Below are 72,089 nucleotides of genomic sequence, written 5' to 3'. Positions count from 1 at the left end.
AGGGCTCCGGAGTAATTTCGACCACCTGGGGTTCTTTAACGTGCACTGACATCGCACAGCACATGGGCGCCTTAGCGTTTTTCCTCCATGAAAACGCAGCCGCCGCAGTCGGGTTCGAACCCGGGAACTCCGGATCAGTAGTCGAGCGCCCTAACCACGGAGCCACCGCGGCGGGCGTCTGCACTGAAGGAGTAGGTGATTTGTGGTCAACCGTCTTTGGTTGTCGTTGGTCTCGCAAGGTTAATGACTCACTCCCATAAAGAGGGATCAGCTCAGAATCCGGCGAAGGCCAAGAAGTGCGTATAAAGTGTACCTTATATCATTTAAAGAAAATTTGAGTTTTTAGAGATGAACACATCGCGGAACGTCGCAAACCTTGTCTTCCTCTTCTTTGGGTGAATCATGAGCCTGCCGTTAAAAAATATAAACACTGATCGAACTGTTCGTTTATGCGGTTGAATGTAAGTAAATAAATGTTATTTGACTCATTCATTCGTTGTGCTTACCCAAATAAAGCTTTAGAGTTTCCATACGCTCGGAGAGCCTTGTGCGTGTCAGCGAATGGAACGAGGAAAACGCTACGAACGAGGATGACGAGCGCAGTAATTTTCTTTAAGCGATTTATTAACCTAAGTATTATTATCCAACTGATAAGAGTAACACATTAAAAAAAATAAAAAAATAAAAATAACGTTCCCCTATGCACCTTGGTTTCGGTGACTGTTGGCTCCCTTCATAAATTTGTCAAACGGGCCCCTCATTTCCTTTAACTTGTCTGCTAATATATATAGATGTATATATATATTAGCAGAGAAGGCAAATGAAGTGATAGGCTCGTTTGACAAACATATTAAAGAATCCAACAAGCTCTCGCACAGTTTCCGCCCTCGTCGTTAGATCACGTTCTACGTCACACTTGCGGTATTACAGCACGTGCTACGTCCACCGCTATGAACGAGGATGGCGCCGGTGAACACTCTCAAGGTTCTCTTACACGCAAAACATAAATACCCACGAAAGCAGCAGATTGGACAGCCGTCGCCGTTGATCAGTTGGTAAGAGCACCGGACGCGATATTCGGAGGCCGTCGGTTCGGATCCCACCGGCGGCGTGGTTGTTTTTTCTGCTGCTTTATAAGTAATTTTCTTTAAAAACTAATCGATTGGCACTACATATAAAAAAACAAAAAAATAGAAAAATTTTTCTATGCACCTTTCTTTCGGTGACTGTTGGCTTCTTTAATATGTTTGTCAAACGTGCCTATCACTTCATTTGCCTTCTCTGCTAATAGCTTAACGGGGGTCGCGGTTCTGGCAGTCTTGATGCCATCGGTAGCATAAGAGGGCTCTCGCACAGTTTCCGCCCTCGTCGTTAGATGGCGTTCTACGTCACACGTGCGGTATTAGAGGACGTGCTACGTCCACCGCTATGAACGAGGATGGCGCTGGTGAACACTCTCAAGGTTCGCTTACACGCAAAACATAAATACCCACGAGAGCAGCAGATTGGACAGCCGTCGCCGTAGCTCAGTTGGTAAGAGCACCGCATGCGATATTCGGAGGTCGTGGGTTCGGATCCCACCTGTGGCATGGTTGTTTTTTCTGCTGCTTTATAAGTAATTTTCTTTAAAAACTAATTGATTGGCACTAGATATAAAAAAAATAAATAAATAATAGAAAAATTCTCCTATGCACCTTCGTTTCGGTGACTGTTGGCTTCTTTAATATGTTTGTCAAACGAGCCTATCACTTCATTTGCCTTCTCTGCTAATAGCTTAACGGGGGTCGCGGTTCTGGCAGTCTTGATGCCATAGGTAGCATAAGAGGGCTCTCGCACAGTTTCCGCCCTCGTCGTTAGATGACGTTCTACGTCACACTTGCGGTATTACAGGACGTGCTACGTCCACCGCTATGAACGAGGATGGCGCTGGTGAACACTCTCAAGGTTCGCTTACACGCAAAACATAAATACCCACGAAAGCAGCAGACTGGACAGCCGTCGCCGTAGCTCAGTTGGTAAGAGCACCGGACGTGATATTCGGAGGTCGTGGGTTCGGATCCCACCGGTGGCATGGTTGTTTTTTCTGCTGCTTTATAAGTAATTTTCTTTAAAAAAGAATTGATTGGCACTAGATATTAAAAATTAAAAAGAATAGAAAAATTCCCTTATGCACCTTCATTTCGGTGACTGTTGGCATCTTTATATATATATATATATATATATATATATATATATATATATATATATATATATATATATATTTATATATATATATATATATATATATATATATATATATATATATATATATATATATATATATATATATATATATATATATATATATATATATATATATATATATATATATATATATATATATATATATATATATATATATAGCAAGCGGCTTTTTTAGGGGGAGTTACAGAAATTGTGTAACATATACTATGGTTTCTTGTATACAGTCTGCGAGTTATACATGCTAAAAAATTTATATTTTGCGCTTTGCGGACCATCTGTATATACGCACTGCACAGCATTTTTTCTTTTTCAGCATCGCTGAATGTGGCACAAAGTTCGCGAAGCTTACTCTATTGCCACGTTTTGTGATACTTGAACTGCGCCAAATATAATTTTATGTGCTGTTCGCACGCCTGATTCTGATAGTGTATGTAACGAGTGCGGAAAGTCTAGTATTTTTTTTCTTATCAGCCGTCTCCAGACTCATACATTCCAGAACCCAGTTATGTGTAGTCATTATTATCCGTCACAATATTCAAATCTGTGCAAGCTCAACGCGGATCTCAACCATATATATTGGAAAGGCCCTTTTTCCCCCCTGGAGGGAAAAAAATTCTCTCGCTTGACCAATGGGAGGCTCTCCTATTCAGCACCGATCTGATGATTCAGACAAAGGTCGTACAACTGGCCGAAGACACCGCCACAAGCCAGGGCATTCTGGCTGTCGTTTAGGCGAAGGGCGTAAAGCCTCTCAAACTGTTGGAAATAAAAGTTTTACAATCCATATGCAGCCAAAATTGTGCGTTGCGGACTACACACTGCGTGCGGACTGTATACCGGATATTACGGTAAGGCGATAAAAATGCAACGAGTTCCAATCCGGTAGTGCACGAGTTGTCGCCGAATTTCGCGTTACACTGCCGCGACCTGGATGCTATTTGACCACGAAAATCCTCGCAGTCGCCGACGGCAACAGATGGCACAGATCCTTGACAGTAACCTCGACTCGCAGACAATCAGTCGTAATTATACCAGCGGTAGCCCCATCGAGAAGGCTTCCCAAATATTCCACCATGGGGTACCAGCTGAGAACCACTTACCATTACATGGGCTCTACACACCGGGAATCAAATCACGAACGCCACAGCTCGCGGTCATAAAACCAAGCGATAGTCGACGAAGTGGGAACTTATCTTGTAATGCAAACGTACTACGGAGACATACTTGAGCCCCTCAGGGACATCAGGAAGCGCTTTCCTATCTGTCATGCAAAACTTGGAAGGATCACTTAAGCTCCGCCCTAAGGGTATAACGCGGTAGCGCAATCGGTTAATTACCATATATGCAAATGGTCGTTATCTACTTTGCATCCAAAAATACCTGGGCATTCAATACCTGGGCAATCAAGAGCTTGCGATTTTTCACTCACAACACCGAAAGCACGAACATCGGCACTGGATTTTCGGGTGAACGGGGCCTTTACCGCTATCGCGTAAAGAGCTGGTGATGCTGACGCTAAACTGCTATTGAGACAAAGAGCTGTTTACCCCAGGCCCTCGCCGGAAATATCGCTCCCGGCTCCAACCATAGGGCTTTCAGATCACGAAAGCTCGCGTGGCTTCCAAAGCACCTACCCTCCGTTTCTGTGGACACCACGGTAAGGGATTCTGAATCAATAGCGCAACACGGGCAATGTTCGTTGAGTATTAAGGGTTGAGGGCTCCTCACAGTGGCGACTCGCCAAAGCCTTTGGCGACGAACCTTTCTGCGCTGCGTCCCGGGTTAGGGCTATGCCGCTCACAGAAGGACGATATATGGGCCTTGTGGTTCGATCGCTACAGGTTCAGCAGCCCCGAGGAGCTCGCCTATCGCTGAACTATGAATTGGTCAAGCAGCCTCAAATGCTACTTGATGTCCTGTCGGCGTCTTCTCAACTTGTTTTCCTTCCCTCAAGTAGAAGACCCTCTCAAGGAAAGTGATTCGATCGTCCTAGTATTGACGAAGATCCCGTCACTGAAATTTTTGTTAAAAATCGTAAAAATGAGACAAAAGATGATGGCTAGATAATACGCCAAAAAAACTCAGTCACGTAACACTGAGAATAATAAGCAAAATGTATTCTCCTTAGCGATGTTCTAAAAACCGGCTCGTCTCGTATCAGTTTCGACAGCACAGAGAATTTGCCACATCATCAGACAGGAAGTATCCGATACCAATAATAGCTCATCAAAACTTATTTTCCTTAAGATCACCTTGCGTTCGCTCTAAAAGTGGTTCGATGAGAAGATTTTAACAGATTTTAGAGTTTCGTCAAAATGCCGAAAACGCCGGTCACACGGCTATTTACAGATGTGCGCACATTGCAATACAGTAAAGTTTAGCTGCTTTGCGTCACCATCCTTGTGACGCAGTCCGGGCCTACGACATACTGAAGAGCACAAGCACCTGGCTCAAAAAGAAGGATCCATGACAAACACTTTATTGTAAAGCGAAAGAAAAAAAGCACTGCACACAAAAAACTAGGCCTCTGCCTGGGTCTCCTAGAATTCCCCTTCATCCTCAGCTGTGGCCTCCTGGTACTGTTGGTATTCTGACACCAGTTCGTTCAAGCTGGACTCTGCCTCGGTGAACTCCAACGCGTCCATGCCCTCTCCGGTGTACCAGTGCAACGTTTCTCACGACGCCATCTCTAAAGAACTCAACGCCCTCGATTGCGGACCCAAGACCTTCAACTACATCAAAACATTTCTCAGCAACCGCACGGCCATGATTGGCATGAGAGATGTCCGCTCCGGCACAGAGCAGACACCCAACAAAGGCACTCCCCAAGGCTCTATCATCTCTCCTCTCCTCTTCAATATAGCTATGATCGGCATGGCAAAAGCACTCGAGGCCATTGAAGGCATCGGCTATACTATCTACGCTGATAATATTACCATCTGGTCCACCTGGGGTCCCCTTGCCGACAAAGAAAACACCCTACAAGAGGCAGCCAATTGCGTAGAAAAACAAGCAGCAAATTGCGGCCTCCACTTCTCACCCGAAAAATCCAAAATTATCCGCATTCAGGGCTATGCCTACAAATCTCCTGGCGACATCGAGGTTTACCTCGAAGGCACGAGAATAAAGGAAGTTCCTCTTATCCGCATCCTGGGCCTTTGGCTTCAGAGCGACAGGAAAGCCAACCACACATTACAGCGTCTCCGGATAACTGCCCTCCAGATCTCCCGCATGATTCGGCGCATCACCCGAAACCGAAAACGCATGAGAGAGGAGGATACAATTCGACTGATACATGCTCTAGTTATGAGCCGCCTGTCATACGGTCTCCCATTCCTACCACTTCTGGGGAATGTGCGAGACAAAGCAGATGCCATCATCCGTACCGCCTACAAACATGCGTTAGGCCTCCCGATGTACACGGCCAACTGCCACCTCGAGGACCTGGGGCTGACCAACACAATAGAAGAAATTCGAGAAGCTGTCCTAGCATCGCAAAAGGAACGCCTCCTCACCACCAAAGCTGGACGCGCAATCTTGGAAAGAGTGGGTTCCCCGGCTGACATACGCGCCGTCCAGGACAGCCGAGACCTACCCTCAACTCTGCGAACTCGCGTGTATGTAGCTCCACTCCCGAAGAACATGCACTCGGACTCACAAAAGGGACGACGAAAGGCGCGAGTCGACTATCTGCGCCGCGCACATCGACAGGCACAAAATGCTGTATACGTCGACGCAGCCATGTACCCCGATTCAACAAACGCGGTGGCGGTCGTCTTGGACACAAATTTCAAGGATATCGCCACCGCCTCCCTACGAAACTGCTCTCTCACAGTAGCAGAAACTGCTGCAATTGCCGTCGCAATCCAACAGGTCGATGCTATGGGAAATGAGTTAAAAATTATTACCGACTTCCAGTCCGCGTGTCGCCTCTTCCTCTCTGGCAGACTTGCACACTCCATCGCTCCCATTCTGACTACCCCACAAGTTCAAAATTCCACATGCAAGGACCAAATCACTTGCACTCCTGGGCACGAGGGGCTCGAGAGAAACGAGGCCGCGGACAGTCTAGCTCGAGGATATACTAACCGAGCGAGTAACCTCCCCGACCTCACCCCTCTCCCCTCTACGTCTGGCGAGCGCCTCCTCTTTCTCCGAACACAAAGACAAGTCTATCCCCCACCACACTGTAAGCTAACGGCCCTGGTGTGGCGGAATTCCAACAACATATCATGTAACATGGAGCTGCTCCGGTCCCAAGCCCCCCGATCTAGACAAACGTCACTCAGAGGAACAGTGGGAGTCTGCCCTGCTCAGCTCTGACTTGGCCCCACAGCGAAAGCTGATATCCCATGCAAGAGCAACTGCGGTGGACATTGGGGTCCTGAAATAAGGACTCCACCCAAAATCTGTATTTTCGCCTCTCTATCCTACCTTTTTGGAATAAATGTTTTCTACTACTACTACTACTGACTAGTGTTGCTGAGAAGAAGGAAAAGGAAAATGCACATGCCTGCCTACAGGCTTTAGCCGAGCCACGCTCGCTGCCGCGTGCTGAAAGTAGGAGGGGTGAAGAGGAGAGCAAAGAGTGAAAAAAATAGACGCGCCGCGCTAATATGCCCTTTTGCCGATCCCGGAGGCAGTGCAATACCGGGCCGACCCGTGCCAGAGTGCTTCAAGCCAACCGCGCAGCCATATTCCAAAAAATAAGTTTAATATCTTAGGTCCAAGGTCTCACTGCAGATATTAATTCAGGTATCAGATATCACCAATACACTAAGGCGAAACGCGTATATATATATATATATATATATATATATATATATATATATATATATATATATATATATATATATATATATCCCGCGAGGCGACACCTCCTCTCTCTCTGCCTCTCTGCCCCACAGGAGCACATCTGATGTACCGAGGCTGTGGCGTTGCTAGGTAACGGCGACTCAAAGTAGTTCTTAAGCCAAGGCACTCGGCATACAGTATACGTTTGCCTACGTACGGCATACGGCGCGACGAGCCGAAATGGCTCCCTGGCTAGCATAGTAAAACTTTCCCTTTAAGACCAACTTTCATTTTTACCCCAAGTGGTCGCTCAATGGTTAGGGAGCTCGGCTACTGCTCCGGAGTACCCGGGTTCGAACCAGACCGCGGCGGCTTTGTTTCGATGGAGGCGAAACGCAAAGGCTGAGCGATGTCAGTGCACGGTACAGATCCCCAGGTGCTTGCAATTATTCCGGAGCCCTCCACTTCGGCAACTTTTTCTTCCTTTCTTCTCTTAGTCGCTCCGTTATCCCCTCGCTTTCGGCGCGGTTCGGGTGTCCACCGACATGTGTGAGGAAATTACTTCGCCCTTTCCGTTTCTCTAAAATCAATTTTACAATTTTCCTTGCATCGCTTTCCAGCGAATGGCTCCGCCGGTTATTGACGTTTTGTGGTCTCTTCAAGGCCCAGTTACAACAGTGCGCTTAACCTACTGTGCAAGCACGGCCGTGATCACGAACTGGAGCAGGTTATTTTGATCACATTTCGCAATAAAACGCGGTTGCAGGGGCCGGTACTGGGCTAGCATTGCTTGCGGGTAGAGTGCAGGACGCGAATAGGAAGCTCTTTGAACGACTTGGGACGCACGCCTGATTCGTAGCGTAGTTCTGCATCATGGGATGTCCGTTCAGTGCTGGCGTGGTTCGCTGCTGATGAGAATCGCACAGCCAGCTACTACGTCGCTGCCCTGTCGCCTTTCAAGCGGCCGCACACTGTGCTAAATGATCTTTTCATTCCTACGCGGAATGTTTGACAGCACTGCAATCGCGTACTTCAATCATGTTCGTCACGTGGTATTTTTTTTAATTTCCCAGGGTCTGCAGTGAGCAAAACGAAAAGCTAATTCGTAAGAGATAGAAGTTAGAAAGTGTTCAATCACAAAATTTGGTGACTGTTCTATACATTTCTCATTAGTTTTTTTTACCTGTTTTCATTTCTGGCAAAGTAGGTTAATTATCTTCGACTAATTAAGCGAATATACACAATAGAAAAAAACAGCGTGACTTCTTACATATAGTAGCCAGCAACATGCATTTAGTCTATTTGTCTAAGAGTGCCGCAGCATATTTATAAGCCCTGGCTTAAATATATCGTGGACGTCCTTTAAATCCGCAGAAACAAAACGCTCCTCACGGCTAAAAAAATGTGAACACGTGGCGAAAGAGAGTTGTCACAGGCAAAAGCGAGAGATCGAGGAGGACAACATACGATACTGCCAAAACTCTAAGCCGATATGGTGAGCAGGCGAGCCATTACCTTTAACGAAAAAAGGAACAAATAAAAGTGTAAAATAATTAGGACTATTTTTCGGTAGTTAACAAGCCGGCAGCAAACATGGTCAGATTATATGACCAAAAATTTTCACCTTCCTCTATTTTTCTTTTAAACAGAACCAACAGGAGCAACAAGTGAAATAACAATATTCAAAAGCAGTTAAAAGATGGAATCTTTAATGAAGAAATTAGCCTGACATGAAGGCATGCAGGCGTGTTGTGGATGATTTAACCCAAGCAACGATGCGCGTGACCATTCCATAAAACACACAAAAGTTACGGCTAACAATTAACAGAGCAAAACGAATAAAAACCGAACGATGAAAGACGGACGACAAAGGATGTGAATTTTAAAAAACTAAAAACGGAAGGAAAAAAGGGTGCGTCTTAAACGTGCGAATAAATACCAGGCTAGAACTAGACAAAACCTTGTTTGAGCTCTGAAATCTTGGCGGCTTCCTCTATTACGCGTGGCAGCTTATTTATTTATTTAACAAATACTGCAGGCACTAAGTTGGCCGTAGCGGGAGAGGAGAAAAACGCGACTATGAGGTAGACGACAACAATTTGTCAATCGAGTCAATGGTCATGATGACATCAGAAGGCAGCTTGTTCCATTTCTTGATAGTTCGCGGATAAAAAAGAATATTTAAAGGCATTACTCTTAGTTTGATACGGTGTTAATGAATGTGCATATTGAGGTCTTGTGGGACAAGTTGCAATGGGTGCGAAGTTAGGCTCGGAACTCATGGCGAGTTTGTTGTTTTTCAGCAGAAATAGAAATTTTAGTCTCTAGATTTTTCTACGTATTTCAGTAGTGGGATACATTTTCTTTCATTTAAATTGGAGGAGAGTCAGATGTGCAATATTTAGAAAAGATGGAGCGCATGGCTTTTCGCTGTACAGCCTCCAATGCGTCAATATTCTTTTGGTATAAGAGTTCCAGACTGTGCAAGCATACTCTACTTTGGGTCTTATGAGGCTGTAGTATGCTAACTGCTCTATCTGGGAAGGAACGTTTTTAACTTTGTGGCGAAGAAGTCAAAATTTTCTGTAGGAGGAGAAGCATGTATTGGAAAATATGACTGTTCCAACTTAGATTACTAGTTATGGTAACACCGAGGTGTTTACATCTCTTAACTTCTAGAAGAGGATGCGATGGGAGGGTGTAAGGAGACGAGTGTACAAGTTTTTTGTTGCTGATTTTCTTAAAACTTTTTTCGCAGAATTAACCTGCATATCCTAATTACTGCACACTGCGTCAATTTTCTGGAGGCTAGACTTAAGGAGGATTTGGTCTTTAGGAATGTTTATTTCGTTGAGCAAAATGTAATCATCAGCAAAGAGCCTAATTTGGATCGGTTCTCATATAACAGTAATGATATCATTTATATATATCATAAAAACCAACCGGCCTAGCTACCTTGTGGAACGCCTGAAGCAACTGGTAAAGAATTTGAATGATAACCGTCAATGCTAACAAACTGTACACAGCTGGTGACATGAAGAAACCCACGTGATTACGAATTGGGAACACCAATTAGTTTAGCATGTGACATAACAGCAAAAGCTTTTTAAAAATCTGAAAAAATGGCACTGATCTGCCCTCAGGGTTAAGGACTGTTTCAAAGCTGTGAATAACCGATGTTGATTAGGTCACAGGGGATAAGCCTTTCTTAAACATGTTGAACAGAAGAAAGTACACCATTGTCATCTAGAAATTTGGTTACGTAGTTAGCTAAAGTATATTCTGCCAATTAAAACAAGTGGAAGTGAGTGAAATGGGACGATAATTAACAAGTGCCATGTCACCCTTTTTAGGCACAGGCACAACACAAGCTGTCCCCGAGTCGGAAGCCAGTCTTCCTGTTGCAAACGACGTGGGAAATATTATTGAAAGAAATTTAGAAATAACTTCAACTTAACGACGCAAAAATATGTTGGGGAATTTATCTGGGACCAGGAGTGGACTTCGTTTTAAGTTTTTACAAAAGTGAAGTTAATCCGGGCAGTGATACAATGTCTGGATCAGGAAAACAGAATGCATCGCTACGTAACCTACATGGATTTGAATTTGAGAATACACTATGGAAGTGCCTATTCAAGTGCTCAGCAATGGTAGTTTTGTCAACAAGGATTGCACCCTCGTGCATAATTCTGTTAATGGGCTTTTTCTTTTCTGCTAAAAAGTTGGAAAGCTTTAGGGGGAGTCATTATTAAAGTTCGGTAGTGTGTGCTCAAAGTAGTACCGTTTAGCTTCCTGAATTTCCTCAGTAAGGTTCGATTGGAGAGTGAATTATGGATCGAGTGAATCCTCTTCGTTGCAATCCTTTAATTTTCCTCGTAAGATGCACTATGTTTTGACTGATCCAAGGATCTGTCTGGCGTGTTTTCTTCACTTTCGTAGGAACAAAATTGTCTATGCAGTGAAAGCAAACTTTTTAAATCTTTCCACAATGCATCAACCTCAGAACCATGAAACAAGTCAAGGCAATACTCAAAGTAATCCAGCACACTTTCGTAGTTTGCGTGTGAAAAATCCTTGAAAGGAACTATTTTAGCGATAGTTTTTTGTTCACACCATGCACAGGAAATGATAGGTAGACCACACTGCGATCAAATAAGCCACAATCTACCGACACTGAAAAATTTTGAATGGAACGACTTACGAATACAATATCAAGCACAGAGGCAGAATCACCTTGCACACGTGATGGTTCTCTAACAACTTGTTGCAGGTCATGACAAAGCATTATATCGCACAGCTTATCAGCATGGTCACCTTAGCTTGAAAAAAGAGGTGGGTAATTGCAGTCGGTTCCTGGCAGATTAATATCTCCCGCCAGTATGGTTCTGTCACCCTTGAATTTGGACATACGATCAGCAAGGTCATTTAGGAATAGTACTGGTGAATATGGAGGTTGATAGGATGCAAAAACTATGTAGAACTGGCCGCAGCGGATTGTTTTTAAAGATACATTCATGGACAGCAATTTTCTTTAGGTTGATAGCGCAACAGCCATGTTTTACAAGAACCGCTACCCCCCCTCCCCCTCCACAAAGGCCTGTCACAACGGAATACTTGATAGCCGGGAGGAAAAACGTCTGCGTCATCAATATCGTCTCGTAGCCAGGTTTCCGTAATTACAGCTATATGTCGATCATATTCAAGTAATATAGCCTCAAGATTTTCTGTTTTGTTTAGGACACTACGTGCATTGATGTTTATTAGTCTGAGTTTTTGGTCACTGGGAGCCGCAAGTCGAGGAGTTTGTGAGCCGCTCTGATGGTCTACTCTGCCAGCCTGCTGCTTGGAAGCCTGGCCTGGCAGCTTCACTCGTGCATTCTTGGCATCATCCCATGCATACAGTATTCCATCTATCAGCAGCTTATCGTTCAACAGAATTGCTTTTTTGCTTTCATTTTTCTCTTGTTTGGCACTTTCCCAGAAGAGCCGGCGTTTTCTTAGTGTGTTGCGGGAGTAATCACTTTGCAGGGATATGTCTTCACCTTTAAGATTGAAAGCATTCTTCAAAACTCTGTTTTTCATTAAAGTCCTGGAAAAAGATAATGACAGATCTTGTTTTCCCTGGCTTACCAATCCTGTAATTTCTTCGTACAGAAAAACACGAGATTCTAAGTTTCTCGGAAGAAATACCCTGAAGTACTTTTTGCTCAAGATCAACGTCGCTTTCACCGGGTTCTCCTTGCAGATTTGACCGTCTATTTCTATCTTCTAAATCATCAATCTTGTTCTCGGCCGCGGCGGTCGAAATTCAATGGAGGCGAAATTCTGGAGGCCCGCGTACAGTGCGATGTCAGTGCACGTTAAAGAACTCCAGGTGGTCGAAATTCTCAGAGCACTTCACTACGGCGTCTGTCATAGCCTGAGTCGCTTTGGGACGTTAAACCCCCATAAACCAACCAATCAACCATCAATATTGTTCTGAAGAGAACGCACAGTTTATTCAAGTGTGTCTATTCTATTTATATGCTGTTCAAATTATAAAAATTTACAGCACAGGTCATTGACTGCTTTTTGAAGATTAGCTTGCTGCTCCCTAAGGGCTGTTATTTCAGATGCTAGTTTGTCCTGACCTTGCACCAACTGCTCAAATTATTCGCGAGTGTTTGGTTTATCAGGGCCATGATTAAACTCGACATCGCCACAGAGCAACAATCCGCACAAAAGATATACACCAGAGGCAATTTCTAAGCACTTTTGTGAGGACGGCAAAACTAAAAAGAACAAGTAATCACTCTTAATGCTAGAGTAATAACCACAAATCTTCACAATGCATAAGAAAGGCCTGTTAGGCGACATGCCCACAGTCGGTGCGCCGCGCCCGCTGAAGAGGAATTTTTGCAGGACGTCTTTAAAGCAGCACTTGTTGATGTCACGTGGCAGTTCGGCGGTAGCGCTCCAGTCGTGAAGTTTGTGGATGTAACGGTGCATCATTAGTGGCAACGGATGTCAAAGACACGTGTCGACAGCTGGTGCATCGAAGTTGCCTGGCGATCCAGTAAGGAAAAAGCACGAGAACCTGCACAAGGCAGAAGGGCCTGTTAGGCGACATGCCCACAGTCGATGCGCCGCGCCCCTGGGGCATCTTTGTCAAAACAATTGTTGGTTAGAATACAGGAGAATTGTTTTTTATTCTTCTTTACTGTCGCATTTCCGACAGTGAGCTGACAAGTTTCTGATAGATGAACCTGATACATCATTGCGATGCTCCATTAGCCTTTCATTGATACATCGGCATATTTGGCCGATATACTAACGGCGTCAAATGAGATGCGCACAACAGAGTGCTTCGCCGAGGCTACAGTTTACGCCGTTTGCCTAACGCCATCAGAGATAGGCGCATTCTTGCCGTTTTCGATAGTTCGGCGTCTGTTTTTTTATGTTCGTTTTGCCGCTTTTTCAGTAGGGCGCCACTTGCTGAATTTCCACCGAATGCAATCTAGGGACCTATTCTGGATATTCACCGATCCGCGTAGAGCGAGGCGTACCCATGACGCGTACATCGGGACGGTGCCAAGATACGTAAGGGCAGAATGCGGTGACGAAATTGGAAAATAAAGGAAAAAGTATGAAAACAATAGATACTGTCGTCTGCAACTTGGCGCAAAGTTCAAAAAGCACCGATGCCGTAAAAAGTGCCTGAAGCCGAGCATCTGAGGCGCGTAGAGGCCTACGCGTCGTGGATTACAGCCGCTGATCGAAACAGTAAAATGCGTTGCGGTGTCAGCGTATTAGTCCATATTGCTGTGATTTTATCAATGGTAACCTGGATGAGAATCAATGTGTTTTTGGATTATTTTTGGATTTATTGAAAGCATTCGATAGGGCAGAGCACTCTGTTTTGTTACGAAAGTTGGAAAGTATTGGATTCCGTGGTCGCACCAACAATGTTTTGCAAGCTACCTTTCGCACCGTTAACAAGTGTTAAAAATTAAAGAATCAGTTAGTACATTCACTGATATTCAGTACGGTGTTCCACAAGGATCTATTTTGGGACCGTTTTTGTTTGATATTTATGTAAATGTAATGGTTAACCTAAAATAAATGCAAAATAGGTTCAGTATGCAGATGACACAGCTTTAGTAATATCCCATGAATCAATCTCATTCGCACTGAAACTAATTCAGTATGATATCAATAAAATAGTAGACTGGTCATCTGGAAATCAAATATACATAAACAAAAAGAAAATTGTGTTAATATGTTTTAGAAATCCGCACAAAAGTGTTGATCTTGACCAGTCTGTTCGTATGCATGGTAGCAAGTGTGCCAATTGTGAATGTTCGCCACTACCCTACTCGAACAGTGTTAAATATCTTGGCCTGTATCTAGATTCTAACATGTGTTGGTCTTCCCAAGTTGACTATTTATGAAAGCGACTCCGTTCTCTTTCTGTCCAGCTTTATAGTATAAAATACACTACTTCTGCAAACTTGCGTCAGACTGTGTATAAATCATAAGGAGAATCTATACTTAGATACGTTGTTTCAGTGTATGGTTTTTGTGCGCCTTGTAAGATCAAGAAGGTAGTTAGTTTTCTGTGCAGAATCTCCACTAATTTATTGTATGGCACTTTCACGAGAAATCTGACCACCGAACTAGAATGGTTAAAGCAGGAGTTATTCCTCTGCATGACTTGTACGTGCAAGTGGTAGTTCACAGACATTACTTTTCAGTGCTGTTTAAACAGCCTGACAAAAACCCAGTCACTTAGGCACATAGCGCGTTACAAAGTTCCTTGTGTTTATACCATCTATGGTAAAAGGACATGACAGTTTTATATAACCTACTATCAATAAACTACCTGCAGACGTGTTGGGTTGCGATTCTATGAGGGCTGTGAAATCTGGACTGCGAGCGTAGATGGAAGGTTGCAATGAAGAAAATTACTGACTTCCTTTGTAATTTGCACCTTGTTATTGAAATTTTTGTTCTTTTTATTGACTGCTGATTTCCTCTGTTTTACATGATTATCAATCGGTAATTCGTTTACTTAACTAATGCAATGTATCGGCTTGTTTTATTGTTAATTTTTCTTCCTTTTTTGCTAAGAATGGCAGTTATTTACTTTCAGCGTTTTGTACTGACCGCTCATTGTTGTGACTGCCGTGGACCACCCCAAGCGCTTGCGCTTCTGCGGGCGCACGCTATGTACTGCATATATATATATATATATATATATATATATATATATATATATATATATATATATATATATATATATATATATATATATATATATATATATATATATATCTTTCACTAAAATTCCTGTATGCATGTATGTATGTATGTAGATATGCTTTGGACAGCAAAAGAATATGCGGCTCTGCCGCTGGTTCTCAACAAGGCGCCAATAGTCGCAAGAATAGTGAAGATAGTTTAGCGGTAACAGCTTGAAGCGATGGTCTTTGGGACGCTGGAGCTGGTATACCTGCAAGAAGCGACGAAATCTGGCGGCAGAGCGTGGCAAACGCTTTGAATGAGAAATATTTGCCGGTGCGTGACTGTCGCTTCGTTGGCACATGCGGCATTAAGGGGGAAAGACTCCACGCGCCCAAGAAGTGAAGGAGGGAAAGAAGAAGGAAGGAAGAGAGGGAGGAAGGAAGGCAGGATGGATGGAAGGGAGGAAGGAAGGAAGGGAGGAAAGAAGGCAGGAAGGAAGGCAGGAAGGAAGAGAAAAAGGAAGGAAGGGAGGGAGGAAGGAAGGAAGAAGGAAGGGAGGGATAGAGCAAGACAGGAAGGAAGGCACGAAGGAAGGAACAGAGGAAGGAAGGATGGAAAAATGGAAGGAAGGGAAGGAGGAAGGCAGGAAGGAAGGAAGGCAGGTATGAAGAAAGGAAGGAAGGTTTGGTTTGGTTTATATGAGTTTAATGTCCCAAAGCGACTTAGGCTATGAGAGACGCCGTAGTGAAGGGCTCCGGAAAGTTCGACCACCTGGGGTTCTTAACGTGCACTGACATCGCACACTACATGGGCCTCTAGAATTTCGCCTCCATCGAAATTCGACCGCTGCGGCCGGGATCGAACCCGCGTCTTTCGGACCAGCAGTCGAGCGCCATAACCACTAAGCCACCGCGGCGGCTGGAAGGGAGGAAGCAATGCAGGAAGGAAGAAAGGAAGGAAAAAAGGAAGGAAGGAAGAGAGGGAGGGAGAGAGGAAGGAAGGAAGGCAGGGAGGGAGGATGGAAGGAAGGCAGGAAGGAAGGAAGAAAGGAAAAAGGAATGAAGGGAGGGAGGGAGGAGAGAAGGAAGGAAGATAGGAAGGAAGGGAGGGAGAGAGGAAGGGAAGAAGGAAAAAAGGAAGGAAGGGAGGAAGAGAGGGAGGGAGGAAGGCAGGAAGGAAGGCAGGAAGGAAGGAAGGGAGGGAGGAAGGAAGGAAAAAAGGATGGAAGGGAGTGAGGGAGGGAGGGAGGAATGAAGGGAGGAAGGAAGGAAGGTAGTAAGGAAGGAAGGAAAAAAGGAAGGAAGGGAGGGAGGGAGGCAGGAAGGAAGGCATGAAGGAAGGAAGCTAGTAAGGAAGGAAGGAAGGAAGGGAGAGAGGAAGGCAGGATGGAAGAGAGGAAGGAATGGAGAGAGGGAGGAAAGAAGGCAGGAATGAAGGTAGGAAGAAAGGAAGGAAGGGAGGAAGGAAGGAAGAAAGCAAAAAAGTAAGGAAGGGAGGAAGGAAGGAAGGTAGTAAGGAATGAAAGTAGGAAAAAAGGAAGGAAGAGAGGGAGGGAGGAAGGAAGGAAGGAAGGAAGAGAGGAAGGAAGGAAGAGAGGAAGGAAGGGAGGAAGAAAGGTAGGAAGGAAGGAAGGAAGGAAGGAAGGAAGGAAGGAAGGAAGGAAGGAAGGAAGGAAGGAAGGAAGGAAGGAAGGAAGGAAGGAAGGAAGGAAGGAAGGAAGGAAGGAAAACTGGCAGGCAGGTATTCTCGTTTTTCCCCTTCATTTTTATTTAACGGTGTTATCAGTTGCTCTAAAAGTTGGCATTTTCATTAAATGTATTTTCAGCCCAACACTTCTAACCTGATGTCACCTCACTGTTTTTAGCCACCAATCTTCCATTCGCATTTTGTTAACTTCTAGCTCAGATTCATTCACATTTATTTAATTTTATTTCTCTAATACTTCATGCCCTTCCGGTTCCTTGCAGAAGGGGCAATACAATGCCTGACGAATACAAAAAACACTGAAAGAAATTTCAAACACAAAGCCGGTAGTTTGCCGCCGTCAATCTTCTATTTTTTCAATCCAGCTTATGCCAAGTATTGCTGTCAAAGGAAAAGCATTCCATTAAATTACGGGGCGATGGAAGGAGTAAATAGGTTAGTTCTGGCGTTGAATGGAGTTCAAATGAATCAGAGTGGCAGTGTCTTGTTTGCCGTGGAGCTGAAATTGCTTAACATAGTGATCTGGGCACAGTGACAAATTTTTGTTTGAGAAGAAAAAGAAATTTTAATTTGACAATTTGTCTTCTTACTTGCAATGTTTTTCTCCGGTGTTCTCGCATTACAGGAGTTGGTGAGCCAGTTTAACGGTATTTTGAAAATTTGAACGAGTGGCCTTGCGCATAGTGATTTCGAGTGCTTGAATTTTATTTTTAGTAAGTGGGTCCCCAGACGACACAAGCATATTCTAACTTGGGCCTGATTAATGATGAATAGGCTAAAAACTTCAAGTCTACAGGAGCATTCTTCAGTTTGGGCTCGAGGACACAAAGTTCACGGAATCATGATGCACATACGTTACTTATATGTTTATTACAGCTTAGATTCTTAGTTATCGTAACGCCAATATATTTATGTTCAAATACCTCCAGAAGCGGAAATGTTGGAAGAGCGCAGGGGTACAGTAGACTGTTTTTTTCATTGGTCAGTCACATAAATACAGTTTCCTCAGCGTTAGGATTCATGCCCCACAGCTTACACGAATCCAAAATATTCCTTAGGTTTTGTTGCAAATGGGTCGCAAGCCCCAAGGGTAGCGTTGGCCTGGCGGCCTGGGGCACAGCTGGAAACATCCGAAGGTCCTGGCAAAGGATGAGTCGACTGCCAACAGAACAACTTGTTTATTCTAGCATCGCAAAAGAGCAGCCGGTCAGGGCGACCACGTTACTCGACGGAAGAAATCGAAGTCTGTTTTTGGCGTCCGGGGCAGCTGCCTTTATACCCTCGGAGTCGAGGGCAAGAAGGAACGGCTCGGGATGAGGCGCACGAGACGGCGACGCACGGACATGTTGAGACGTGACGTGACGCGTCCGCTGGGCCGGCGCCGGTCAGACCTCCTCGCCTCCCAGTTGAGGAGCTCCTCTCCCCGGCTGCCGCGCTTTGACAAGCGTGGGCACCAACATGCACACACACACACGCACACACGAAGACACGTGGCATTGAAACCTGCCTGGACGCGCTTGGCGGGAGGCGTTGCGGCAGCACTGAACGGGCCAAAATGACCGCCACTTTGAACGAAGCTCCGGCGTCCGTTGCATCCGCGCCGGCTATACCGCGCGTCGTAGGCGAAACGTAACAGTTTATTTTAAGTAAGACTGGGTCTTCGCGAATAGTAACTGCGCAGAACAAAACACAGTCATCGGCAAATGCCGGACATAAAAGGGATGAGTAACTACCTTAACAGTGTCATTCACATATATTAAAAATAACAGGGGAGCCAGAACCCTTAGTTGGGGGACCCCAGAAGACACAGGCAAGCTATTCGAATATTGGTCATGAACACTAACAAAGTGCTCTCGGTAGGATAAGTAGTCTCAAACCAAGTTAAGTAGAAAGTTAGGAAGACCGACCTGTTTAAACTTGTCAATTTAGAATAGAAAACGAGGTTGAATGCTTTATTAAATTCATAAAATTATTATCAACCAAGCCGCATTTATCAAGCACGGATGCGAAACTGTGAACAACCGATGGTAGTTGTGTTACCGTAGATTAGCCTTTCATAAACCCGTGTTGGACGTTCGAAATGATTCTGATAAGAAAACGGAGGATGTGCTTGGCGATGATGAGTTGTAGTAATTTGTAACAGGCAACAGTGGGAAATATCGGACGATAATTCGATACCTCTGAGGCATCCCCTTTCTCCAGAGCAGCAACAACGCGTGTAATTTTCCCCTGTGAAGGAATGACAGCTGAAGAAAGAGATGCGCGAAAAAGACAATTAGAAACTCGGAAAGCTTTTCGGCATACCGGCGCTAGAAAGCGCTCGGAATTTAATCAGGGCCTGGGGACGCTTTAGTTTTCAGGATTAAGAGGAATTCGACACTGCAAGGTCCTGACATCATAACAAAAGGCGTAATACGTGGCATTTCAAAATGACAAGTTTTCACCATTTGCATTATCGAGACTGCAGATGGAGCGGTTAAATTGCGTAGCCCTATCGTTTTAATCTGGAAGAGGCGTGCCGTTGTGCATTTTCAGTCAATAAGTTTTTTTTTCTTTTGATATCAGGGGTTACAAAATTTTTGAGGTGAAGGTCGACTGAAATTAATAATAATAATTGGTTTTTTGGGGAAAGGAAATGGCGCAGTATCTGTCTCATATATCGTTGGACACCTGAACCGCGCCGTAAGGGAAGGGTAAAGGAGGGAGTGAAAGAAGAAAGGAAGAGAGAGGTGCCGTAGTGGAGGGCTCCGGAATAATTTCGACCACCTTGGGATCTTTAACGTGCACTGACATCGCACAGCACACGGGCGCCTTAGCGTTTTTCCTCCATAAAAACGCATCCGCCGCGATCGGATTTGAACCCGGGAACTCCGGATCAGTAGTCGAGCGCCCTAACCACTGAGCCACCGCGGCGGGGCCGACTGAAATTAGGCAGTTTGTTTTAAAGGTAATGGCGTTAAGCGGACCTCACAACTGCATTAAGGGATCGTTGAAAAGAACAAATAATGGAACGAATTGCGCCTGCTCGTATTAGCTTTGCGAAAATTTTATTTTATTAGGGACAAAGTTTTCAATGCAGTGAGTTTAAGTGTAGCAAATTTATTCCATAACTCATCAACATTACTGCCTCGGAAACTGCTTAAGCAGAAAACTAAATAATACTACACAAACATATTTTGCACGCGAGAAGTCCTTTACTTGGCAGATTTTGGCCGCAGGCTTTTCGCAGACGGTATGAATACGTAAGCAACAGTAGACCTTATCATGGTCGGAAATTTCCTGCTTAATGAAAACATGGTAGTCACTGATAGACCGGCTTAAAGAGACAACGTCAAATATAGAAGTACAACCATGTACACGAGTTTGCTGCCTCACTGCAAGCTTCAAGTCATCCCTCAACGTAATAATAAATATGCGCTATTCGTGGGCAGCATTATCGGGATTGAGAAAATGTCTCAGTTATATGACAGAGTGTTGAACTGATTAATTAATCAGAATAATAAATCAGGCAGTTCATGCACAAACTGCGGTGGGGAATCCAGGGCTCTGTAAACTGCAAATACTAAAAACGACCGTCCCCTGAAGGAAACTTTTCACGTGAGGCTTTCATGCTTTTCAGACGGAGTTAGAAAGGAAGTGTCGTGCCTTGTTTTATCAGTACGTCAACACCGCCTCCTTTACCGGGTATTCCGCCTTCCGACGGAATACCCGGTAAAGGATAGGATAAACACCTTCGTCATACATTTCTTCGGGGCACCAAGTCTCTGGTATTACAACAATATCTGGCTGATACACAAAAATTATGCATTCAAGACGATCGCTCTTAGTTACCATGCTGCGCGTATTTATATCAAGAAGCATGAGTTCCTTGATAAGCGGTCATCCGAGTCGCGCCTTAGTTTGTTTATTGTTCTATTTTCTTTAAAGTCTAGAAGGGACGTTAAACACTGATAGATATATCTATCTGTGTTTAACGTCCCGAAGCGACTGAGGCTCTGAGGGACGCCGTAGTGAAGGGCTACGAAAAATTTGACTGCCAGGGGTTCTTTAACATTCGCTGATATCGCACAGTACACGGGCCTCTACAATTTCGCCCGTATCGAAATTCGCCCGCCAGGGCCGGGATCGAACCCGCGTGTTTCGGATCAGCAGCAGAGTGACTATTTACTGTGCTCATTGCGTATCATAATGCTGCAACAGTTGGCCTCATCATACGTAAAAATCTGCGCGTAAATTTTTAGCTTATCGTGCTGCAGAATGGCCTTCTTGCCTAATTCCCTATCAATTTTCGTACTATCCCGTAAAAGCGTTCTCATTACGCGGCCTCCGAGGTCGGCTTCCAACCTAGGTGCTAATCTGGAATACTAGGACTCGAACCCCACTGCGGCGCCCGCGCTTAGAAGCAGGTGAAACGCAATGGCGCCCGTGTGCTGTGCGATGTCTGTGCGCGTTAAAGATCCCCAGATGGTCGAAATTATTCCGGAGCCTTCCATTAAGCCACATCTATCTTCCTTTCTTTCTCTCAGTCTCTTCTTTATCTCTTCTCTTACAGCGGGGATCAGGTGTCCGCCGATACGTGAGACAGATACTGCGCCATTTTCCTTCCCCTATAGCAATTTTGAGCTTGATGTGGGTGTCTCAAGAAAAGTAATTTTGGACAAAAAATTCGGTTCCTTTAAGCTTGCGCACATTCTGCATTACTTGTTCCTTTCCATTAGAGTTATGGAAGAGCAACACGACTGGTCGCTTTTTTTCAGCTCTGCCGATACGGTGGATTCTGGGGACTAAGTTCCACGTGAAACCAAGCTTGTCTTGAAAAAGCTCAAAATTAACATTCTTTCTAAGGACAGACTCCGTTTCATCACTCTCTTCTTGTAGCTACCTCTCTCCGACTTCTCTCCTCCAAAGTGATAACCTTGTCGCACAGGGATTCCACTGTTCTTTCCACGTATTTTAATGCGGGTTCATCTGTTGGGTGCATTCCAACAACATTTTTTCCACTTTCGATTTTTGCGTCTTTATTGCTGGTATTTCATCTGTCAATTTTTACAGTCCCAAAATCAGTTGCTTCAATTCTTCCGTGCTCACCCTGTACGAGTCTGTTTTGGGGCCAGGATTAAGTTCGACGTCTCCACACAACATCAACTCCACATTAGGTATAAATCACATGCAATAAGAATGCACTTTTGGAAGCAAGGCAGAACCAGGACACCATGACAATCACTTTTAAATAGGCACTTGAAGACACCAACCTGTGTTAGAAAAAAGAATGCTGCGTAAGGCCCCATGCCTCTGCCTGGTCTGCTGAAGCCACTGAAGTGAAATGCTTGCGGTCGGCTATTTAAAGGAATTTTAAGACGCCAAGGACTTGAGAAATTACATACCGATCATCTTACTGTCCGTTGCGTACAATGTATTTACTAAGGTAATCGCTAATATAGTCAGGGCAACCTTACACTTCAAACATATGATGAGGCGGGCTTTCGTGAGGGATATTCCACAATAGGGATATTCCACATATTCACATTCTCATTCAGGTAATAGAGAATTGCGTAGAATATAACCAACCCTATATATAGCCTTCATTGATTGCGAGAACGCATTGGAGTCAGTGGAAAATCTCAAAAGTAATGCAGGCAGTGCGGAATCAGGGTGTAAACGAGCCTTCTGTGAAAATAACGAAACATATCAATAGGAATTGCACAGCCACCATAGCTTTCTATAAAGTCAGCAAAAAAACTCTAATAAGGAAGTGGGTCCTCAGGAAGACACGATTCGCCAATCCTATCACTGTATTTTTACAGGAGGTACTCCATCGCATGAATTGGGAACAGTTACGGTTAAGAGTTAATCGAGAATGCCGAAATAATCTGCGATTCTCTGATAACATTCACTTGCTGAGTCACTCAGGAGGTGAACTGCAATGCATGATCAATGAGTTAGGCAGACAGAAACGATGGGTCTAAAATTTAACAGCCAAAAGGCAAATTAATCTTCAATTTCTAACGAGGAAACAGCAGTACACTATTTTTAGCGAGGTACTGGAAGTGGTAAAGGAATACTTAGGGCATGTAGTGACCGCTGATACCGATCAGGAGAGAGAAATAACTAGAAGGGTGAGAATGGAGTGGAGCGCATAATGCAGATTCTCTCAGATCATGGCTGGCAGTTTAGCAATTTTCCCCAAGAGAAAAGCATACAACAGCTGCATCTTACCTACTGGGCAGAAACGTGGATGCTAACGAAAAGGACAGCGCAGCGAGCTATCGAAAGAAAAATTATGGGTGTAACGTTAGAGACCGGAAGCAGGCAGAGTGGGTGATAGAACAAACGCTGGTTAATGACATCCTAGTCGAAATCAACAGGAAGAAATGGGCTTGTGCAGGGCATGCAATGCAAAGGCAAGATAACCCTGGTTCTTAAGGGTAACGGAGTGGATTAGAAGAGAAGGCAAGCGTAGCAGGGGGCAGCAGTAAGTTAGGTGGACGGATGAGATTAAGGAGTTTGCGGGCATACGGTGGGTGCAGCGGGCAAAGAACAGGGCTAAATGGAGAGACATTGCAGAGGCTTTTGTCCTCGGGTGGGTGCAGTAAGGCTGATGATGATGATTAAAAGGAATCCTGATGCGGGGGCGCGGCAGGTGTGGCGCACATAGCTGGGGGTCGTGGCGTTATCAAGCTATTTATGAAGGTTGTGCTGATAGCCCACTCCGGCATGACCAAACAAACCTGGCTTAAACAGAAGAAGGGTGCGTAAGGGCACATTCCTCTGCCTAGTATGCGGAGCCCACTAAACCATGTCTATTGTTATCACTAAAGCCTACGGCCTCAGGGAGAGAGACTATGCCTGCATTGACTTCCGGATGGATAGACACATTCAATTATGAGGTGTTCAATTTTTTCTAGAGATCTGCCTCACACAGCATATGTGTCATCTTGGTTAAATTTATTTTTGTAGCTGCGCGCTCTAAGGCACTCTGCTCTAGCTTCGAAGAGCAGGGCTGAGCCTCTTGAGTTATATTAAAACGATTTCTTCCTGATCTGCAGTTTCCAATTTAGATATAGTTCTACACTCTGCGTTTTTTTCAATTGAACTGATCCAGTTTTTACCTTCGGCGTGTGTCACCTGTCGTTTAAAGCTCTCTATTTCTTCGTCCTTGTGTCCTGTCTATTTACTGTTTAGCTTCCTAATCATTTTCCGCTATTTTTAGTCGACATGCGTTCTGTATAAGTATAAAAAAATGTTAGCTGCAGACCTGTTATGGTCCAATTTCATCAAGCATTCTCAAAAAAATATTTTACTCTGATTATCCCGCGCTTCGAACGATGCCCAGCCCATCTCCCCCTTTACTGTCTAGTTTGTATTTTGCCATGGGCATCTAGTGCTAATCTTCCAACACCTCTCTGATTTATTTCTAATTTCGACAGAACATCTGCCCTTAAGCACAAAACCGCGTTCTCGAAAGTAAAAGTAAGACCCGGCACCATTATTTTTTTACATATACCTATTATTACTTCATATTTGTTGTCCCCTATAATGCCCTATATGTGTTTCAATTTCCCGGCATCTCTTCGCCCTTTTCCCCTAACTTTACCCAGTATATCTGCGCCTCCTTTACCCATACCTCGATATATTTGTATCGGGCCACTCGAGGTATTTCAAGGCCTTGTACTCTAAGCACACGATCAGCTATATTGTTGCAAACCATCACAACTGACCTAATCTGATGAAATCCAAACCTAGAGCGTCTCCTTCATCTCCGCAACAAACTAGAGTTTGCGTATGTTCCTCACCATCAGCGGAGAGTACAATATCACCGGCATATATTAAACCGGGCAGCCGTTGCTCAAAGACCATTCCGCCAAATATCTACGTCAGATTACACCCTAGAAAACTTTCTTGTGGCATTATTTCCAAATTTATCATATAAAGCACGAACTACAGAGGTGATACAGGACAACCTTGTCTTAATCCGTTGTGTGCCTCAATAGTTGTACTTTTTATTCCCTCCTGTTCAATTTCATCTTTATTATCATTGTATATTTCATTTAGGAAGTCATTTAGTTGACTGCCACGGTGCCTCTGTGTTTTTGGGGACCTGCCCCGCAGCTTCCCCTTGTGGTTAGCTTTCCGGCGCTGCACCCTCACACAGCATCGCCTCAAGTCGGGGCGCGCCATGCGACTCTCCCTGGTTAAAGTAACTAACGAGAGAGGGCGTTAATGCTGCACGCGTAGGAGAGCGCACTCAGGCTGAGATCATCGGCGCAAGCGGACGTGCCACCCGCGGCTGCGCTCCTCGCCAGCAGGGCCAGGAATTGGCGGGAATACTTGCTCAAACATCTCGTCTCTACCGGCCTCGGAGTATCCCTTCCCTTGAGTGGGCAAACAGTGTGCGGACAGTCTCGATTCTTTAGCGTGTGTTGCTTCTAGCTAGCGTTATATTTGCTGTAGCAATAAATGCCTGTGTGTGTCAGCCAGTGTGATATTCCTTTGTTCCCTCAGAGCAAGGCCGGCTGTGGGGTGCAGGCGGTTTTGAACTGTGTCAGCCGCTATGAAGCGGGAGAAAACGTATTTGTGCACACACAATTAAAACCCCACAGGTTATGGCGCTCGTCGGCTGACCAAAAAAAGGAGGGTTCAGTCCCGGCCGCGGCGGTCCAATTTCGATGGAGGCAAAATTCTAGAGATCCGTGTGCTGTGTGATTTCAGTGCGCGTAAAAGAACCCCAGGTGGTCGAAATTTGCTGAGCCTTTCATTGTGGCCTTCCTCATAGCCTGAGTCACTTTGGGACCTTAAACCCCCATTAACCATAAATCATTTCATGACCCATACCTTCATATTTTAGCATGTTCCACGGGAGTTCGGTGTGCACGGTGCCGTATGCACCAATTATGTCCACGAAGGCTACATACATATGTCTCTTATCAGCCCTAGCTATTTCTATGCTTTTGGTAAGCTCGAACAGTATATCATCTAATGCTTATTCCTTCTGAACCCATTCTGAATTTCTCTAAGTATCTTATTATTTTGTATCCAACACTGCATTTTTTATTCCACTGCCTGCAATGCCAGCAGCCTGTACATAGCAGGTGCTATCGTAATCGGTCTGAAGGATTTTATGTGCATCCTACCTCCTTTTCCTTTAACAGTGAAATTAATTTTACTCTGTCGCAAGCTGTACGCAATTTTGTTGATTTGTCATAACCGTTTGCAATGCTTTTAGCAACATGGTAGTTAAAAACAACAACCCTTGGCACCTATCGCTGCCATCAATATGTTGACAACAGTGTCTTACAATATTGAGCAGTTGCCTCACAATTAAATGTGATGTGCAAGAAAGTTTACCTGCGAGAGCATTGGAAAATATAAGTGGAAAAAGCATCGCAGAGAAATGGGATTCGAATTACATCATTATATTTCATTTCATATCTTCGACGCGCTGAAGTACATGAGGGGGCGAGAAAAAAATCTGCCGCATCCCTATTCATGGATCAAAAAAGAGCTTATCACCATACACGCATGCTACACAAACACCTCGTCGCTTGAATTCTACCGGTTAGCCATATGTGATCTGTTCTTAAGAGACGCCGCCTCGTATTTACAAAAGCCCTTCTTGTCTAGCCCGATCATCTTCTTCAGAAATATGTGCTGATAAAAACTACCTGCTGATAATATGTACCCCAAAAGAACTGCGTGGCCATGGTCGTGCAATCCTTCCAGAAGAGCGTGGAAACGTCCTGCTGCCGCGAACCTTCTTTACTGCTGACCTCAGAAAACCCAGACAATGACGCTTAGCAGCTCCTATAAAATCTCATAAGACCCATATGGCACTTTCTAAGTCAATGATTGGCAGTTTACCAACATCCCTCAAGAGAAATGAGTACCACACCTGGTTCTCACCGGTAATCACCTAGGTGAGGAAACGTGGAAGCTAACAAAAAGGGTTCAACTCAAGTTAAGGACAATGTCGCGACATATGGAAAGAAAAAAAAATGATAGGGATACCGTTAAGAGACAGAGTGAGTGAGGGAGCAAACGCCGGTTAATGACATCCTAGTCGAAATCAGGAGGAAGAAATCAGCCGGTACAGGGCATGTAATAAGAAGACAAGCTAACCACTGCTCCTTAAAGGTTAACTAAACAGGAATCTGAACTCGTGTTTTCACCGCGGGAACTCTATCTACACTTTGCAGGCATTAGACACATCCAGGCATTAGACACTTGGAATTATTGTCCTGTACGGCCGGTTGCCCTAATTAAATCGGATTAAACTTCCAGGCTCTCGCCTTTTTTTTCCAACTCAACGCGGTAGGTATGGAGTGTCAACAAATGCGTCAGCCAGTCCCACGGCGGCTTGCCGCTCTGCCATCAGCGGAGTGATATATAAATCAGAGTCCATATGTGGGACGTGGGACGTGGACGTGGGAATGTGGACGTGGGAATGGAGGCAGATTCCGGGTCACCATTTTGCGTCATCCCTCGGGAACTCTATGACAAGTGACAAGTACCGCAAGCAGTGGCCAATTCTGAAGACATCCAACCTCAAGTTGTCCTGCTACGTAGGCCGCCTCCCTTTCCTGGGAGAACTTGTTAACCGTCCGCTGCCAAGGCGTGTCCGTGGTCTGTCTCTTGATTGTGCTAGATTGTGCGGGACCAAGCCGGTGTGGGCGTGACTTGCTTAGTTTACTGAACATCGCAGCCGCTCTAACCTTTCAACACAGGACGCAACGACCGAAGAACGCAAAAACAGCTTCCGCGTCAACAGCATTTTCGAGGAGTACCAGGATGTCTTTTCTGCCGGCCTGGGCCTCATCGAGGGGACACCCGCCAATCTGCACCTAAAGGAGGGTGCCATCCCAAAATTCTGTAAGCCGCGGCCCCTCCCCTCCGCTCTACGCGATAAAGTGACTCAGGAGTTGGACAGGCTAGTCTCTACAGGCGTATTGTCGCCAGTGCAGCATTCCGACGGAGAACACCAGTTGTAGTTGTGCTAAAGAAGGACGGCACAGTTCGAATCTGAGGTGATTTTAAAACCACATCGAACCCAGCCTGTGCCACTGAGCAATATCCATTGCCCAGGATTGAGGACATGCTTGCCCGCTTAAGCGACGGGGACTGTTTTATTACGCTGGACCTGCGAGATGCCTACAATCAGATACCACTAGACGAAGCTGCCAAGAAAGTCTGCTTGATTACCACGCATAAAGACATTTTTTTTTTGTTTTAATAGGCTACCCCTGGAAATAGCATCTGCACCGCAATTTTTTGAAGAAAGATGGATGAGGTGCTCGCAGGGCTGCAGGGCGTACAAGCTTATTTAGACGACGTGCTGGTTTCCGAAAGAAAGAATGATAACGGCCAGCGACTAAGAACGGTCCTACAACGCTTCCGAGAGCGAAGAGTGAAACTTAGATCTGACAAGTGCGAATGGCGCAAACCGGCTGCATCTTATCTGGGGCACCGAATTGACCGAGATGGTCTTCACCCGACAGAAAACATTGTCGAGGTCATTGTGAAAGCCCCAAGCCACGTAATGTTACTAAACTGCGCGCATTTCTCGGAATGCTGACTTTCTACGCTATTTTTCTGCCTAACATGTCGACCATTATTTTCCCGTTATATCAGCTGTTAGAGAAGAATGCACGCTGGCACTGGAAACTGCCACATGAAGCCGCGTTTAATGCGACTAAACCAAGATTTAAAGATGGCGAAGTTCTTGTGCCCTTCGATTCAAAAAAATGAATTGAAATTGGAATGTGACGCATCCCCTCTCGGCGTAGGAGCTGTTCTGTTCCACACAATCGGCAACGTTCATAAGGCAATTGGATTCTGTTCTAGAACATTAACGCCAGCTGAACGGAACTATTCCCAACTAGAAAGAGAGGCACTGGCGCTCATATTTTGCTAACAAAATTTCTAGACTACCTTCTAGGGCGAGAGTTTGCACTGGTAACGGACCCCCGATCGAAAAAGACAACAAGAATTTTTGTGGTTATTACATAAATTTTTGTAGTAATAACAAACATATTTGTTGTCACAACAAAACGTCTTGTCGTTACTACAAAGATTTTTGTTGTCACAACAAAATGTCTTGCCGTTACTACAATCTTTTTTCTTGTCGCAACAAAATCTCTTCGTTACTAGAAACTTTTTGTTGTTAACAATTTTTTTTTCTCGTAATAAAAAGTGTGCTGTTACGACCAAAATTTTCTTGTAGTCTTCTGTTGTTCACGTGTCTCTTGTTGAAGTTCGTGTTGTGGCAACAAATAATTTTGTCGTCGCAACAAACGGTCTTTTCCGTGACAAAAAAAGACTATGTCGTCGCAGCAGATGCTTAGTTTTCAACAGAGTGTATCGATGAGGGAACCGCAACAAGATCACCACTGCATATTCTCTAGCACGGGAGCGAGCTGAAGCAAACTGAGAGAAAAGGCACTGTCACCACTATCAACAGAAGTGCATTCTGCACACGATTTTTGTTTGCATGCGGCTATCGCTATACTCTCGGTCTGGAAACACGACTGGCACGTCCGTGCATATGTCTACCAATTCATCGGGCGCGGGTGTTGTCAACCGCGCAGCAAACGTACTGTTATTATTTCAAGCCTCGATTGTTTTGCGCGAAGTCAACACCGCAGCTACATCCATGAAGTGTATCCAAAGATTTCGAATATTTGCTGTCAGCGTTTTGGTGCAGCGTGATATCGGTGCTTGTTGCACAGCAAGACATCGGTATGCTCTCTTCATATGCTCGTAGTTTAATTGTAGCCGCACATCTCACGAACTGCGCGCAGCGTAATTCGGTTGTAGTAGATATTTTACGCAGCAGTGGGACGATCAAAGGCCGAGCGCGCTATTCGCCAGTGCATATAGCTTGAAGTGTACTATCGTGCGGGTATGTGCCATATGCATCAAAACCATTGCCGCGGAGTGCATTACGATGCGACTGAAAGCGTTCTGACAGCGATATACCATTTTGTGTACTGTTACCCTAATTTAGTTTGCCGGTTCGAAGGCATTAAAGGTGTTCTAATGGTTCGTAGCTGCAATTAAGTCAAGCCACGCACAACTTTATCTTTACCTTTTGCCGGCAGATTTGAACTTATCACGCAACAAATAATTTTTGCACTCTATGTCAATACCAGTCAACCAACAGTTTTATCTTAAACGTAGAACAAGTATATGCCCTTTTTCCATGCACTGGGGAAGCTTTTATGATTGCGCTAGAGCTTAGAGTGGTCTTGTAGACAACTTGCAGCTTGCCATATATGCAAAGAAAAACACAAGGTGGTATTGAAAAAATTACTGGAAAAGTAATTATATGTTAGGAATTTCAGTTACAGGCAGCTAGCTAACCTGAAATGCTTTCTAAACAGCACCGCTGCCAGAGTTGGGGCACCGCTTTCACAGTTACTGTAATGTTTTCATCAGCAACTGGGCAAATAATAAAGAAAATCTTTCACAGAAAAAATCATTCACCACTCACGTGAATTTATTCTATGCCATAAAACATACGACACACCACACAATAATGGCATGGCACGTACAACTAACATTAGTATATGCATGCTTTTTATTGATTACGTAATAATTATAACTAGACAAAAATTTCAAACTGAATACAGACTTAACATGCATAAATATTGCGGCAGCTAATGCATGAATGTATGCTACAATAAAATGATAAACCTTAAAAAAACGATAATAAAGAGCACAAAATCGAACAGCCTAATTTGTACATAGGACAAAAACTACGGCGGTCAAGTTACCTGATCATTTTCCGGCCAAGGATTTAAACCCTTTGCGAACAACCTATTTTGTACATAGGACAAAATTGTAAAGCAGGTAACGTCCCCTCAAAAGAAGACAGCATCAATTACTTCGTGTCACAGGTATATGGACTAGGACAGGACAGTACACTGAGCTAAAAATGTTGTGTAAAGAATACAGTTATCCCATGCTTGATATTAGCATCATTTCAAGCAACGGAATGTTATTATTGTGCAAGCGAGGAGAAATACAAAATAGTGCATACAATATGCAGCTGACTGAGCACTCATGTTCGTTTCAGTTGAGTCAGAAACGAAGAGATATTTCTAAGTGGCATAAATTTAAACATGCAGAGAACGCTATTGTAATGAAGCCAGCTTCTTACCACACAGTACAGTACTAACAGCTACGCAATGTTCAACATGCTCAACAATTTTTAACATTCCATTAAGGAAATACATGTATTTACGAGAGGTATAAACACACACAGAGGGTGGCAGCAAAAAGCTGAAGAGCAATGGTAAGTGGTACGCATTAAGTTCGCGAACCTTTTTGCCCATGCAGAAACCAAACATCATAACCTCTGGGTTTCAAAAGCACTAGACCACAGAAGTACTTCCAAGACTTTTATAATGAAGCTGAGCCATACTTAACATACATGGTACACACATCAATGTCGATTACAATACTGTGTGAGTTCCAACTACATGCACAAAACATGCCACAACTGACAAGAGTTTCTTTCGCCCTTTGCATCATGTATGATATCAAGAGCTGCAGGGCTAAAGACAAAATTTAAAAGTACAAAATAGCATTGCAGCTAATAAAACATGTAATTCAAAAGCACTGAACACACTTAGCCAGGAAGCATATGGAGCAGCTTTCAAGTATTTCAAACATGAACAACAATTTTCAGTATCAAAATCCTCTTAAAGTTGCCCCAACAGAAAGCAAAAACAGCAAATGCAACTTAACCAGGGACTAATCTAAAGTATAAAAGTACACAGTAAAAACTTCCTCTCAGCTACTACCACAGCGGTGGCCAAGTGATTTGAGCATCCGCCACACAACTGATAGGCGCGGGAGTTTGATATCCAGTGCTGCTGGATACCCACCGATGATACAATAGAAGCTTTCCTTATGGCCTAGTCCTCAGCATTTCTAAGGTGGAATGCTTGGAAAATGCTAACTTCTCAAAGCATCTGACACCACATCCGAATTGACAGCTTTCCTTTGAGCTCAGTTCTGGAGTAAACACTATGGTGCAATAATTCTTTTCTGTAGTTGTTTGACTCTTCAGATACGAAGCTAACATAAACACCATCAATAGAACACACTGGGCGGAAACATCATCACTTTAGTAAAGGCGCCGATTTCTCCCTTGGGGATGGTTGGAGCACTTATGCATGTAAGTCACTCCTCTTAAATTGCTGTCAGATGTCATTAGCTCTTGACAAACTAACACTATCTTCCTTGTATTCAGTAATACTGAGCATATATCAGTCGCAAGACAGTAGATATCATCGCTCATTCTCACACAGGAAGAATAAGTCTTCCTGGCCCGAGTATATGAAGTGGTGTTAATGGTTAAATTATTAAGCCGAAAGCGTGAATAATGGGTCATGCCTGGTACCTGCCCGTACTTTCGAATAAAAAGCTCTTTCACTGTACTGTCTAGAGACGCATACAGCAGTGGAGCTCCAAGAATACAGACTCTCGACTTCACAGAGCGGTGTGCGTTCATTAACTTGTTAAGCTTACTCTCTAGAAAAGTGGGCAGGCTGACATATTTGTGCCCTGTCCATAAGCAACTCTTCATGACATAGCGTTCTGCAAACTGCAGTGTAACTCCCTGTGCTGCTTTTACATGCTTAACAAATTGGCCGTTACCATTCTCAATTGAGAACGTAGATGTACACCAAAGTGGGCTCTGCACACAACGCTTTTTTGATAGATGAACCAGTTGGTTCTTTTATGACTTGTGTGATGAAGCTGAGCCATACTTATTTAGAAGACATGTTATATACATAAATGTGCATTCCAAGAACGTATGAGCACTAACTACAACCTATGTCCATAAAGCTCCGGGACTGAGTCCATTAAAAAAAATCTTTTAACATTTAATTCATTTGTGCAGCACCCCTTCGAAATATTCTCTATTGGAGTCTCTACACAGCTTCCAATACTTCTTGAGGTCTCAGATACAGTTGGAAAACGCTTATGGCAGGGCTGTCAGCTCCTTTGTTGTGGAGTCTTGAATGGCATGCACGCTCTCCATCCAGCGACCTTTTAGTGCTCTCTTCACACGAGGAAACAGGAAAAAATCGAAAGGGGAGAGATCAGGCGAGTATAGCGGATGGGGAAGTACAGTAATGCTTTGCTTGGCGAGAAGTTTTGTCAAGCTAAGAGCAGTGTGCGGCGTTGCGTTATCGTGAAAAATGCTCCATTGTCCAGATGCCCATAAGCCAGGGCGACGGCGTCGCAGTGTATCACGCATGTGTTGGAGCATGTGGTTATAAAACTCCCTATTCACCGTCTGCCCTTGTGGGACGAACTCATGGTGTATGACACCTCTAGCTGGCATCGAAAAAAACTCAGCATCTTCTTTGTTTTTGTCTTTTTTCGCCGCACTTTTCTCGACGCCGGAGAGCTTGTGGACTGCCATTCGGCGCTCTGCCTTTTTGTTTGAATATTGTTTTGAAAACATCATGTTTCTTCTTCAGCAGTGGAGCTGTCGGCGAATGTAGCATCCTTCTCTGCCTCGGAAAGCACATCAGCGCTCACTGACACCCGCGTGTTCATCTGGTCCTGCGTGAGGGATTATGGCACAAGAATGGCATTCAGCTTTCGTTTCCCTATGTCCTCAGGAAAAATTTGGTGGCATGTTGTCTTACTAATGTCGAGATCATCTGATAGCATGAAGATTGTAATGGTTTGGTCTTGCGGTACGATTTCCCTCTTCCGAGCTACGTTGTTTTCATTCCGGAAGGTTTAAGGGCGCCCCTGCCTTGTGTCGTCTTCCGTCGACGTTCTCCCCGAAACAAACCTCTTGTGCTACATGAGAACTCGCGCCCTCGATAATGTCTCGTTGCCGTAAGCGTCACGAAGCTGCTCATACATCTGTGTAGCTGTCTTGCCAAGCTTCACACAGAATTTTATGTTTACACGGTTTTCTAGGTGGACGTCCATCTCTGCACATTCACTCACAATAGAATGCGCAGGCGACTAGTGACAACGTATTTTCTACATGTAGTGCAATCTAGCGGCTGCCACAGCAATTAACATAAAATCCAGGTTAGCCCCAAAAGATTGCACTACACAAATGCACCAACAGTTGTTTTGGAGAACCATTTCTAGAGAAGAAAATAAATCAATCTCGAAACTTTACAAATGTTTTATATGCACACAACATGCCACAACAACTGACTAGTTTCTTTCAACCTTTGCATCACATATGATATCCAGAGCGGCAGGGTAAAGACAAAAGTGAAAAGTACAAAATGGCTGTGCAGCAAGAAAACTTGCAATTCAAGAACACTGAACACACTTAGCCAATAAGCATATGAAACAATTATCAAGTGTTTCAAACAAGAACAGCAATTTTCAGTAAAAAAAAATTCTTAAAGTTGCCAGAACAGAAAGCAAAAACAGCAAAATCAACTGAACAAGGGATTAATCTAAAGTACAAAAGTACACATCAAACGCTTGCTCTAAGCCACTACCACAGGAGTGGCCAAGTGATTTGAGCATCCGCCACATAAGTGATAGGGGCGGGAGTTTGATCCCCAGTGCTGCTGGATACCCACCTATGATACAATAGAAGCTTTCCCTATGGCCTAGGTCTCGGCATTTCCAAGTTGGAATGCTTGAAAAAAGCTAACTTCTCAAAGCATCTGAGACCACATCAGAATTGACAGCTTTCTTTTGAGCTCAAGTCTGGAGTAAACACTGTGATGCAAACTAACTTGGAGGCTTCATTTTTCGAATACGGCTGTCAAGGTCCCTAATGTTCAGCACAATAGCCAAACGGGCGAGTTGGTGGTACATATTGGTGGAAAACAGCGCAACGACGCGGACAGAGTGGAAGAAAATACAGGACAAGCGCTGTCCTGTGCTGTTCAATACAGTAGGCTTCTCCAGTTTCAGTGATCCACAGGCCCAGCAGCTGTTTTGTGACGCCTTCGAGAACACAGTGCATGACATCCGGCGGCATGCGCCACACAAAATTGAAGGCAACCGAATGAGAGGCGACGGCCCCTTCATTCCGTGAACTGGCTCCTTGCGCAGGTGAGCTTGACGCATGTCCTCAAGCACGCCTGTGTGTGTGCATTCTGGCCCTGTGGCTCGGTTCGGAACATAGCGATGGACTCCTGATAAAATAGTATTGTGATTAGGTTTCTGCCAAAAACTATGACTACTCTTGTGTTGAATCAGCAGGAAAAACTATGCAGCATCATAGATCCGAATTTTGTCATAAAAAGTGCATCAAGGCCTTATTAAAAGCTAAGGCCTTCATTTCCAGGTATTTATAGGTTCTGATCACATCACAATGAGTAGCCAGTACACATGCACAAAAGACATGATGATCCATGAAACCAAAACGAAGAATACAACACATACGTTCTCCCTTGGAAAGTAAAAACTGCGCAGATATCTACACACATGTTTAGAGCGGGCAGGCGTCACGCTTTCATTCAGTGCATATACGACAATGACGACTGGCTGGCCCACCTGATACAGCTTCCAAAGCAACATAATTTAAACATGATTCATGATATGGCCTGGTGCGAGCCCCAGGTCATTTGGAATGACTAAATTATATTCCATGGCGCGCCATTTCAGCGCTCTGGACAGGTGTGTGCATGACTGTATGTGGAAATGAAAAAAAATCACATGAACAAGTAGCGCGATAATATATACAGTCAAACATCGTTAGAAAGAACACAGATATAGCGAATTATCGAAAAACAAGGAAAAAAAATTAAGTTTGTTTGACCCACGCATTTTTTTTATGGGAGTTCTATCTCTATAACGGAAAGAAAAATTGAAAATTTGATGCTCAATCGTTTATACCGAAGTAGTCTTTTGCATTCACATGAATCAAAACAAGCGAGAAAACTTCAAAGAATAGAAAATTGAGAGCGTCTCAAATGCCCAAAGCAAGAATCGTGTTTGAATCGCAAGTGCATTCACACGCCGCGCTGCACTGTGTTGACTTCATCGAGAAGTTTGTCCTGTCAAATACCGTGATGTGCAGCCAAACAACTATCACGTCATTTTTTAAATCTATATGTTCGTGCGCATGACGAGAATCCCTAGTTGCCTGCTCATTTCTGCTCTCCAGCAAGAAATGAAATGTTAGGTTTTACATGTCTATATCACAATTTAAATGCAAAAATTGTGCATTTTTTTAATTTTGTGCTTTGCATCTTGGGCGCCCCTTGCTTGGGTTTACTGGCAGACTTTTTGTGCTGGAATTTGTGTGTACTTTCAAGAAGAATATCAGATATAATGAATTTTCGCTCAAAATCCGACTTCGTTGTAACGAGGTTCGACATGGATTACATCCTTATTTGAACAACTTTCATACCCAAAGACAATTCACATTTGAAACGTATGTACTGTGCGACTGGACAGAATAATAATAATAATAATAATTGGTTTTTGGTGGAAAGGAAATGGCGCAGTATCTGTCTCATATATCGTTGGACACCTGAACCGCGCCGTAAGGGAAGGGATAAAGGAGGGAGTGAAAGAAGAGAGGAACAAATAGGTCCGTAGTGGAGGGCTCCGGAATAATTTCGACCACCTGGGGATCTTTAACGTGCACTGACATCGCACAGCACACGGGCGCCTTAGCGTTTTTCCTCCATAAAAACGCAGCCGCCGCGGTCGGGTTCGAACCCGGGTACTCCGGATCAGTAGTCGAGTGCCCTAACCACTGAGCCACCGCGGCGGGTACTGGACAGAAGCAAACATTACACCTAGCTCCATTCACACACTTCTACCTTTACTACTTATCTCCTTTCCATGATGTCTTAAGTTTCATCAACCTCTTAATAATAACTAGGAGAAGAGGTACTCTGGTGTTTTAGTTACACAGAGCTCCGATGATCCTTTTTGTCAGGTTGATACTGTGATCCATATTTTCACTCAAAAGGTACTCATTGAATAACACAGTTTTTACTAACCGCTGCTTCTAGATTAGCAGTGCTGCACCTTAATGAAGAAAAATTATGTGCCATATACTTACCATCTAAAATGGTCTCTTCTTCAAGGCACCAAGGGCATCCAAAAAAGCCATTAAATTGCTTCATGTTGAGCAAGGCTGCTCTTGCGGGCGAGTCCGCAGAGGAGCATGTCGCATACACTTTTGATGTCATTGTTTCCCCGGCGTGCATCCAGGTGATAGTTACAACTTTGTTGAAGGCGTCAACAAATGCTTTCATAAATAGCAGGGCTGGTGGGTGCCGTTTTGCGAACCATAAGGCTCCAATGAGGACGTCTTGAAATCTTAAGATGAAAGGCACCTCATTGATTAGAAGCTGAATGGGCCATACACTGGACTTATTAGACTTGAAAACCGGTGACCCATCAGTGTTCAGACAAACTGTGATATCGCACCACTTCATCTTCAGCTGGCGCCTGATGCTCTTGTACATACGACCATGCAAGATGTTACCATAAATTCCATAGGCTGCCGAAGAAAGTGCCTTCAAATTGCTGTACAGTTGTTCAGAATGAAGCATTATTCTGCCGTACAGCTCTCTCTTCAGGTCGAAGATCAGGAAGAAGCTCCCTCTTCTTACAAGTTCTTGAACGCTGAAAGAACGTTCGCATGGTGCGCAAGTAAAACCTTGAAGGCTTCAGTTGGCATTTTTTACGTCAAAGTAAGCCAGTCATGTGCTGCAGTAGAAATGCATATTCACAGATTTCATTCTGTTTTTCCACAGTTTGCGAAACATGTACTTGCTCTGCGGCAAAATGTCAGTGCCACACAGAGTGTGCTAACCAGAATTAGCAGGCCCTCCACTTGCGCCCACGACCGCCCGGAATGCGCGACATAAGTTAAAATAAGCAGCAATGCCTGTGCCTTCTTTAACGTTTGGTTCGGCAATGTTTTGGCGGAGCATTTCTCAAAATAGCCTTTCACCTCGTCGTTTTCAGGACCAGCGCTTTCTTCCGCCTCTGCCTCACTTTATTCAGAGCTCTCGTCACAGTCAAAGTACTCATGGTCATTCTGCAACGATGATGAGGTGACATTTGCTTATGAGGTCAGGTGAGCTGGGTCATGAGGAGCACTGGAGGTACCGTTTGATGCACTTTCTCTTTCATTTTGTGACGAATCAGTGCTTCCGTAGTCTTCATGACGCTGCTGCTCCTGCCTCATGCGTTGATTGTGTACATCCTGTCCGGAATCCGGCAAGGCTGTCCCGGCTCCAGATAGCGGCGGTACCTTTTTTTGGCGGCGTGCTGGAATCGTTGCAAGCCAGGAAAGCGGCGCGCACAAACTTGCAAAACGCAAACGCAGATAATAGGCGTAGGTCCGCAAGTCTTCGAAGAGCTATCAAACCAACGTCGTGCGCGAAAACATCCAAAGAAAATAAAGGCCAGAATTCAGACACGCACGCGCTAGGTACCTTGGGAACGCTGCGACGCTGTCTGGTATAGCGCAGTGATTACCAGACAGATATATATATATATATATATATATATATATATATATATATATATATATATATATATATATATATATATATATATATATATATATATATATATATATATATATATATATATATATATATATATATATATATATAAACATAAACCAAACGTATGTATAACCTACAGTAATCAATAATTTATTATATTAAGTTAGGAGCGCTCTAGAGTGCCAGAAAATGCCCGGCCGAAGATACCATGCATTAAAGAATATGTGTACAAGTTCCCCGGCTTTTACTGCTCGGCGACATACGCTGGCCAAACCATAAACTTCGCCAAAAGAATGAAGCTTAAGAAAGCGGATGTCAAACATATTAACAGGGAAGAGTGGGGCGGCACAATACTGCGAGGCGTCTGAACACAAGATTGACCCGGTGGGTACCGCTGGTACCATATGGTACCACATGCTGGACACCGCGTGGCACCCGCGCAGAAGGCTTCGAGTCATGGTCCATTCAGTTGACGCGGGTAGTTGTTAACCGCCTCTTGGTACAATTCCCCCTCTATACATCCGGTCTGCTTTCTGTGACCCGGCGGATGAATAAACAGAGACTTAAAATTAAGGCAAGCTGGCTGCAACTCGCCTGCAGTCACACCTGATTAAAGAACTGAGCAGGTTCCGAAACTACGTATTTTTCAGTTTTTGTCGGCGCTCTTTCTAACTTCAAATAAATTGCTAACCATGCAGGCAGACCTCTGTCGAATGTTCTCTTTTCAATAACCCGAACCACGCGATATGATGCTTACACCGACAGTTCGTCACCTCTTCATTCGGTTAAAAATACGTTCCATGTATTTGCTGCATTGACTATTCCTAAAATAAAAAGCGTTCAAATATCGACACATGTTTTAATAATTGTATAAAATAAGAGTGCAACCGATTTGCCTAAAAGGCATACATTTGGTCCCTACCTTTTCTTTATTTTTGCCAATTGAAGGTGAATTTTGTCATTAGAAAAATAAAGCGCGGCCACGTACGCGTTAGGCACCGCACGATAGCCGAGAAGCTGTCATTCAGCGCGAAAAAGTTAGGCAGTATTTTCTCTATGCGCGGTTTGGAGGGGTGTATATGACGTCATATGGACGTTCGAATAGGTGGGTCGTTTTGCTAAGCACGAAAGGGGAACTGCATGAATCTTTTGATTGAATGGCTCCAATGTGACCAGTATATACTGCCAATTGTGCAAGTAAAAAAGAAAAAAGGAGTTGAGGGGAAGGAAAGAGATGGAATAATCAAGATGTTGGTTGCAGCCATCGATGGCAGAGAAGATAATCGCGTAATCGATGCCACGTGTATCTCCGAAGTTCGAGCAACTAATTGGCTCATGCTTAAACGCCCCCTATTGCTGGACACGCGAAAAGCCAAATGTCCGTGAACGTTTGTTCAGTTTGTTTCACTAACCACGTACATTGCATACAGACTAATTTTGCAGTTTACCTGCAAATCTGCTGTACTTGTTTTCTGTCAAATTGCCTTTTAGTGAATTTGTGAAGAAGCAAATGGACCATTATATCTGTATTTCTTTTTTCTTCTTGTGGGTACTGTACGCATGCATATTTTATACCAAACGCACGTACGAAGCGCAGCCAGCCAGGCCACTCAAAGTTTGGATGATGAAGTTATACCGGTCTTTGGGCAGAACACGTCCCGACCACACATACACTTCCATTTGAAGCTTTGTGCTCAAAATCAGAGGGCACTGAACGGTGGCGAAGTCGTTAAATGCTTGTGCAACGAAGGAAACCTCTGGTCTGTCCGCTGCCGGAGGCGGTGATGGCCTGCCAAAATCAAACATGTAGTGAGCAAGTCGCTCAACACGTTGTTGTTCTTTCATGAATATTAGTTCACTTTCAGCTGCATATTTTGAGCGTCGTCTGATCACTTCACAAAGCTTGACCACCTTATTTTTCCAGCACGTCTAAAACATTAGATGGATGATGGATGGATAAGGCTGAACCCTTAAATCAGGCGGTGACTCAAGCCGCATATCCATGACTTGTAAAATTTTTACTCTCGTCTTGATTTTTTCCACCTATCAGATAAGCTTCGTTTGGTTGCTTCTGCCATTTTTTAAATTAAAGTGCCCTCTGCATTGTTTACAGCCGGCGGGGCACCTATTAGTGCTATCAGCCATGCCTAGTAAGTGCAGGAGCAAGTACCGAGTACAGTGCATAGAATATACTGCCTAGTGCGCCGACCGAGAGCGCCGAGGTTATATCGGGAGCAGTGACTGCCAGCGGCTGCCGCTTAGGCACGATGCCAACGGTGAATGTGCCAAAGCCCGTTCGCGCTGCGCCTTTCTCGTAAAAATACGCGGTCGCGGATTTGTTTTACTTCTTTATTTTTAGTGCAGGTCATAATTATCTACACACTAACTTATATTATGTACCTCACATCAAGCAAAGTGCAATATTCCATGCGACGCGCAGTGTAATGGCACATGGCCGTCCATTACAAGACCACTTTCCCTTGAATATTATTGCTATGCGACAGTCCGATGGCGCCCGCACAAAACAAATGACTAGATCCAAAGAAATTACTGCTGCACACGACAACGGCGGGTACGCTAGGCGATATGGTCTGCTAAGCCCGATGGGAAGGGATGGGATGGATACGGCTGAACCCTTTACATCGGGCGGTGGCTCAAGCCACCTAGCCACTTCCTGTGAGCAGCGCCCTCAATCGGCCACTGTTGGCGTTCACTAGAAACGAGCTACTGGTGCTCCGCACTGCACGACGCACGACTACCTCAGATTGTTGTGATCACCTGCGACGCCTGAGCACACGTCTGGGCAAGCGACTGTTCATTGACCGCACGGGTTTGGCTTTGCTTGTCTTCGCAATGTTTGCCTTAATAAGGTACGAAAATGACACTGAGAAGCATATTGTGCGGTATGATTGTATAACGAACTTCAAGCCTAAAGATATATCAGACTTCGATAGAACGAAAGTGTATGAGGCCTTTTGGGAAGGGGATGATTCTACCCGCCCCAGTTATTACAATGTCTGCATACTTCACGTGACAGGTAAGGAGTTTGGATCTTGGCACTGGCCTTTTGCATGGTAACAATGTTGTGATTGTCCTGATGTGCAAAAATTTTAGAAACGGAAGAAGAGAGGCACGAGTGGCGAAGGAGCCGCTGCAAGCGGGCCCGCATACGGGACAACGAAGCGCCGTCGAAAAAGTTTAGCTGCTGGTTGTCGCAGTCAGTAGGCAGTGGTTGAATCTGCGAAATCGCATGTTTAATTGTTTCTGACTCATTTGCACCAGCTGTGTATGAATGGCTGGATACTCATCACATGTGCACATTTTGCTAAGAAGTGCTTGGGATTGGGCTCGTCGGAATGTCGTCATTTGCGGTTGAAGTCTCTGTCTCTGTTAGCCGTCCCTGTTAGCCCAAGCGCCGCAGGCTTTCAAATTAAGTAAATTTTCAGACCGTGCGTTCGCGTAGTTATGATGTTGTAGACAAGAACGCTGGGTGGTGTGCTGTGGAACTGAGACAATGAAATTTAACACAAGTGCTGACCCGCCGCGGTGGCTCAGTGGTTAGGGCGCTCGATTACTAATCCGGAGTCAGTTTTGTCAGCATTGTGACGTATGTACCGTGATCTTGCTCTCGCTTTTTTAAAATTGATAAGGTTTTCCTGTGTTGTGTACTGTTGAGAATATCTTCAGGCTTTATTTTGTTTCTTCTTTGCTTCTTTACATTCTTGTGTATACCAAACCTTGTGGTTTAGTCTTACACCACCGAAGACTGAGGAATTGCTAGGCACGCAGTAGCTATGATACACGTTGTGAATATTTCATTGAGTTCGTCGATGCCAAGGTTATCGGAAAATATTTTTTCACGCTGGCCTTTTCTTGAAAGAGTGACCAGTCGGCTAAATACATAGCTGGTAACAGTGAGGTTTGGTTTGGATGATTAAAGGTGAGGATGAAATGCTGATAATTACCGGCAATCATTACTTCCACAAACGTTGTCCAGGACATCCCATTTAAAATCTGTAAAACCTGGTGGTGAACTAAAAGATAAATTAAGGGGCTAGTTTTCAGTACGTGGGCTTTTTTGTATTCAGTAGACAGACATTATTGCGTATATAACATCTTTTAAAATGTGACCTCTGCTATCAGTTTGTTCAATTCTCCAAAAGGAGGAAGGGGCATTCAAATCTCCAACCAAAAGATATGGCTCTGGTAGTTGTTTTAAAAGTGCATCAACATCCTCAAGTGTTAGTGTTATATGTGGTTCAAGATAGATGGAACATACCACTATGGTTTTAAAATGAAGAAGAGTGACTGCAACAACTTCATGTTCAGTCTGCAGTTTTACTTCTCGAGCTGCAATACAACTCTGAAAACATTCAATAGCACCACCTCCAGAGTGCCTACTAGCTTGCTTTGCATCTGCATGTAGCAGATGTCCGCCCAAATGATGTGTCAAGAACAAAAGCTTGAACCACTTTACCAATGGCAGAAGAAACTTAATTTGCATCTTTGGCTGCTTCATTGTATGCAGTGGTAACCCAGCAATAATTCTGCTCTTCTGTTAGCAGAATTGGTACCTGTCGCTGAAGAGGCCACTTTTGATGTGCTGCAAGATTCGCAGGGAAACGATGCATTACTCAGTAAGACGACTGTTATTAGTAATGTATGCAGGCCTTTAAACCATCTGCTTGAACACGCAATGAGACAAGTCTGATGTAAACTTGGTCTACTGAACTTAGCCTTCTGAAACTTACCTTACTCAATATAACGTGCATTGCTCTTCTCAGTTGTTCTGTGTTAGAATAAGGCAGTGTTCTAGCATTGCTTATTTTGTTGTCACCGCTGCTGCTGCATGGTGTGCAATTCTTCTTTAGTATTTCTTAGATCCTAGGAGCCTAGAGTGTTCCAACCTATATTTACTCAAAATTTTTTGCTTCCTGTGAACACCGTTGTCATTATGGCGCAAAGCTGCACTTTAATTTGTGTGAAAATTTCAAGACTGACATGGATGCATTTATGCAGAAGATGCCTTCATATCAAAACCAAATTCATGTTTTCAAGTTATTAAGCATAAATGGCACAAACAACTAAATATGCATATGATGTAGTGTAATCTTGCTGTGCTCTCCGTCCTGTTCGTTTTGTGTTTTTTACTTTATGTTTCATGTATTACAAGTGCGAATTAGAACATGATATGACGTACAAACACCAGCTTAGGCGTAGCTGAAGCCCTTGCTCTTTTGGCTGTTGAGGCCATTCATTCACAAATTTCCAAGGTGTAACGAAAAGTGTACTGTTGGCATTTTTGCTTAAGTGATCATTGTTTTGGTTTTATAGCCTATAGACTTGCAGAAAAAATTGAGGTCATTCTCACCTCCTGATGTCTGAGTGAGGTTGGTAACATTGGGCACTATAATCATGGCTTGTAAAAGAGGAAATATTAAGATTGTCATACCACGTGACTCGCAAGGTGGTGAGCACTTTTGGTGGCTCCAGGCCCCGGCAAGAGCTATTCTCACCCCTCCACATAAATGTTTCTGGTCAATCAATGGGCACTGTCCCGCCATTGCAAGCTTCCACCTAACAAGCTAAACAAGCATGTTGCCTGAACAAGCAGCGGCCCTGGGCACGCCTGCGCACGGTGAGCCTGCTCGACTGCCGTGTGTTGCCACATTTGTGTGTGGCATATGGGCGGAATAATCTTTTAAAAGACATGCTAGCCTGATTGATTACGTTTTGAGAACATTACCAATGTTTTCTTGCACATCATGGTTGCTGCTTTGCCGAGAGAATTGCTAATGAAATATTACCCCATTTGAGTGGCCCCTCAATGGCATAGCATGTCAATCAGAAATGCACTTATTACGTCGTCTCGATTACAGGAATTCATGAGAACTCTCTGGCTAGTCGGAGATGCCGCTACCGAAGGCTCGAAGTTCTGTTGCAGAGGTAAGAAAAAAGAAAAGAATGCCATCTGTGAGCAGATGCTCCGTGACTCCACCACCAACTGAGGTGCTTTTAGCCAAAGTTTCCTTGCTGAAATGCATGTTGCGACTCTGCTGGCCCGAAAGACGCTGGTTCTATCCCGGCTGCGACGGTCGAATTTTGATGGAGGGGAAATTCTAGAGGCCCGTGTACTCTGGGATGTAAGTGCACGGTAAAGAACCCAAGGTGGTCGAATTTTCCGGAACCCTTCCCTATGGCGTCCTTCATAGCCGAGTCGCTTTGGGACGTTAAACACCCATACACCAAACCATACTGTTTTGAGCCCTACTGAGCGCGATATAGATAGATAAATAGATATGCATTTATTAAAATGACAAGGTCTAGGACACATGGGCAAAAGGCAGATATATGCTCTCCCTGACGGGGCCCATGCACCCAGTTGCTGGCATGAAGCAAAGATATCAGACATCGTACATATTGATATATACAGAACGGACTGTTCTACAAAAGAAAGAACCAAGGCACTCTTTTGCAAAGACATATTAATACAGCGAAGAAATATTGTTAAATAAAAAATTCACAGATAACGACAACAGGGACCTGAAAATTTTCTGTATGCGCAGTGTTTTAATCATTCAGGCAACTAAGAAGATAAGATTTAGCATTTTGTTTGAAAGATTTTTGGGACACACATTTGTTAATAATTTCTATTGTCGGTGTATGTTTGTTGAGAACACTGCGGATTAAATATGAAAGCATCTGGGTTCCATAGCTGGTCCGTGCAAATAGAATTTTGTAGTTGTGCTTTAATTTGTAAGGCACGACATGCTTCATGCAGGCATGGATGGTTCTGAGAGCTCATGCCACTGGTGTTGCAGTGTATGACAGTGGCCTTCAGGTGACAGCCAGTGCGGTGTCGAGTTTGGCGCAGCCTGAAGCTGCCCTCAGTTGCTGGCATGATTACATGTGTGCATTCTGTCAATGGAGAAATAGCATACTCAGACTGTAGACAAGGCGTGTTAGGAGTTGGTGCTGTGCTACTTCGCAAATTTGTTACCGCGTCTGCCTTGACCACAAAGTCGATGCATTCAGAATGTCTCCAAACAGTCTGCAAGTCTCTTATTTCTAATGTGATGCCTGATGAGTGCATGCCTTGCTGCAGAGTTCAATTTCCGTACCTTGATGAAATAATGAATGTGCGTCATTGCCTGCTGGATTGGGTCGTGTATTGCTTGAGGTCAATACTTGCGCATAAGTGTTTCACATAAATCCGCTGTGCACCTTATAACAAATGAGGGTATGCAACATGAGAGGAAATAAAACTTTTATGTGTATGATTTCAAAAAGCACTGCAGATGACAGCGGCGTCACGCGGGAACAGTGTCACGATCGCAAGTTGCCATCCAGTGCCGAAACGGCTCTTGTTCTGCAGAAGGTCGAGAAAGTACGTGGCTGCAGCATGAAAACAAAACCTCATTTGACTTGGCTTCATCAGCTATATCTAGCAGGAACCTGAGTGCATGATCATATAATGCCAGGTGTTACATGGATGACTAAGTAATTCAATATTAGGCTTCTTGGATTAAAAATATAGATTTTGCAGCTTAGTATTGCCATTCTTGGAGGGCACCAGAAAACCGGTTAATTGTTTGAAGTAGTAAGCTGGTTAACTAAATTTTAATAATGAACTTTTTATCTATTAGAGTTAGGCGCCTAGTAATAATTAGAGATTTGTAGCCGGTGGTTACTAATAGCCAAAGCAGTTTTTAGAATTTCGAAAACGTGATTACTCTCAAAGCAGTGGCTCGACAAAATTTGGCTACATTGTTCCAAAATACATGAGCTTTTGAAACCATGCAGGCAAAGCAACCTTTCCAGTGCACGTAACTAGTCAAAAAAACAAAATTTGTTGAGCCAGAGCACCGAGCGCAACCATGTTTCTGAAATTCTAAAAGCTGATGTGGCTATTACTAATGACCGGCTGTGAAACTCTAATTGCAACTAAGTGCCTAACTGTAATAGTTGAAAGTTAATTATTAAAAATTAGTTAACCAGCCTACTACTTGAAATGATTCGTTAATTCTCTGGTATCCTCCAACACAGCGAATACCATGCCACAAAAGCCATATTTTTAACCCAAAGAGCCTATTTTTGAAAGTTACTTAGTCTTGACTGTAGCATCTGGTGTCTACTCAAGTTATGTACGTGAGGCATGATGTACAAATTTGCCCAAGAACAGATGTATGCAAGACACAAATTGATTAGCCTAGACTTAGTATTTCCCTTTAGAGTGACTTTAAATAATCTTTCATTAAGCCTGTGGCGGCAGTGACACCATTTGCTGATTGTCACACGAAGGATATGTCTGCTCAGCCTGATAGCCAGATGTGTTCTGCTCAAGCTCTGGAGGTTTTCTTTTCGCGCCTGCTGAAGCAGCGGCTCTGCAGCCCTGAAGTTGCAGAAAAAGAGATCATTCTCACTTCTGCAGATTTGTGATTTTTGGCAACGTCTGACAGTGCAATCATGGCCTGTCAAAGAACATATATTAAAACGTCATAGCACATGCCTTGCAATGTCATGACCAGCTTTCGTGGCTACAGGCCATGGCAAGAGCTACCCTCACCCCATGCAAATATGTTTCTGTTTAAATAGTTGACGCTGCCACTAATAGAGCGAGCTGCCACCTGCCAGTTGAGACGAGCCTGGTGAGCAATGAAGCCATGGCTTGGGACACACCTGCACACGGTGAGCCTACTTAACTGCCGTATGCTGCCACACTTGTGTTTAGCCCTTGTGTTTAATATGTGCACTGTATGATGCTTTTGCAGCACTGGAAGCCTAGTTGGAAATTTATAAGCAGAGTGGTTGGAACCGGATTTAACATACTGTAATTGCTCATTAGCATCCACCCATACAGTGCCGTATGGCTGCAAATCAGAGCTATGCGACTTCCACAGACTCTTAGTAGTTAAAGAAAAATTTTTCCTGGTCCAGGTTTGAACCTGAGGCCAGAAATTAATTTTTATTCAGCTACAAGGTTTCAAAAGAAGCTCTATATCTTCCTTTCTAGCCATATGGCTGTGCTTCGGTTGATGCTAATTGCTACCTTATTACAAATCTACACCACCTTGGGCGATTCCCTTAAACATTGGACCATTAGCACAGTGTTGTTATATTAGATTTGCTTGCAGCTAGTGGTGTGTAAGAGAAGAAAGGTAGGAATCAGCTGCATGTGTAAGGAAGTTGGGGGCATTTAATTGAGGTGACTATTAAGTGCCAAGCTCCGCGTGTCTTTTTGTTAATGAAAATGCCCTTCTGCTGCCTGTTCCTTACCCAACAGCCACAGCCACACTGACGATGAGCTGCCAGCAGACAGGAGCATCAAACTTGGCGGCTGTTTCTGGTACAGCTTTCAGTAGTCTTGCAAACGGTGAGCCTTTTTGACTGTTGTGTGCCATGACATATAAGTAGCATGTGCACTGAATGAAGGTGTGTTAGACCAAGTGACAGTGGAAGCTCAGTTGAGCACTGTGCGATAAGGATAAAAGTGCGATAAACATTATCAGACGGCGCTTAAATCTGCTCGTCGCCAATTCTTCACCCACGATTTACCATCAATGTTAAAGAATAACCCTCGTAAGTTCGGGCAGACGATCAACCCTTCGAATCATCCTGATATAACTATTACCAATGCCGAAGGAGGGAGCGTTCTTTTGGCTGAATGCGCACCAGTTCTTAACGACGCATTCACTTCAGTCTTTACTCGAGAAGAGGTTTAATCAGTCCCTGCTACTACGAATTATTCTAATACCTCAATGTCCGAAATAGTAATTAGTGAGACTAGTATCGTGTCTATGCTAAGGAAACTTAAAACGACATCAGCGTCTGATCACCCTGGTTTTATTAACAAATACTGAAGAACTCATCTGAAGGCATCAGTTGCGTTACTTTTACCCCTTTCTCTTCTTTGATGTCAGCCCAAAAGGGAAAGGTAGAAGTGTTGGATGCCGACGTCTTGAGGTTCTAAACGTGCTCCGTCGTATTACTCGAGGAACTTCAGGAAGTAAACTGTCACATATAAAATAGTTAAGACAGAACGGAAAATACAAGGAGAACAACTATGTACATACTGATTGATCTGCCGAGTGACCAGATGAAATCCACCCCCGGTCCCACCAATACGTCTTCTTTTAATCCCTAATTCCCCGCCCTCAGTGGGGACACCAACCAATTACGTCAAAACACAAGTACTCATTCAATCAAGGACCGGGGAAAGGAAAACACAACCAATAAAACACATGGGAAAGGAAAACACATTGAAAACGAGACAGAGGAGAGTAAAACACGCCTAATCAAGGATTGGGGAGAGGGGACCGGTCATTGTCACGAATACTTACTGTAATTCCCCTCTCGGATCACTGCATCTTCGCCCGCGGGGCGGGAAGTTCACTCGCTCAACGAGCATGCGAGGACAACACAGGTTGTCGAAAGCCGTCTCCGAGTGGTCACATAAGGCGCCACCGCTCCCCAATTCTTCTTGACGCCCCCATATGCACAGGAAGTACCTGACAGTCATCTGGCCATGAAGCTGATAAGCGCTCACAGTGAGCATGAGGAACGCGTCTCCAAAATTGCCTCCTGGCCACACACTGAACGACCGCTACCCGGGTCATGGCCTTCGGCAGCGTCGCCGCGGTAGTCATGAAATGCGTCGCGCGTCTTCGTTGCTGCTTCTCGGAGCGGGGCTGCGAACAATGGGGCCTGGCCAAGCTGGGTCGCCTGCGCACCCTGCACTCGCCTCCGGCGCCGTCCGCTTGACCCAGCTCCATATGGAGTCAAAAGAAAGAAAATGAAATCACAGCGTACGCACTCTTGTCAACACATAGAGGGCGTTCCGTACGTGTTTACTTGGGGCTCCGAATGTGGCCAAGCCAGCCGCGCACGACAGTATTAATCGCATCCTGTCCGCTATTTTTTTCGCAATCCCTTTCATCTGGTTTGGTTCCACGTGACTGGTGCCTAGCTAAGGTAGTGTCTATTTTTAAGTTCGGTGATCGTTCTTTACCACCCTATTATCGACCAACTTCATTAACTAGCACGATTTGTAAACTCACTGAACACGTGATTCATTCGCAGGTTTTTAACAGTTAAGAACAACACAACATCATCTTTAAATACCAACATGGTGTGACGTTCCTTGTGTGTGCTACGAGGGTCCGCGTTCGACGGCGCGGCATAGACGGAGCCCCCAGTGGCGGCGAAAGCACAACCAAACCCCCTTTCCATAGTGTCGGCACGAGTCAAACACCGCCGCGGCCGCCGCGGGGAGACGGGCGTTATCTTCCCCAATTGCCGTGGCCGTTCCAGGGGGGCCTCGTTTCGGCGGGCCTGGCCCCGTGGCAAGACGGCGGGCATCATCAATCAACCCTCCCGAGCACATCCCAGGACGAGGGACCACTTTCCCGGCCTTTTAGTGACCTCGCGTTCCGGCCTGGAGGGGCGAGTGTCATTTGATAGAGAACGGAGGCCGGTGACCCGCGGGAACCGACAGCGGGCCAGAGCGCGCCTTACCACAGCTGACGCTATGCGCTACCTCGACGACAACCTTCTTTCCCTCGGACTCAACACGTGAGGGGGGCGAGACCATAAGTGCGGTGGTGTGTTTGTGCGCCCAAGTGAAAGCCCTAGGCCCCCCCAATCCGGCGTGGGCGTCCTCACCCTAGGGAGTGTGGGGATAAAAGGATATAAAAGTCGACAAGGAGTACCGAAGAAGCGACGCTCAGGACGACATCGTCCGCCAAGGGGGCCTTCAGCGCCGAAGCCCGACGGCGTGCAGCTTCTGCCAGCAACCGTTCGAGCTCAACTCCGGAGCCCCTCCATCGTCCCCATGAAGTCGTCGGCACGTAAGCTCGGACGCCCCAGCCTCTGATGTATAATCTTAATCATGTGTAATTATTGAATATATCTGTTTGTTTAAACTGAGCCATACAGTGTCTCTTTACCTCTCCGTCCCGTGTGGACCTGCGCATTATGGGCGGTCACAACACTGGTGTCAGAAGTGGGGTCTCAAAAGCAAATGTCCTCGGAATGCTGCGTCATTCATGACTTCAAAATTGTAATCAAAAGAGAATCACGGGACTGATTGTGGGACTTTTACCCCCATTTGAGAGGCTTGAGGCACCGGAGGTCTTGAGTGAAAAAAAAATGTCTGTATCTGAGGGAGCTCCCACTCCACAGCCGTCGCTCGGAGCAAGCATGCTGGCATTAGGAAGCCTCATTCCGACGTTTACAGGAGATAAGACAGGGGTTCCATTCTGCGATTTCTTTTCCATGCTAGAAGAGATTGGGAAAATGGGGGGATGGTCCGATGCTCAAATGCTGGGAATGGCGAGGTGTAAGATGGCAGGAGCTGCTCATGATTTTGCATGGCGAGACGAAAAAGTAAAAACCACAAAATCATTTGCGGAATTTAAGAAGCTCGCGTTTGAGCATTTCGACACTGAACCACGTCACGTGCGGGTACAGAGGTTCCGTGACGCCGGACAGATGGTAGGGGAGGACGTGCGAACGTTTGCGTCGCGGCTTCAGCGCCTAGCACGCGATACGTTAAGCAGGGAGGAGGAAGGAGACCAGCTAAGGAAGAAATACGCGGAGAATCTACTTAAAGAGGAAATGACCGCTTTGTTCGTGGCTGGTCTGCAAGACCCCGTGCGCCGGTTCGTGCTCTCGCGCAAACCGAGCAATTTCGACCAAGCCGTGGCGGCCGCATTGGATGAGGAACGAAATGAGGCGTTAAAGACAGCCGCAGCGAGAGTACGCGTCATAGAGAGAGCGGTGCTCAACCCGGAGGTTGCTCTCTTCACAGAGCGGTTAGATCGCTTAGAACAGCTGCTATCTCAGCAGGTGGAACGCCAGGTTGAAGCGCGCGCTCAACAGCGCCCATTCGCTGGACACCGGAGACCGCCACAAAGCTACAGGCGCGGTATGCGAGATTTTGAAGAAATCGTATGCTTCGCTTGCCAGGGTCGCGGACACATCGCCAGGTTCTGCCAAAACGTGCGCCGTGGGGAGCCACAAAGAGAAGCAGGCGAGACACGCCCTAAGCAAGCCTGCAGCGGGGCTCCAGATACCGAGACAAAAAAATAGATAGTCCTCCCCAGCCTGAGGAGCGTGGGGAGGGAGCAGTGGATGATGAGGTGGTGGTAGTTTGTGTGGCCGACGAGGCATGCCCTGTTGTGCGTTGCAAGTTAAATGGTTGTTGCATGGAATTGTTGATAGATACGGGGTCAAAGGTGACATTGCTTAAGGAGAGCAGTTTTAACACGCTTCGAAGGAAGGGGGACCGCGAGGTGTTGGAAGCGTCTGGTGGTATGGCAACCAAATTTGTAGGCATAACGGGGGATCCTCTTGGCATAAGTGGACTCTACCGGTTACACTTCTCTCTCGGCGGAATTGCATTGGAGCACCCCTGCTACGTATGCCCGGACACGGTGTCTCTGCCAAACGGAGTGTCAGGTATATAAGGGCAGGATTTTTTGAGAAAAGGGAAGGTAGTAGTCTCATTCTCTGAGGAAGAGGTTAATGCGGGCGGCTCAAAAGTTCCGTTTTTGAACAGGAGAGGGGCTGAGATTCGCATTACCGATATTGACTCCCGTCAAACAGTGGGATCATTGGAGAAGGTATATTCGCGGGTTGCCGTCAGGCTGGTCGATGAGGCGGTCGTCCTTCCTTGGTCGGAGCACATTTTGTACGCGTTTGTGCCTTCAGATGTAGAGAGCGGCGCCGTGGGAGTGCTTGAGCCGGTCGACTCTCTCAGCAATGGCCTGAAGGCAGCCGCGTGCCTCGTGACAGTTAATGACGCCCACAGAGTGCCCCTACGGGTGGTTAACTGTAGCCAGCAGCCACTGAGCCTTCCCAAGAACACAACATTGGCTTTCTTCACCTCTGCGATAGAGAAACGTGAGCCCACCGATACGGTACTCGCAACTGTAGAGCATGCTAGTCCTTCGGCTGCTCCAAAGGTGTCGTTCGATCTTTCTCACGTAAAATCCAGGGAGATGGAGGCTCTGGCTGGTTTGCTGAACGACTACTCGGAGGTATTCGCCGCGTCCAACCTGGATTTGGGCTGCTGTGGCGTTATAAAGCACAGGATAGAAACCGGCACTTCATCGCCCGTTTACCAGCGTGCGTACAGGATTCCTTACTCCCAACGTGAGGAGATGGAGCGGCAGGTGCAGGACCTGATTGATCGCGGCATTGTCGAACACTCAAAGTCACCCTGGGGAGCACCAGCACTATTGGTGGAAAAGCCAGATGGCTCGTATCGATTGGTAGTGGACTGCCGCAAACTAAATGCCGTAACTCGCATCGATCCATACCCCATCCCCAATATACAGGAGACGCTTTCTCAGCTGGGCTCTGCCAGGTACTTCACGGTAGTGGACATGGCGGCGGGATTCTGGCAGATAGCAATCGATCCGGCAGATGCCGAGAAAACGGCATTCAACACGCCCTCAGGGCACTATGAATGGAAAAGAATGCCGATGGGTCTGGCCAACAGCCCTGCTGTCTGGCAGAGAACCGCTGATGTTATCCTGGCAGGTCTTCTGGGGAGGCTGTGCTTCGTGTATATGGATGACATAATCATATACAGTGACAGTTTTGAGAACCATTTGCGCGATATTGAGCAGGTTTTGGTGCGACTAAGAGGAGCGGGTCTCAAGCTGAAGCCCTCTAAGTGCCAATTCCTCAAAAACGAGGTGAAATACCTCGGGCACGTTGTTTCAGCTGACGGCGTGCGACCGGACCCTGAGAAACTAAGGTGTGTCTCGGATTTTCCATCCCCGACTAACGTCCGCCAGGTCCGGCAGTTTCTCGGCCTGATCGGTTACTACCGAAGGCACATAGAGGAGTTCGCCAAGCTCGCTAAACCGCTCACCGCCTTAACAGCCAAAAATGTCGCCTTTCGCTGGGACGAAAACGCGGAGGATGCTTTTGGGGCCCTGAAAAGGAAGCTAATGAGTGCGCCGCTGTTGCGCCACCCGGATTTTAATTTGCCCTTCGTTATGGCCACAGATGCGTCAAAGTTCGCACTTGGTGCCGTGCTATCTCAGGTTATCGAGGGCAAAGAACATCCCGTTGCTTTTGCTAGCCGACAGCCGAGCCCCACAGAGCAAAAGTACGGAGCTACGGAAAGGGAGTGCCTCGCCGTTGTCTGGGCAGTAAAGCACTTCAGATGCTACCTTTACGGCCGCAAATTCAAGCTAGTCACCGACTGCCATCCTCTGAAATGGGTGATGAGTGTCAGGGACCCTAGCTCGCGACTCGTTAGATGGAATCTACACCTGCAGGAATACTGCTTTGAAGTTGAGCACAAGTCAGGAAAGACACATCTGAATGCTGATGCACTCAGCCGCACAGCTGCCGTGGCAGCTATAGATGAGTTTGTCCCCGTAGTCGACCCCGCCGAATTACGCACAGAGCAGTGCAAAGATCCTGACCTGAAGCGAATAATCGAAAGCTTAGAGGGCGCACCGTCTCACCCCGAACAGCTAGGTTATTTCATTGGCAAAGACGGCACCCTGTGTCGGCGCACGAGGCCAACCAGGAAAGGGAGACCAGAGAAAACCGCTTGGGAGAGAGTCGTCATACCTCGGTCGTGGACAGAAAGGGTTCTTCGCGCGTTTCACGATGCGCTATGCGCCGGTCATTTTGGCGTAGCGAAGACACGCAGGCGTGTGGAGCGTTTGTACTTTTGGAGTGGCATGCGACAGGATGTTAGAGACTACTGTGCGAAGTGACATTCCTGTCTCGACAGAAAAACACCCAAGGGACGAAGACCAGCTCCAATTCAGCCGTTCCCTGAGGTTTCGGCTCCCTTCGAGCGGACAGGTATGGACATAATGGGCCCATTGCCCACGACCACTTCCGGATACAAGTACATTTTAGTATTTGTCGATCACCTTTCAAAATACGCGGAAGCGGTAGCACTCCCAGATCAGAAGGCAGACACGGTTGCAAGAGCATTTGTCGAACAGATCGTGCTCCGACATGGACCCCCGAGGCAACTCTTGACAGATCGGGGAACGAACTTCGTGTCGCAGCTAATGAGGTGAGTTTGCGAGCTGCTTAAGATCGCTAAGAAGCAGACAACACCGTACCATCCGGCTTGCAACGGCGCGGTGGAGCGACTGAACCAAACCGTGGCCGGGTTCCTGTCGCATTTTGTTTCGCGCGACCAGCGGGACTGGGACTTGTGGCTCCCGTATGCAATGTTTGCCTACAATTCCGCAGCACACGAGAGCACGGGCGAATCGACATTCTTTCTTCTCTACGGCCGAGACCCGGACCAGCCTAGTGAAGTGCCAGAGGGCCCCCGTCGTGTCCCATACGCTTCACTGGACGACTATAAGCTTGAGCTAGAATCGCGCTTGCAAGTGGGGAGGGACATCGCAAAGGAGGCCTTAAAGAAAGCGGCGAAGCGCAGGAAGGAGGTGCACGATCGCAGTGCTAGAGACGCGCCGTTTGATGTGGGGGACAGCGTGTACATTGAAAACGGCCAAAGGCAGATTGGGCTAGCTCGTAAGTTCCAGACGAAGTGGAGAGGACCGTGCGAGGTTGTCGAGAAGCTTTCTCCGGTAAACTTCAGAGTCCGAGACGTGAACCGGCGCTTGATAAGGATACACGCAAATCGCGTCAAGTCGGCACCGGTTCAGTATTCACGAAATGAGGAAGAGGAAAGCGCGGATTTTGATGGGGACAGAAGTGAAGCGGAGCGCGCAGATAGTTCGCAAGAAACGCCCTCTCCTGCATTTGTTCGGCAGGTGCCAGAGGTGACGGCCGGAATGCCACCGGATTTACTTCATGCATTGCTAGAAGAAGAAGCGCGCGAGGTTGCCGCGCAGATAACGCCAGGAGAGGCTCCTGCCACGAGCCCTCGCGAGTCCCAAAGCAGACAAAGGGTCACAGACTTACTTAGTATGACTCATGGAGGCTGATATCCGCTGCGAAATCGGAAAGCTAATTCGGACTAATGGCGTAAACAGAGCGGAGTTGTGAACTGGTTAGAATTGTGTTAAGTTATCGGAGTTGGTGGTTAAACCTTTCTGTCATTAAGTAACACCTTCACAGGAGAGCATGCGGAGCGCATGCAGAACCTGCCCTACTTCCTTTCGTTATCTATATTTTTGTCTGTGCCGTGATCGTGCTAGAAGTGGGAGCTCCTTTGTAACTGTGGTAAATTTATTTCGTCCACTTTGGACTAGAAAGGAGAGGCTTGGGTGCTGAGTTTCATGTTTATCTGTAAAAGAAGATCAGTGCTGCCCCTGGAGACGCCAGTTATGACAGCGGAGGCATATGGTGTTGTGCAGTGGTGTTGAGTGCAGCGAAAAGTGTTTTGTCGGACTCACTGTGCGAGGCGATTCAGAAAGACAAGGGGAGCTGCATGGACTCAAATGTTCGGAGAACATTCTTCTGGAGGGTGAGCGAGTGTGACGTTCCTTGTGTGTGCTACGAGGGTCCGCGTTCGACGGCGCGGCGTAGACGGAGCCCCCAGTGGCGGCGAAAGCACAACCGGACCCCCTTTCCATAGTGTCGGCACGAGTCGAACACCGCCGCCGCCGCCGCGGGGAGACGGGCGTTATCTTCCCCAATTGCCGTGGCCGTTCCAGGGGAGCCTCGTTTCGGCGGGCCTGGCCCCGTGGCAAGACGGCGGGCATCATCAATCAACCCACCCGAGCACATCCCAGGACGAGGGACCACTTTCCCGGCCTTTTAGTGACCTCGCGTTCCGGCCTGAAGGGGCGAGTGTCATTTGATGGAGAACGGAGGCCGGTGACCCGCGGGAACCGACAGCGGGCCAGAGCGCGCCTTACCACAGCTGACGCTATGCGCCACCTCGACGACAACCTTCTTTTCCTCGGACTCAACACGTGAGGGGGGCGAGACCATAAGTGCGGTGGTGTGTTTGTGCGCCCAAGTGAAAGCCCTAGCCCCCCCCCCCCCACTCCGGCGTGGGCGTCCTCACCCTAGGGAGTGTGGGGATAAGAGGATATAAAAGTCGACAAGGAGTACCGAAGAAGCGACGCTCAGGATGACATCGTCCGCCAAGGGGGCCTTCAGCGCCGAAGCCCGACGGCGTGCAGCTTCTGCCAGCAACCGTTCGAGCTCAACTCCGGAGCCCCTCCATCGTCCCCATGAAGTCGTCGGCGCGTAAGCTCGGACGCCCCAGCCTCTGATGTATAATCTTAATCATGCGTAATTATTGAATATATCTGTTTGTTTAAACTGAGCCATACATTGTCTCTTTGCCTCTCCGTCCCGTGTGGACCTGCGCATTATGGGCGGTCATCACAATGGCTTCCGTAAAGGGTACTCGTGCGAGACGCAACTTGCTGATTTCATCCACGAACTTCATTCATCTGCTTTCATTCATGATGCTGGAATTCAAGTCGACTCCATATTTCTTGATTTTTCCATAGCTTTCGACGAAGTGCCTCATAACAGGTTATTAACCGAATTAACACTTCTTAATATTCACCCTCTTGTTATTTCGTGGGTTAAAGATTTTTCTCTGTGCCAGGTTTCAGTTTACCAGTGCCAATAAGCAAAATTCGTCTCTACGCCAAGTAAATTCTGGCGTCCCAGAAGGAAGCCTGCTTGGCCCCTTGCTTTTTTTGATAGCTTTTAACAATTTACCTAACTTCATTTCTTCCCAGATCAGACTTTTTGTCGACGATTGTGTAATTTATCGCAAAATTTATACTAACGAAGACCACCTAGCCTTACAATCCGACCTCGAGACAGTAAAAGCATGGTGCTCTACTTGGCTTATGCAACTTAACCTTTCCAAAACAAAACCTATGTCTTTTACTAACCGAATATCTCAATTTCAAACAGCGTATTCTTTAAATAACACTCCAGTCGATTTGGTAATCACGTATAAATACCTCGGTCTTCACGTTCATTCAGACACCACATTAACCTTAATCTTGCATCTGCTAATCGGTCATTAGGCCTCTTAAAACATATCTTAAGGCATGCTCTCTCTCACCTCCGATTGCGTGCTTACAACACTCTAATTCGACCTAAAATTGAATATGCTTCGGCTATTTAGGGCCCTCATCAAGAATATTTAATAAATATATTCGAATCATTGCAGAATCTGGCAGCTCGTTTCACCTACTCTGATAATTCACGTCAGCCGCCGAGGTGGCTGAGTGGTTATGGCGCTCGGCTGCCGGCCCGAAAGACGCGGGTTCGATCCCTGCCGCGGCGGTCGAATTTCGATGGAGGCGAAGTTCTAGAGGCCCGTGTGATGTGCGATGTCAGTGCACGTAAAAGAACCCCAGGTGGTCGAAATTTCCGGAGCCCTTCACTACGGCGTCCCTCATAGCGTCAGTCGCTTTGGGACGTTAAATCACCCATAAACCATTATTCACGTCATTCCAGCACCACAGCCTTGAAGAAACGCGCTGATCTCCAAGGTCTATATCTCCGTCGTAAAGTTGCACACTTATCTCTTTTTCATAAGCTGTATCATCACTCAACGCTTCATAATGACTTTTTTTCTTTGCCTTCCTCCGTTTTGACCTCCGCGACCATCCGTTTAAAGTTAAGCGCTTGTCATGCCGTACATCTAACCATGCACATTCATTCATTCCACGCACTATAACCAACTGGAGCGCACTCCCTTCAGATGTTGCTACCACCACTGATCCAGAGAATTTTTATAAAATAATATCTGCCACTACTTCTGCGTAACATCTTTTATTACATTGTTAACTTACCAGTGCATTAGGTTTTTGTCTTTCGTTTCTGGTATTGATGATTGTCGTTGTTTTATTTGCATGCTGTTGTGGATAGACATCGTAAACCTTTATTAACTTTACTCTGTTAATGTTTCTGTTTCTTGCCATTTATGCTTCAATGTTTAATTATGCCGGTTTTTGTTTTATTCCAAGGATCCATATGTTTTATGAGTTTTTTTGTTTGTAGTTTCTTGAATTTTTGGCTTATTTATTTCTTTATTTTGATTACTTGCCTGTACCACCCCCCTCTTCTATGTAATACCCTCAAATTGAGGGCCTTTAGGGGTATATTGTATAAATAAATAAATAAATGTGTATATTGAGCGGACTGAGTGGCACCAGGCTTAACGCACGTTTTCTATGTCAAGGAAAAGTTAGTGAAATATTCTTTTTTTCTTGCTGGCAGTTTTCGTATTTACACGATTGTAAGTCGACTGGAATGTATGTCGACCCCCTTCGATAGCATGTCAGCAAGAAAACTGAGGTCGCTTAAGATTCGCTTTTACTATATATCCGGCTGCTGTCAGCTGCGGCGCGTGGGCACATTCCAAAACAAAAATGTATTGGTCACTGTACTACTCGTCCACACTTCTGCCGTCGTGATTGCTGCTGCGGTCCCACAGCACGTTGTTCTAACGTTGTTTAGAAAAATCACGCATTTCGCTAACAACCACATTATGATGTTCTGTAGAAGAGCTGAAAATTTTCCCTCGATGCTCCCTCCACACCTGTATCACCCTGTGGACACGACGAAGCATGGTGCATGAATGACGCTTTATTGAAGAAGGCGAGCGGTTATATAGGCAAGCGGTTCGATAACAGAAATGGGGGCTGCTTCTGTCCGGCTAGGCGCGTGTGCATGACTCCCCTCTCTTTTTTTTTTTAATCGTCGAATCAAGTAGAGTTTCAGAACTCAGGCGCCGGGTATCTTCGTGGTGGTTGGCGCTTCCGTTCACTCCTGCGGAGTTGTGTAGATTCGGATGTCCCTGTAGTGTCTGGGACTCCCACAGCTGGCAGCGGCGCGGGAGTCTTGTGGTCTGGAGACGAGGGAGGAGGAGCCGGATTGAGGTGTTCTCTTGTGCGCTGAAACTGTTGACCCTCTTCCGTTTTGACAATGTAGGCACGAGGAGTCTCAGCCCGCTGTACGACCGTGACAGGGGACCATGATCTTGAGGGCACATTGTACATAGTTGCGGTCGAGCCAGTGCGAAGCTCTGGAAGAGGCCGTGTACCTCTGTTGTAGAAGCAGCGTTGCTTGCTCCTGATGTCTTCTAGCCTTCGTCGCACGGTCTTGGGTGGCACTGTTTGTGGCTGTAGGTGGCTGGTTGGTACAGGAAGCAGCGTTCTTGTCTGTCGGCCCATGAGCCTCTGCACAGGGAACTTCAGAGAAGAGTCCCGAGGTGAATTTCGACACTCAAGCAATGCGGCACAAAACTCAGTGCTGCCGAAACGGAACCGCCTTAACAGCTTCTTAGCTTCCTGTACTGCTCTTTCTGCCATTCCGTTCGAGCGGGGATAGTACGGACTAGACCGGACGTGTTGCAGGCCAATCTTATCGGCGTAATCCTTGAACTGTTGGCTACTGAAGGGTGGTCCGTTGTCTGTGCAAAGTCGCCTTGGGAAGCCATGTGTTGCGAAGATGTCATTGCATGCTGCAATAACCTTGTTGGCTGACGGCGCTTGCACAAGCCTGATTTCAAAAAAGAAAGAGTAGAAGTCAACAACGACTAAGTACTCGGCACCGTTGTGATGACAAATATCAGCTCCTATTGACTCCCAGGGCAGAGTTGGTATCTCGTGACTTAACAGCGGTAGTCGCGCATTTCTTGATTTGTACTTTTGGCATGTTTGACAGCGTTGAGCGACTTCCTCAATATCGCTGTTTATACTTGGCCAGAAGACAACGGTTCGGGCGCGTGCCTTCATTTTTTCTGCTCCTGTGTGCGCAGCATGAAGAGAAGCCAGTACCTCATTGCGCAGTCTGGCAGGAATGATAAGGCGATTGCTCCGGAACACAAGGCCGGATTCAGTATGCAGCTCGTCGCGGAAGCTCCAGTAGCTGCGTAGCTCGGTAGTGACGTCAGCCTTGTCAATGGGCCACGCTGTGCTTGCATACTGGCGAAGTTTCACCATGCTTGGGTCACGGTCCGTCTCCCGCAGAACTTGCTCCAGGCGCCTGTCTGAAGCTTGAAGACAAGCGATAGTGTTAACGTGGAAATGCGCGCAATGTTCTACGAGCTGTGCTTTATTAGGAAAACGTGATAACGCGTCAGCGATGAACAGTTGTTTTCCCGGAGTATACTTGACATTTATATGGTATATTTGTAGGTTTAGACGCATACGCTGCGGGCGGAGAGGGCACTGGCATAATGGCTTCTTGAAAATCATTTCGAGCGGCTTGTGATCAGATTCCACAATGACTTCTGGCTGCCCGAAAATGTAGTCCTTGAATTTTTCACAGCCGTGGACGATTGCTAGCATCTCTTTCTCTATCTGCGCGTACCTTTGCTCTGCTTCTGTCAGCGAGCGAGATGAGTAAGCTAAGAGGTGTCCATCCTGCATTATCACAGCGCCAATTCCGTTTTGGCTGGCGTCTACAGATAGGGTGATTGGTTTGCGCTTCTGGTAATATGCCAATATGGGTGCCGTTGCTAGTGCTTCGCGCAGTGCTTCAAAGCTTTTTTGACGTCTGTCTTCCCAAACCCATGCAGCATTCTTTTTTAAAAGTTCTCGGAGCGATGCTGTGAGCGTTGACATATTAGGAATGAAGCGGGAAACGAAGTTCACCATACCCAAGAATGTCTGTAGCTCTTTCCGGTTGCAAGGGGCCTGCACGTGGAAAATATCTTCCAGTCTCCCTGGATCCAGGCTCAACCCGTCGCGCGTCAACACGTGGCCTAGGTACTTGACGGATTCCTGCAAGAAGTTACACTTTGTTTTGTTCAATTTCAAGTTGTGCTCCTGACATCTTGTCAGCACATTGACAAGATTTGCGTCATGCTCTTCTTTAGTGCGACCCCAGACTAGAATGTCGTCCATTACGACTGCTGTGCCAGTGAGACCTTCTAGTACTTTGTGCATGGCGCGCTGAAATATTTCGAAAGCCGAAGAAATGCCGAAAGGCATACGTAGGAACCTGTAACGACCGTACGGAGTGCTCATTGTGCAAATTCTGGAGCTTTCCTCATCCAGTTTTATCTGCCAAAATCCCGTAGCGGCATCCAAAGCCGAAAAGTATTGTGCTCCACACAGAGACGGTGCAATGTCTTCTAGCGTTGGCATAGGATAATGTTCCCTCAGCAGCGCTTTGTTCAAATCAGATGGATCGAGACATATGCGTACCTTGTCGTTCTTTATGACGGTAACCATGTGGCTGGACCACTCGGTTGGCTCGGTCACATTGGAAACTACTCCGGCTGCTTCCATGCGGTCCAGTTCCGCTTTTACACTGTCCTCGAGTGCGAACGGAATCCGGCGTGCTGCTTTGACCACTCCTTGGGAACCTGGCTTGAGCTTCAAGTGGTAGACGACACCCTTGAGCTCGCCTAATCCGGAGAAGACGTCTTCATACGGCTTGACTACGTCGTACAGCTCTTGGTGCTCCAGTGAAGCAATTCGGCGAATCAAGCCTAGCTTCTCGGCAACTGAGCCGCTAAGAGTCACGGGTATGTCGTCTTCCATTACGAAGAATGTCGTTTCAAATGTTCCCTCGGGTCCGGTCACATGAAGGTGACTACGTTTCGTTGCTTTTTTCTGAAAGCCAAAAAATGTGTTCAGCACGACAGCGCAGTTTTCGGGTTGCTTTTGAGTTATCTTCTGCAGCTGGCTGCGTGATATGACCGAGCAATTGGCTCCTGTATCAAGCTTGCAGGCAACGGGCGTTTCTTCTATTTTCACGATTGCAGTCCAGCGGTCGTCTTTCTTGCTGCTTGGCGATAAAGTTTGCAACCAGAAATTATCTGCCTGTCCGTCTGAATTCGCTTCCAGTGACGCCACTTTTTGCTCTTTCGCGCAGAGGTTAGCGCTCTTCGTTTTGCACGCAGCTGCAAAATGATGTCTTTTGCCACATTTTAAGCACGTGCGTCCCTTTGCAGGGCATGTTTCACTGTTGTGAACACGAGCACATTTGTTACAGCGACTTTTCATTTGGAGGACCGCATTGACCTCCACTTGACAGTTCTTGCTGGAGTATTTCTTCACTTTGCTCTTTGCCGTGTTCCCGAGCTCGACACATTTCAACAGTTTTGGCCAAGGAAGCATTTTCAGAAAGAAGCGTTTCTTGAAGCTTCTTGTCTCTCATTCCCAGAATGATTCTGCTTCTTAGCATGCGTTCTTCCAGCTCACCGAATTCACAGCTTTTTGCTAGTACACGCAGCTCCGTTAACCAATCGTTAAAATGTTCGTCTTCCTTCTGGTCACGCTTTCCAAATCGAAACTCGTGATAAGCTAGGTTTAGTGCTGGTTTGTAGAACGCTTCAAACTTTCGCTTCAGTACAGCAATGTCGCTTTTATCCTCTCCAGCATCCAATACGAAAGTGCTGTACGTTTTGCGTGCGTCTTCTCCAATACTGATGAGAAAAGTGGCTGCCTGTACCCCTTTGGGTTGTTGGTCCAGGTAGGTTGCAGTTGAGAAGAGCTCGAACTCTTGCTTCCATGCTTCCCAGCTATGCCAGACATCTCCCGTTGTATCCAGGGCCTTCGGTGGTGGCAGCAGCGAAGTGACGGGGGCGGCAGGCTGGGCGCGGTGCTGCTCGGCGTCTGTCATGGCTCTGGTCCGATGAAATTACCCGGGCCTCCCGGAGTGCCGTGCTTCTGCCGTCGGTTACGTTGCCCGGTTGCGTTGCGCGATCGCTAACCGGCCACTTCTGACACCATGTGGACACGACGAAGCATGGTGCATGAATGACGCTTTATTGAAGAAGGCGAGCGGTTATATAGGCAAGCGGTTAGATAACAGAAATGGGGGCTGCTTCTGTCCGGCTAGGCGCGTGTGCATGACTTGCACTACGTCACAACCCGCTCCGAGATGTCGAACAGGCGGCCCCGCGCGCATTTGTTCGTTTCTTAGGCGTAAAGAATGACAGTCATCTTGAATGCAGCCGTGAACGAGCACTGGACGCTTATCGGACTCAGAGCAAAAATAGTGATCGACGAAATACTGCATTATAAACTTGTGAAACGTGGGCGGCAGTCATTAGATGCATGAGAACCAAAGCGAAACTACACGTGAGCGGCGTCGGCTCTTCCGGCAGCTACAGACGCTCCACGGCACAGCTGTCGTTCCGAGTGGCAGTGCCGCCACGATTGGAACAGCGGCCCTTCCAGCTGTCAACACTCCCTTGAGCATTGAGTGCACAGATAAAACAAGAAAAACTTGGAGGATGTTTGAGCTTTTCCTTTAAGAGTAGAACGCGATAGCAAACCGTGCTGCCTCCGCTATCTGCAGCCACATGTGGAAAGGGGTGTCCTGGTTTGCTGCATATCAACAGCCGCCACCTGCTGCTCTGCACGAAGACAGGGTGCCAGCTCTACGCATTGACATAGCTGCTGCTCAAGGCCAACATCAAGAGGAATGCCACGGAGCAGCGCAGCAAAAATTAAACCATGCTGTAGAATCCCTGCTATCTCGTTTGTCGCCTTTATGGTGCCATGCTTTGGTTTTGATTGTAAGCCGACTCCCCCACTTTAGATTTTCAAATAAAAAAAAATTGGCTGTGGTTTAGCTCTGGTTAAATCTTGAGTGACGCGATAGCTACAGCTGGCCGAGCGGAACTTGCTCAGTTGAATTGCAAAGTCAGTCTTTCGCCGCTCCGTTTTGCCAAGCGTTCCTTCTTCATCTTCGGCCCCCTTGACACGGCGCATTCGCACAACTGTTGCAGCTCGATGTCGCCGGTGCGTCGCGCCGCTGGCAGAAGCAGCTTCTCCACATCACGTGACCAACCACGTGAGCAGCCACGGCGCCGCCAGCAGCTGCTCGCATCACGTGACCAGCCAGGATATCGTGGAGGCGCTGCCATGGTCACGTGCCGCCTCCTCGCTGAAGGCTCTAAATGCTATCGTTATGTATTTATCGCTAAAAAATAGGTTGACTTACAATAGTGTAAATACGGTAGTTGGGTGTGTAGTTGGGGGATCATTTATTTGCACATGTGGGGGAGCAGGTGTTTATGTTAGGTGACTTTTGGATCAGTGGTAATCTTTCCTTGGCTTCTTGCTACAATAAGTGCTACTCAATCATTCGTTTTCTCGCAGTGGCCACAGCCACATCCATGGCGAGCTGTGGAATTTCACCGGCCTCAGATCTGCTGGTCAACCCAGCGATGGTTGTGGGCACTCCTGCAGATGGTAAGCCCATTGACCACTGTTTTGGCAACGCACATGTGTGTGTGTGCATGTTGTATGAACTGATTCTGAACAAAGGATCCACAGAAGCTGTATTGTGTACGGCCGCAAATGCATTGCAAGCCAAGTTATTGGCCCCATGTTTGACGCATTTCACCAAGGTTTGAGAATCATGAGCACATTTTAAAAGCCCCATCACAAGAAAGTCCAGCAGCTTTAGTGAGTGTGTGTACTTACAGGGCGTACAGGAAATCACTTCGACGTTTGTGGATTTAGTTTTTGTCTAATCAGTTGGAAGAAACACCTCTCTTTCATTTCTCAGTGCGCAACATGTGTTGAGGTTGAACGGCTCACGATGACACACTAATGTTTTCGCCTTCAACATATGAGCAGTCTTAAGGGCCCTCTGAATTTTTTTACAAGTTCTTCTAAGGTAGCCAATCAGCTAGACTTCAGACTGTCGCTGCTTCTAAAGTTCTCTTGGGTGTATTTTCGTTTTTTTTTCAACCCAACGGCTAGGAAGGGCTGCACCAAAAAAGCCTGCTGCTCGTGTATCTAAAAGTACGTTTTCATTTCATTTGTATTGGATGATGCGCCAGGTACAGACCACCTTGAGTGCCTGAATGACTTCTCTGTTTCAGTAGCTCAATCCTGCATGTAGCATTTAGCGGCAGTAGTCTTGCTGTTAATGCTGTCTCTCTGCGGGCAGCAGGCTTTCTCCTTCCACTTGAGATGTTTTTGCCGAGCTTGCACTAATTCTCCTTGTAGGCCTGTGACCTTCTTTGGCACTCATGTGAAGTTTCATTGCTGGCTTTTTGAGAATAGGGAAATCGGCTGCACAGTACAGTAATTTGAAGTGTTTTTAAAATGCTCGGAGCATGTAGTTACAGAAGGTAAAGATATGAGCTCAGAATAGCCTTGAGTGCACCTTCCAGTAAATGGGCTTTCCATAAAACTATGGCCATTTTAAGCGCGTCTGACTGCATACGTTGTGAAAACCTTGGAACTGACAACTATTAACCATGACGATGTGGTGAGAAAAGTCTGAAAAGATGCTAAATCAGGAACTGCATTTACATCATAAATGATGTATTGTGTACTGTCGAGTATTTTGAATGCAAAAATTGCAAGGAACTTGGCAGATGGGAAGAAGCTGTGGCATATGCATACTAGGAACAGCAGGGGAAAACTTATATTTACAGGCGGAAATATTTAAAAAGTTATGAAATCTTTTCATACAGGCGCAAAAATAACATGATAACAAGATCCGTAACGAGACTTTACATAGTGCACTTAGTGCGCTCTATAATTTTGAGCTGTGAGGCTTGTGTGAGCTAGTGACAATATAATGGTGAGATGTTGCCTAGATTTGGAAAGGAGGCAGGAAAAAAAGCAGCACTCCAATATACCTTATTTGAAAGCTAATGTACCAGTTTAATAAAGAAAGGTGAATAGCAGCTTTAGCCGTGTAGTCCCATGGAAAGGTACCAAGGCAGGGTACATAGTAAGAACGGATCTTGTTAAGGAACAAGAAATCTTGTCTTAAACCATTCAGAATTGGCACTCAGAGTGATAAATTGCTGGAATCGTAAAAGCAACACAAGTAAACATAATACGGAGGAGCGGCCATGAGAGGACTGTTGACGACTGTCGTGTATGGGGCTTGTCCTGTTTGCTTGTTTGGTTGCTGTAATATACCTTGTATAAAGCATGAATTGAATCAACCACTTTTCCTCAGCTCTTGGAGTACCTCTAGTGGGAAGCGGCTTCGGTACCCCGGATTAAAATGGTCAGGTTAGTGTTCACATTTGGTGTTTGCAACATACTCCTATGTATAAGTTGATAATAAACATAGGTCAGCCCCAGAACTTTTGTTGCGTATAGCAGGAGAGTGGGTTGATCAGCTAAGCAGGAATTTTAGTGCATGTAGTACAGTTGACCGAAAGTTCAGACTCGTAATTTTTTGGACATGCTTGATTATTTGCACTGTTTCGCAGCACCAAGACACGGACCATAAAACCAATATATAAGTGCGCCTGAAATTTCGAATACACCGCAACTGACTGCTCAATTTGCGGACCTTTCGTACTCGCTGCCAATGCTCAAGCTGCCATAAAATTTGTACAGCACAACCTCAGTATTTCAAACTGCAAGAGAGACCGAGAACTTGATCAAATAAAATGAAATTAAAGCTCAAAAGGAGTCTCATAAATAGTGAGACTGAAATTCTGCGAGTCAGAACATTGTCCATCTTGAGAAAACGAAGCAGCACGAAAAAACGGGGACGAAAAAGACAAACATACGACAGGACGAATGCTGCACTTCCAACTGATTTTTATTGAGAATACCAAGCTTAAGTACAGCACCACTATCGCCTCGTGGCAATCAACCGCAATGATTCAAAAACGCCATTTCGTTATCAAGAAGAGACAAGGAAGCGGTGCTGACACACTGACCACCTGCTTTTCTAATGTGATATGCTTCAATAATCTCTTTTCCATCCGATCTCTTCCACGCCCAAAAATTTTAGCTTTCCGAAACATGGGTTTACACTTACAATCCCGGCAGTGGATAGCAATATGGCCACTTTTCCCTTCTTTCACCAGATTATAATGCTCCCTAGCTCTCTCATTAAAACAGCGTCCCGTTTGACCAATGTACACTCTATTGCAAGTGAGCGGAATGCTGTACACTACCTTAGTAGTGCAACGGGTGAATACAAGTTGGTGGTTTATAGTGCAAATCGGCCTTTGAAGGCCGATTTGCACTATCGGATTGAAGACCCCTTCCTTGTTAGAAGCTCTCACAAGTTAGCCGAAGAACTGAAGCAAGGGCTCAGCATGACTTCACCAGCCACCTTCGGGTTCTCCATTGACATAGAAGATCTGTATTACTCCATACCCCACAAAGAACAGTTTAAGGCGGTTAGATCCGTAATTGAGGATTCGGGAGAAGTGCCTTTTCAAAACAGGGCGGGTGTGAACATCGACCGTTTCTTAGGCCTTTTAGAGTTTTATCTACAGTCAACTGCCATTAATTTTAACAACCGGTTTTACACACAAAAAGCAGGAATATGCATCGGGTCGTGTGTAGCTCCCGTTCTTTCTGACATTTTTCTTTCCTGCATTGACAAAAGCTTGCATAGCTTACTTCCTAATCTACGCATTTTTAGATATGTTGACGATTATTTGGTGATAATGGACAAGCCGCATGTTTTATCTATTGACGAAGCTGTTGCTGATGTTCTCGCATCGTTCAAAACGGTTGCAAAAGGCTTAAATTTTACCTTTGAACTCCCTAGTGGAAACTGTATACAGTTCCTTGACTTGAGAATTCATTTCTTGGAAGGGCATATATGCTGGATGTACAATCCTAGGCCACAAAAGGCACTCCTCCCTTACAGTAGTGCTTATTCAAAAATAATCAAAAGAGCAATAGCCATGAATTGCCTCAATTCCGCTTTGAAAAAGTCATGTCATCATCAAATGTTTGAAAGTGTCCAAATGCAAACTGAGCGATTGCGCATGTCAGGCTTTCCTCCAGATTTATTGACAGCTGTTGCAGAGACGCTGCTACAAATAAAAAAGTGCATCAAAAAGACAGATAAGCAGGACCAGTGGCTGCCAACTCAAGTAATTCCATATCTTCACAGAGTTTCTCATAATCTTAAGAAAGTTGGAAACAGATACGGTGTTAACGTGCTCTTCTCCGCCCCAAGCAAGCTATCAAGAGTTTGCCCAATGATGATTAGTAAGAAAAGGACGATTTGCACTATAAACCACCAACTTGTATTCACCCGTTGCACTACTAAGGTAGTGTACAGCATTCCGCTTACTTGCAATAGAGTGTACATTGGTCAAACGGGACGCTGTTTTAATGAGAGAGCTAGGGAGCATTATAATCTGGTGAAAGAAGGGAAAAGTGGCCATCTTGCTATCCACTGCCGGGATTGTAAGTGTAAACCCATGTTTCGAAAAGCTAAAATTCTTGGGCGTGGAAGAGATCGGATGGAAAGAGAGATTATTGAAGCATATCACATTAGAAAAGCAGGTGGTCAGTGTGTCAGCACCGCTTCCTTGTCTCTTCTTAATAACGAAATGGCGTTTTTGAATCATTGCGGTTGATTGCCACGAGGCGATAGTAGCGCTGTACTTAAGCTTGGTATTCTCAATAAAAATCAGTTGGAAGTGCAGCATTCGTCCTGTCGTATGTGTGTCTTTTTCGTCCCCGTTTTTTCGTGCTGCTTCGTTTTCTCAAGATGGATCATTACCAACTGGCCCAAACTTCGGTGCTTTTGCAGAACATTGTGCCAGCATGTTTGTGAATTCATAGTGGTTTTGAACGTCGCCCGCCGCACCAACTTGAACAGTAGTCAGAGTTTGTGGAACTCATCTATGCCTAGTTTTTCGTTCCGAATACAGAAAGAGGTAGCAGGGAAGCTAATGGGAGGCGTATAGCTTAACGTTGACTGCGAGTTCGGAAGAAAACGGTGGTAAATTTCAAAGCGAGGTCAGTGCACCAACGGAAAAACACCGTAACCTTGACTTTTCTATCCTAAAACTGTAAACAACTTAGTTTCAATGACAGGCAAGACTCTTGTCATTATATGCAATCCACTGCAGAATGCATATCGCCGGATATGGTACTAATTTTGGCTCTAATCACTAGGGCTAATTATGATGGCCAACTCCGATTGTGGCTTGCTTCGGCTGTTGGTTGGTTCTTATTATTTCACCATCTTTTCGTACTTGTTCTGGTGCTTTTGTGATGTGGGTGCCACGCAGTTTGCGCAGTGGCATGTTTGCTTTCTTGTCTAGACTTTGTTTCTACCTGTGAGTTTGTCAGCGACATGCCCACGACAGGCAGCCAGCCAGGCCAAAGGTTCGATCAATTCGCCTGCACTATGTGAACTAGTTCTCACGGTGCTCCACTTCGTCTTTCATTTAAGCGGTGCAAGATGCCATTTGTTTCAAAAAAGTGCAGACGTGCCGGTCTAGCTCAGGAAAGTTCAGGAAAACTGTGCACCTCTTCAGATGTCGGTGCCAAAATGGGGAAGCTGCAGCCGCCATGGAAGCAGACGACTGCTTGCGCAATGATGGCTTGCGCTTTCAAATTTTCAAATTCAAAACTTTATTTCCAACGACTCGTTGGGGGTCATCAGGCAAAAAAGCTGCCATTGGCAGCTTGAGGGTGCCTGATGCCCGTACAAGGCAGCAGCATATAGCCAACACAAAATTCTGAACACGGCGGAGATACCTAAATTATTCCACTCGTCGATGTGAACGGTGCCCCACATGGGCCGGCCGATTCTTATAGAAGGTGATTGGCCAGACGAGAAGGTGGCGACGGAGGTGGGGACGGCGGCCCATGCCGGCACCTTGCTTCTCTTGACGGACCCGATACCGGCGTCTTTCCTTTGTAATAATAAAGTTAAATTAGTACTCGAGGCCGGTTATGCTAACTAAAATGAAAACACGTGCATGCGGCATGATATACGTTGTTGCAACAATCGCTTAACATGAAATTCGGCGCGCGCACACCTCAGTCGTGTTCAGTAAAACAACACACGTGCGTTTTGCTGCTGCGAGGCTGCATCGAGGCTGATTCAGGGCAATACTTCACTGCAATGTGCTGTTAGAAAATTCTTCACGCGGTTCGCGATGTTGGCGGCCATTGATATGGGCGCCACGCTGCTGGCTGCCATTTGGTGGCGTCACCAAGGCTAGAGAACGACCAGGCCTGCACTCGACCATTGATTTCGGAAGCAGCCAGTGCCAAGATTCACTTGAACTGCTGGAACTGGCGTGGCACGCTCGCGGCACCGCCCCGGAACTTTACAAAAAATGGTGCAGGGAGTGCAGGCTAATCGAACAGACCTCAAGCTTGTGAAAGCGGTCACCACCTGTCATCTGTGCACATGAAACGAGGCGAAATTTGGTCGTGAGGACCTTGAGATTGTGCAGAAAACAAGTGACGGCTTTCTACAGCATATTGGCAATCAGCGATTTTTTCAGTTAAATTTGATTTTTCGGACATTTTTGAAGTTCTTACAGTGTAAGAAACATCAGTCTACCATATTACTGCACGGTATTGTAGAATGGTGGAGGGCAAGTTAGGCTAGTTGGTACGAATCCATATGAAGATCTGACAGGGCACTATACAGGGTGAAGGAAGTGACATACACAAAACTGAACTGATGACTGAACTTTATTCAGAGTAATGCAGAGGAACAAATCATGCGAATTGTGCATGTCACAAGGCGCCTGAAAAGCAAAGAACAGTGCATGCGCAGGCTAGGAAAACAGCAAAACAGGCTATCAACAGCGTTGCAGGATAGCGAAACAATGAAGATTGCAAAAAGGCCTCATGATTTCAATAGGCACCTGCAAAAAAGCTAAATTATATGCCTGAAGAGCCGGTAAAGGCTAGTTGAATCAAGATTAACTTGCCTTTTATATATGATAAGCTTTGAAGTGCTCAACTTGCACGCGATGCTTTGGCAGCACAGTATTCTTAAAACAAGGAACATTGTGTTAATTGTTCACCTTGCACGCACAGTATGTTATGGTATTGAAGTGGTCGTTTGAAGGCCCAGGTACTCTGCGATGTCAGTCAAATTTCCGGAGCCTTTTACAATGGCGTCCCTCATAGCCTGAGTCACTTTGGGACACTAAACCCCCATAAACCATAAACCAGACACTTGAAGAGCACAAATCGTGTATTTCGAACACCCAGTCCTTGCATCTAGCAGTGCACTGTGAAACTTTTAAAGATCTTCCTTCTTTTAAATATACTTCTCTGTTCTTTAAAAATCGATCTCAATATGAGTAAGAGATTCTTTAAGTGTATACCGTATTTCGTAAGCCAGTCAATCTTGTCAGAAAACCTTCACTTGCTGTTGACATAAACGAACTTATCTTTTGCTTTTTTTAGAGGTTTTTCTTGCAATCATGAGGCCTTTTTGTTTCAATCTTGTTATCCGTTTTGCTTGCTTGTAAATTTTGTGTACACAGCATCTTTCCTTGCTCATGAGATGCTTTGTTGCATGCCCAATTGAGCCGTTGTGGTGGCTTAGTGCTTATCATGCTCGGCTGCTGACCCGAAAGAACTCGATTTGATCCTAGTTGCGGCTGTCGCATGTTGGTGCAGGTGAAATGCTAGAGGCTTGTGTACTGTCCAATGTCAGTGTGCATTGAAAAACCCCAGGTGGTCAAAATTTCCTGGAGCTCTCCGCTACAGCGTTCCTCATAGCCTAAATCGCTTTGGGACGTTAAAACTCCATAAACCACGAACCAGCACAATTGGTGTGCGATGTTTCTTCCTTTGTCTTACTTTGATAAAAGTTTGTGAGTTAAGGGTTGTGTATGTCACTCTTGTTTGTACTGCCTTGTGGGCTGTAAGTTCTTCAATGAATCCGCTCAGTATGCTTACAAGCCCTTAACACATCTATTGCTGGAGCCAGCTTGTCGGTGGGAACCCAGCACTCGGTGCAGATTAGTACAGGGAAGCCAGTGGCGCGAATGTGGCATCTGCAACCAATCTATTG

General features: G+C 45.7%; 1 protein-coding gene and 1 non-coding gene across 2 annotated transcripts; one reads left to right on the top strand and one right to left on the bottom strand.

Annotated features, from left to right (window-relative positions):
* The first annotated feature begins 1,997 nt into the window (after window positions 1-1,997).
* Window positions 1,998-2,071, top strand: TRNAS-UGA (transfer RNA serine (anticodon UGA)). The gene has a single exon. It is a non-coding gene; the product is annotated as a tRNA-Ser (tRNA).
* A 31,370-nt stretch (window positions 2,072-33,441) lies between these two features.
* On the bottom strand, window positions 33,442-63,175 carry LOC144129398 (uncharacterized). Its single transcript, XM_077663522.1, has 4 exons — window positions 61,544-63,175; window positions 60,994-61,117; window positions 59,738-60,387; window positions 33,442-33,543 (listed from the first exon to the last, which is right to left on the bottom strand). Exons 1-4 carry the CDS (start codon window positions 62,459-62,461, stop codon window positions 33,442-33,444), a joined length of 1,794 nt encoding a protein of 597 aa, XP_077519648.1. The 5' UTR covers window positions 62,462-63,175.
* Window positions 63,176-72,089: the final 8,914 nt, after the last annotated feature.

Source organism: Amblyomma americanum, chromosome 1 (genome assembly GCF_052857255.1).
Source record: "Amblyomma americanum isolate KBUSLIRL-KWMA chromosome 1, ASM5285725v1, whole genome shotgun sequence".
In the NCBI taxonomy this organism is placed as follows: Eukaryota; Metazoa; Arthropoda; class Arachnida; order Ixodida; family Ixodidae; genus Amblyomma; species Amblyomma americanum.
The sequence above is the reverse complement of the archived record's forward strand: the minus strand, read 5'-3'. Positions and strand labels throughout refer to the sequence as shown.

What these genes read in the sequence shown, in the direction of transcription:
- LOC144129398 (XM_077663522.1), bottom strand. Translation starts at nt 62,461, where the DNA reads ATGCTTCCTTGGCCAAAACTGTTGAAATGTGTCGAGCTCGGGAACACG. An exon ending in CCGTCATAAAGAACGACAAG is followed by an intron (nt 61,118 to 61,543) that starts GTACGCATATGT and finishes AACTTCTTGCAG; the next exon opens with GAATCCGTCAAGTACCTAGG. An exon ending in ATAAGATTGGCCTGCAACAC is followed by an intron (nt 33,544 to 59,737) that starts GTCCGGTCTAGT and finishes TCCCTCACGCAG; the next exon opens with GACCAGATGAACACGCGGGT.